Source organism: Fringilla coelebs, assembly GCF_963513975.1.
Source record: "Fringilla coelebs genome assembly, chromosome: 3".
NCBI lineage: Eukaryota > Metazoa > Chordata > Aves > Passeriformes > Fringillidae > Fringilla > Fringilla coelebs.
This window is the reverse complement of record NC_140030.1, coordinates 72,391,417-72,461,930: the sequence shown is the minus strand read 5'-3', so window position 1 is coordinate 72,461,930 and position 70,514 is coordinate 72,391,417. Positions and strand designations below refer to the sequence as shown.

Here is a 70,514-nt window from a genome sequence, read left to right as displayed (position 1 = left end):
TTGTTTTGTACACAGGTCTTCTTTAGAGGCATTCAAGAAATGCTGTCTCAGATATTTTATTTGGTAATTTTTGGCAAGTTTGTAATAGCTGCTTTCCTACAGATTAAAATTTCAATTAAGTTAGGAGAGCACTGCTTTATTCATAATCGGATTTTATTTTACTTTAAAATTACACCAGGTGATGCACTTTGATCTTTTTGGAAGGCAATTCTTGTGGTTTTAAAATCATAATTCCTATATGTATATATATGTAGAGGTAACTTACTGAGTGTTTTCTCATGTGCAGTGCACCAATAAAATATAGACTTGGTGCTTTTTGTTGTTTCTCCCCCTAGTTTTTCTTCCGATTTTATCAGTGTTTGGTATGAAATTCACAAAAGGTCCAAGCAGCCTTGCAGCTTTATCACAGACAGTTTGTTTTTCTGTGTAATTGGTTGTTTATTTTAAACTAGGGGTGAACTGTTAGCGAAGCTACTTCAGTAAGACATTGCAGAAACAGTAGCTGCTTCTCACTGTGATCAGTTAGATGCTTAGACCTTAATTTCCTCGGGGAATATTGTTGCTGCATTATTTGTGTGAACTGTGGATATAGAAGGAGTAATAGCTAGGTTGGTCTGGCATAAAGATTGTCTTATATACAGGGTAAATGTGAACAAGTTAAATGCTTTACTGTTAAATGCACTATTAAAAAGAGAAGCCATACTCTCTCCTCTAAACCTGGAGTTATTTTGTTACTTTCTAGCATTTTGTGAACTGTATTTTCTTTTTCTGAGCACAGTAACACCGTTGTTCTTAACAAGGTAAGGAGTATGGTTCTAAAAAGTTCTTGCATAATAATAGATGCAGTGCAGATGTCATGTATGAATTTAACACAGAAAGGAAAACACACCACTCATACCTAACCTAGAACTATACAGAACATCATTAAATGTTTACAGTGTACTCTGGAAGAAGATTTTTATCTTGTAGTAAGTATTTGCAGAGCTGACTCTTTGCAGGGTTGATACCCAAAAATATTGTGGTTCAGGATCCACCAAAAGGAAATGAACTTTATTTGACCAACAAATATAAAATTTACCAGTGCACCTTTCTCCCATAAAAAAAAATTGAAGAGTCCAGTCTTCCTGAGTGCACATTATAATGTGGTAGGCTTTATTCTGCACTCCAAATGCCCTTGTGGAAGGCCGGTCAGTGTTCAGCTTAAAAATTCCCCACATATGAATTAAAACTGCACAAATAACTGGTAAAGGACAGACATTCATTGTTACTGGTAGAAGGATATCTTCTACAAATCCACAACTTGTTTCTGATCCACGAGCCCTCCATATTTAAATGAAACCAGTAAAGTACCTAAAAGATTTCAGGAAGTTATACTCATAACTTGGGGAGTAGTAAAATACAACTACTGTGACCTGTTGCTGGGTTACTGTGCCCTGCTCATCAATACCTCATTTTTCTGTCTTTCATCCCTGATTGGCTTGGATGATCTTATTTCATCTGTGGTAAAATCCTTATGTATTTGTCGTCAAAACAGCCCCTCACCAAACAGGCTTGCAAGTGTTTTGTCTTCATACACTTCCAGATACTATACTGGGTGAGAAGGGTGCTCTGTTAAAAACCAGCATAATTAGAAACATTCACTGTCTTGGTGTTGTTTTTGTGTGTAGAAAATTAATTTATGATACTTTGGAGTCACTTAGTCTACATTCTCAAGAGAGGTTTCTGATAGCTCTGCCTAGTTATTGCTTGTAAACGTCGTGGTTTATCAGTTGGCAAACTCGTCTTCTTAGGAAGTTGCAGGTTTGCTGTCAAGAAGCAAGCCATGTCGACCTTAACAGAGAGTGTATTGATCTTAATAGTGATAAAGGCATCACTTTGTGCAGCAATCTGGATTTCTGTGCAAGCAGACAAACAAAATGTTTGCCTAATGTTTCCAAGAGAACCAGCCATCTTTCCTTGTCATTGCTCCTGTTGCCACTTTGAAGTCCTGGTTTTATAAGTTCCACTGATCTGTCTCACATTTTCTTTACTGTCTTCTCAGAGCCTTCCAAAAAATTACTTTAAAAAGTAAAAGGGTGTGTTGTGGTTCTTTGTTTGATGTAATTTTCTGGGTAACAGAGTAAGCCCTGTGAAACTACTACTACAGTTTACTCTGACCTTTTTTTCTATCAGCAACAACCTTCACTGTCACTGGCGTGTCTTCATATCTAGTTGCTGAACACATTGAACTGCTCCCTTCAGCCGGTTATCACCATGACAGCTCCTTTGAAGGAGGCGATACAATGAGTGTTTGCTGGTTCCTATATTTTTTCAACTAGTCAGCATTTTAAAAGAAACAAAAAAGAGCAGTCACTTGGCAAGTGTGCTGTTTTCTACTTGGTCTGCTGGTATAATCAACATGAAAGTTTCAGTTAGGGAACTTTATTTTACATGTGATCTGTGATTAAATTAATAAAGACATGTATGTTGCTTAGTTCAGTAGTTTTCAGTTTGCTTTAGATACAAGTATTTGCTTTTCATTCAACAGTTCAGGCTGTTGGAAGTAATTACAGTGAAATCTGTGCTAGTTTGAATGAAGAAGAACTGAAGATAAATTCAAGCCACCAGACAGAAACATATTAGGGGTTTAGCTATACAGTCCTCTTCCTTCTGTGAATATTTATATCTGCAGTTCATATGTACTGTTCCATCCATAACGGAGAAATTGTCTGGACTCATGGAGACTGAGCTGGCATGCAGTACTGTGCTTATAATCAATGCTTTTGTCCATCTCCAGCTGCCTGGGAGACCAATCAGCTTTTCCTGACAGGAATATAACCTGGAAATAACCTGGGTTTTATTGGATTTTTCCCTGCTGCTTCACAGCTTGAATCACCAGTGCTGCCAGGCCGTTAATAAGGTCATTCATGTATTTTTAGCTAATGGGTAATATCCTTATGAGATGTGCCTATGGCATAGATCAATAATTTTGCACCAGAAAGTTTTTCACTTTCTCCTCTGGTTTCTTATAGTTTCTATAGCTTCAAATTAAAAATCTAAATCCTGTATCTTTCACACACTTGCTGGCTGGACTCTAACACAAGGGAAAGATTGCAAATAAATCTTGACTAAGAAGCACAGGCTGCAGCTATGCATTTTTTGTACTCTGAATTCTTCCTTACAAATACACAGCAGTACTTACACCTCAAGCACAAACTGAAACAAAGCTTTCTGTGTGTGTGAAGGTGGTAAGAGGCATCAAACCACCTGTGTCAGGTGTTAGAAATACTGCCTACCGCAGTGTGCAGTAGGGAGGCTGGCTGCTGTCTTCATCATAGAAGTGGTACAAGAAGCTCAGTAGAATGGGTCTAAACTTCAGGACTTTCAGCACAGTATATTTTTTGTTTTCAAAGACATTATTTGCTAGTAGTTTTGCAGCAATCCTATGAATGGTTGCTGTAAGTGTGTGGTTGGTTCTTGGAAAATGATGCTATATAAAGTCACTGTTGTGGTTTTCATATCAAGTTTGTTCAGTTTTCAATTAAGATGTGGTTTTTTCTAGCTATGAGCCTTCCAAGCTTGGCTTGCCTTTTTAAAATTAAACTTTGTTCTTGGCTCAAGAAATTTCTTTGCAGATTTAAGTTCAACAATGTAATTTTTGGTCCAGTGTAATTTTCATACTTTGTGATACACCTTCAAAAAGCTATATGGGCTGTTTCATGGGTGATCCTGCACCTGGGATTCAAGAGCTCCGCTCATCAGCCAGTGTGCTTCTAATTAAGACTTACACTATTTTTCTTTTAGACCAACAATAGTAAAGAGTAAAACTAAATGAATGTTTGTAAGACTTAAAATAAAAATAAATTCTAAAATTTATCAGTTAAGAGGAAATCAAATTTGGGGATTGTTTTGGTTTCTGCTTTGTTTGGGGTTTTTTTTCCCAATAAAATTACATAGTTCTTAGATCACATCTTTACTTCAGTCCATTGTTATCTCAAAAACAGACAACTGGAAGCTTCCATACAGTGACAAGCATGAATAATAAAACCCAAACCAAACAGGAGTTGAAGGATTGTATGTAAGAATTAAGTAACTGTCAATGTTCTCTAAGGGTGATACCTGTGAAAAGTTAAACTTTTTGGGTGGTTCTGTTGAAGATTAGATAAGATAAGCAATTCCAGGACTATGATTGTATACAGAGACTTTTCAGAGTCTTAAAATGTGCCTTGCCTAAGTTACTTTATACAGTGGCTTAAAATACCCCTTTCACTGGGTGTAAAAGACTGCTGATTATTTCAATTGGGACTTGTAAGCTTAATAGAAGTTTCAAGTGAAAAATAATTTCATCTGTACTATTAATGATCTTGTAAGTTTAGAATAACTTTCCTTTTTCTTGTTGATTTGCAGCTGCAGTTGGCTTTCTGGCAGTTTCCAGTGTCATTACCATGTCAGCTCCTTTCTTTATGGGGAAAGTTATTGACATTATTTATACAAATCCCAGTGAGGATTTCACTGACAGCCTGACCAGCCTGTGTGCCTTGCTGAGTGGAATCTTTTTATGTGGTGGTGCTGCTAATGCTACACGTGTCTACCTCATGCAGACTGCAGGTAAAAAACAGAAGCAGAAGTGGTACTGAGAGTCAACTTATTTTTTGCAGTCAGGATATCTAATGATCTTAAACAAATTCTTGGTCATGGCCAAGAGATGATTTTGGAATTTGTACCTTTTTTAACCAGACCAAAGATAAACTAATAGTGCAAACATAAGTATGCTGGAATGATTGCTCATTTTTATTTGCTGTTAGGTGAGATCTTAAAGATCTCACCTAACACATCTTATCAGACTTTATTCCCTGTAATGTGCCTTGTTGGGTGCTGTGCAATCCTGTGATTTTTATATTGTTGGTGTCTATGTAAAGTCTCTTGTGTCATGCTTGACTGACTTATGCTTTTGACAGGACAAAGGATTGTGAAACGTTTGAGAGCAACCATGTTCTCCTCTATTGTGAAGCAAGAAACAGCTTTCTTTGACAAGACCAGAACAGGAGAGCTGATAAACCGCTTATCTTCAGATACAGCCCTTTTGGGCCGCTCAGTGACTGAAAACCTTTCAGATGGGCTCAGGGCAGGAGCACAAGCGTCTGTGGGGGTTGGAATGATGGTATGGTGGTCTCTTACTTGCTTGACACTACTTGTAGTTTCACATTTGTTTCAGTTCTGTTAGGTGAGTGTGAGTCAGACCAGTAACAATTGTGTGCTCTTGGGTACAAGGGTATTTCACTGGTTATCTGCAGATGCAGAGATTATTGCAGTAGCTGATGTGCCTGTAGCCAGCCGCTTGATGTTTACTCACAAGCAAAATTTGGAGGATGATGGATTGACATTAATTACTGTTTCTACCCAAAGTTATCAAGAGAAATGTAGCAGGCAAATTGCTGAATTCCATTCTTACTGAAGATACTAAAATCAGTGATAACATTCCCATGGTTTCAGGTAAAATACAGTGTGAAAGGCCTCATAGAAAATCATTTAAGCTGGTTGATTCTGGTTAAGCAAAGGCAGCACTGCATATCTAATTAATGCCAAGGATTTTTGCAAGTATTAGTCTTTCTGCTTTAGTCTGTCTGTAAAGAATATGTTTATGTAGGAACCTTGTTAATGGAGGCTTCAGTGCAGGGCATCAGTTAATATTCCTTGGTGGTCTGTTGGATTACATGAACATCTGACTTCTCTTGAGGGTTTTTTTTGTGGCCTTAATTTCTTTATGCTTATGCTTTGCAGTCTACTTGGAGTTAAAAACAGACAGAAAATAGTCTCCTCATAAAAATAAGCTTCCAATATTGTCATTATTAGAAACTGTTAAGAGTTTCCACTATGAAACTTTAAAGCTTTAATATTTTGTCACTGATAAGAATTGCTGATAAGAATGGCTTTCTGTGCTCTCTTACGAAGGGACTCTAAGGCTTTATCTTACCATAGATAAAATGAGATAACTTTATGTAACACATCCTGCCCCAAAATACTGCCATGACATGGTTGTAAGAGGAGTACTATATAAGCTTGCCAAGGAAAGGAGGAAGATATTATTATTAAATAATTATAAAGCCTGTCAAGTACGTTGATTTTGAATCTTTCTGGAGATTTTTGTTTTGAATAGAGAAAGCAAGCTGAAATTAAAACACATTAGATCTAATGTCAGTAAATCTTATGAAGAGAACCTCTTCAGGTTCATTAGAAGCAATGATCATTACAAGGGATAAGTTTTGCAGCAATAAATTAAATACCCTGTTCCACCCATTCGTGGGTGCTAGGGAGTACTGGTGACTCCATCTGGTTGTTCCTCAGTTACCCAGAAGTACTGTATGATATTTCTCTACTCAGAGCTTCTGTATTACACCATCTATTTAATAGTTGTGAAAGCACTTTAGAAACTGTGTAATAGCTTATATCTTTCAGCATCCCCAAGAGATTTCCTGGTAGGCCTGTTTACTGGCAAGTTAAGGTGCTTGACTAAGGCCACACAGAGTACCAGTGAGAAAGCTAGAAATTAAATCCAGATGGCTTTGTTTATAGTCCTTTGTTCTAACTTCCCAAATGCTGTGGAAGAATGGATATTTTGCCTGGAAAAAAATTAAAACATGATAAATGAAAGCATGGCAGCATTAAATCCCTCCTAGTTTTAGAAAAGTAGCAAGCAAAGTTGCACTTCAGTACTCAAGGGACTATTTTTAATCTGAATGCTAAACTCTGACAATACCTTTTTCTTCTAGTTTTTTGTTTCCCCTAGCCTTGCTGCATTTGTTCTGAGCGTTGTGCCACCCTTGGCTGCCCTGGCTGTGATTTATGGCAGATACTTGCGAAAGCTTACTAAAATGACTCAAGATTCTCTTGCAGAAGCAACACAGGTAACCTTTCCAGTTAACTTTAAAGTTGCTCTAGTGCATTTAGGTTAATATCTCTAAAGTTACAGATCTTCTGAAGACAATTGGACTGTTAGTTCTGACACTGTAGTTTAGCACCTGAGTAGTATGACAGGTAAATGTCAGTAACACTTATTCACAAATCACAAAAACAACCGTGCTTCCTTTGTCCGTAGAAATATAACACAGAGATACTAGGCCTTGAGAATTTGGAAATGTAAAAAATTACAAGGAGCTTAGGCTTTAGCTTTGTGAGAGCTAAAAAAAAAAATCAGCCTATGAAGTCCTGTGGAAGTTGGTACCTGGATTTGGAAAGCACTTTCCTTGGATTATGGTTTTGAGCTTGAAGCTATCTGGAGCATACTAGACGAATGCTTCCTTTGCTGGCAAGTCTGTCTCTGAAGTACATCCCTGATGCTTGACCTTATGGTCAGCTCTTAAATGTTCATGGGGCCTGTTTCTTAAACATTTTCCTCAAAGGCTTAACATGGGGAAACATTATTATAAAGCATAGAAATATAATTGGGAAAGCTGTAGTTAAAATAGTCACAGTTGTCAGCTGTTAGAAACTTGGGATGCCCTTTGTAGAACTGTGTAAAAGGAAGATTAGCTCTCTTCTGTTTGTCTTTCTCAGACTGTGTTGGTGGGAAGCTTGTGCCTTTGTTAACCAGGTGTGGGACTTCATATGAACAAGCAATTGTCGTGTTCCATTCAAATTTTCAGGTTGAATGGGAGATGAAAGAAGAATTTTTTTTTTGTATCATACTTTTACTTACAAAAGGGGAACTTGTTTTTTCTAAGACCATCACAATGTCCATTAACAACTTATGAGGTATTTTAGAATTAATACCTTGCTGTTTAGAAGTTAAAATACTGAGTTGAAATGAGACATTTGTAATTGGGCTAAATTAATTCCCAGCATTGCTTTGATCAAATGAGTGGAATTGTTGTAGGAAATAACTGCAGGCGTTTTTGCATTACTTAGTATGGAACAGAATATTCTTTATTTTTTCCCTTCCCACATTGTTATTACATATTGTGAATAGCCACTTCCCTATGGGTGTTGTTCATATTGAATTTTTTAACCCTACTTTTATATTTTTCTGTCTCTGCTAGCACTTGAGACAATCTTGAGGGTTTTTTTAAAACTGCCTGGGCATGCAGTTTGCTTTTAACTTAATAGAATTTTAAAAATGGGGTTTGGGGTGGGGAGAGAAAGGCATGAGAAATTTTCCAGTGCTATCCAAAGATATGTAGATTAGTGAAGTGATATTGGTTTAACTTTCAGATGTTCTGTAATATGAGCATTTCAAATTGTGTGTCTCTGTGGATCTGTTTTGTACTTTGCTTCAATGCAGTTAGCTGAAGAGCGTATTGGAAACATCAGAACTGTTCGAGCTTTTGGGCAAGAAATGGCTGAAATGGAGAAGTATACAAAAAAAGTTGATTATGTGCTACAGCTGGCTAAAAAAGAGGCACTAGCTCGGGCAGGCTTCTTCGGAGCAGTAAGTGTATTTAATGAAAGTAAGCCAACCATGTTATGCAAAGTGTCAATTATTTTAAAACTCCCCATGATACTTAAAAATCTGCAAGTAAATTATTGAGAATAAATTGAACGTATATAAAACTGTGGGAAGACTGGACTTAAATAAGCCTAAATTGCTGTGAAACTGCATCTCAAGATAAAACAGTATGATAAAGTCACTATAAGCCTCAATTTCTGCACCACACCCCATAGCAGGGGACTACTTATCTGAGGCCACACCTTCTATTCAAGGAATTAAACCAGTGGAAACCTTCCCTACCCTTAGCATTTAGAGGTTTGGCTCCCCAGTGAGAGGAGCATCAATCATAGGAAGGTGGGGAATGCGCAGGTAGGGGAGGGAGGCTTGGATTTTTCCATAACTGTTTGTCTAATTGAATTCTAAAACTGGAACATAACTGCAAACTATCAATTCTTCCTTGGTCATGATGGTCAAGAATAATGTTTAGTGTTCCTTTCCACTGTGGGGGAAAAAAAGCCAAAAAAGAGCTGCTTGCTTTTTGAGCATTTGTTGGATAGCCCAGTGCCATGGATGTCTGGCAGGCTGTTGGCTGGCTTTACATTAGAATTGTTGAATTTACCTCAGTCCTCCAGAAGTCTAGATACCTATAGTGTGAGAGTTCTTTTCCTTAGAAGGAAAGTTCTGAAACAACATTTTGGAAGATGAAATTTAAGATGTATATGACAAAATCTGCCTTTTCCTTTTTTCTTTAGACTGGCCTTTCTGGAAACTTAATTGTCCTCTCAGTGCTATACAAAGGAGGATTACTAATGGGCAGTGCCTACATGACTGTTGGTGAACTCTCATCTTTCCTAATGTATGCTTTCTGGGTTGGCATAAGCATTGGAGGTATGTAATGGGAAATTAGGTTTTCTTCACTTCAAAGCATTACAGTCATTATAGGGGTGGGAGGGAAGAAGCTCTTTTAAAATCCAACTTTCTTAAAAAGTCTTCCAAATAAACTTCTCAAGAAATTTTTTTTTTGAAGAGTTAATGAAAATAATAATCTTTAACTTAATATGAGCCTTCTTTTTCCCCAAAAGAAAGGCAATTTTTTTCAATGCGTGCATGTGACAGTATATATTACTTTAATTTTCTTAAGGTCTAAATTAAGATACTTGCTCTATTGTGTAAAGCAATAAAATATTTGGGTCTATGTTAAGCATACTCTATTTAGAAAGGCATGTAACATTTAGCTGTGATTCAGTATAGAGTGTCCTCAACTCGAAGAGTAAACAAAGTGCCAGCAGAATACTGCACTCAGTGCTAACTTCCTGGTTTTCCTTATTCACTGACTCCTCCCAGAAGCCCACAGTTTTTAATCTACTGGCCCAGCAACAAGCTGTTCATCTTTTTGTCAGAGCTGTCTTCATGGCTGCATACAGGCAAAAATGAAGATAAGTTGCTCAGAAGCTCTACAATTTACTGGAAGCATTCTTCTTCAAAATAAGCCTGTTAATTCTGATAGACTAGGAGGGCAATGCAGCTTTTTCTTTTTTAAGACTAGTCCTGATATCACAGGGAGCACAAATATGTGCCTGAGGGCAAAATTTAACAAACCTGCTTCATTGTATATCAAAATTCCAGTGGCACCCATTCCAACTACCAGCCCCCTTTCTTCTCTGCTTCAGTCATTGAAGTTCAGTCAATGGCGAGATACCTGACACTTTGAAAACATGGGACAAGCTAATATTAAATAAATGAAGATTAGAGGCACTGCTAAAAATATCATTGAATTAACTTTCATTTACTATAAAAACATATTTTTAAATTCTAGGTCAGATTATTGTAGAATGTAGTTCTGCACAGAGCTCATTCTTATGGGGACTCTGAAGCAGAGGTGTCTTGCCACAAGAGGCCTGCCTTCCTAGATGCCTACAAGGCATATAAATCTTCCAAGTGCTGAGTCTGCTCTGTGTATGTCATCAATACATACAGGAGTCGATGCAACAACTGTGAAGTTCACTGCATAATCTGTGACTTTGCCCCTCTTTGTTGTAAGTTTGCTGTGTTTTCTTCCAAACACAGAACACGGGTTATGAAAAAGAGAAGTGTTTTCTAATTTGTATTTGCTGTCCATATTACATAATGTTTTGCTTATGAGTGGTTGTGAATTTGCAAACCTCAGTGTTCAAGTTCGAAGTTGCTCTTTGAGGCTTATGCCTTCCCCTGCCACGTCCTGCTCTAGGATGTGATTCTTTGGCTCTTTTTTCCAAGCAGACAGCTTTTCACCATGGGGCGAGCATGCACACTTGCTAGTGTTGCAAACTTTCAGATAGTCCTCAGCAGCAGCATGATGAAACACCCTGCCTACACTTACAGACTTGTGACCTTGAGCTGAGCTTCTTGCTCTGCAAAAGTAAACCAGTAAATCCATTATATATATATTTAAATCCATTATATATATATTTAGATATACATATTTTTATATGCACCTTCATTTTTCTGCCCTCCCAAAATAACTCTTAAGCACTTTCCAGGAATTCAAAGATCATGAAATCGGTGTCTTTCTTTTGAAAGGCACACAAAAATTTAAGAAATTGGACATCTTATATCTATGTACTAGTCCATTTTTAGTTCTGTTAGTTTCTGTGTTTATGTCAGCTGGAAAGCCCTTCAACCAAGCTACTTTCAAGATGATTCACACATCTGCTAAGAACTGGGACCCAGAACTATGTGCAGGCCTTGTCCTTAGCTTTTGCTTTCTGGCATGGGAGACACATTCTTTCCCTTGTCCACTTTCCACACACCTTCTCAAGCATCACTTCAGCCTTAGGTTTTGTGCCCTCTCTCTTCTGTGGCTGACTCAGCCAGGCTCCCCTGTATTAGTGTAGACCTATCTGACAAAGAAGAGCATTCAGAATGCTCTGTTCTACTGAATTATCTGGGAATATAGCTGGTTGAATGCAAAGCCATCTCCCCAAAGTTGGATGCTGTTCTTCCTGACAGCTAAATGACAAAGGGCATACATAAGCTGAAGTGTATTAACATTTTCTTTTCTTCTTGATTTGTTTTACTCTGAAGAAAATTTATTTTACTCTTATATAAAGAAGAATGGTGAATAGGGGTTATTGGTAGCTCTCAAATTAGACTAGATAGGATTTAACATGTTTAACAGTTTGTTGGAATAAAAGATCCTCTACACATCTGATCTTTCAATGCTGCTGCTGAAAAGTATAATGCTAACTTTATCTCTTCTATGTCTTCCATTGCATATGGATGCATAATACTGTTTTGCTTTTTGTTTAGGTCTAAGTTCCTTTTATTCTGAGCTAATGAAAGGACTAGGTGCTGGTGGACGTCTTTGGGAACTAATTGAAAGGAAGCCCCAACTTCCATTTAATGGTAGGTTCTTGGTTTGTTACTGTTTAAAGGTTGATTTTGTCTTATGGGTCAGCAATACTTCAGAAGGGTGTGTGTAACACTTAACGGTAGTACTGACTTACATAATTTTCCAAGAAACTAAATGTAGTCATAATCCTTCTGATTTTACCTAAGTACAAAACAAATGATGAAAAATTTCTTTAATAAAAATTTTAGAAGCCAAAAGCTTAGCTTAGCTTAATTAATTACTTCTGGTTTAATTATTTTTTATTTATTTAATTCAGAATATGATTTTGAATCATATTACTTTCTAATTTATGTGACTGAGGACATGGTCATTTCTAGCTTTTTGGAATTTCTTGTTGATGTCATCACTACTTCCTCTTGATTCAGCTTTAGAGTAAAAAGAGTAGAAAGAAGAAAAAGGAGAGGAGGATGGAACTCTTTGAGATGGCTGTATCTCATATTTCCACCGAACAGTTTACCATGCTTGTCTCTAATGGCTAAGAAATGGTCAGAGAAGCTTTCAAAACCAGGTAGTTTTCATTAAGAGTATTGCAAGCTTAAACATTTCATACTGATCCAGTGAAAATCAGCCCATAGTAAGACATGTTGATATGAATCCTAACTTGCAAACACACAATTTGAGGCCTTTCAGCAACACATACTAAACTGAGTTTTTGAGTTGTTCTGCCATAGGAATCAGGGACTGAAGCATGACTGGGGAATAAAAGGAAGTAATGGGTAGGGCTGATAGGGGGACTTCTGCTTCTTGGAATAGTATGGATGTGTAGCTACAGCAGGTGTTGCTTTTGGAGTGATTTGCACATTTCTCCTTGCAGTAATACTACCCACATTTCTTCTTTATTAGAGGGGGCAAGATTTTATTTTTGCAGACCTCCGGTTGTTGCTGGTGACAGCAGATATCTTGGGAGCAAATAATAATGTCTTTTTTCTTGTATCTAGAATCCAAACAAGAGACAAGTACATAGCTTTCAGATATTTTTACAATGATACATAGAGGAAGGATTTGTGGTTGCAGACTTCCTGTATTGCAGTAGATTCAGTGTTTCAGGCCATGGATAGACTGTGCAATAACTGCAACTGAGACTTAAGATAAGTGATTACTTGCTACTGTGGTAATAATAAGGATTATGCTGCTAACACAGGATTTAGCAAACACATTCATTTTCTGAAAATGAGGGTTACAGGCTACTGTGGAAACATTACAGTGTGCATGTCCATTGGTTAAAGTCAAGGAAGGAATCTGGAATTGTATGCTTTTGCCTTTTCCATTCCAATGCTATGATCATTAAACTGAAAGCCTGGAGAAGAAATGTAAACCTGGAAAAAAAGAGCGGAACTAGTGAAATCTTGATTGCTACTGATGGGTGTCTTTGTTTCCTATCCACAGTTACTGTTTAACCAAACAATGGCCTGTGCTACCCTATGCTATGGCTGGTTGGGAGTTACTTGTGTGCTGCATCTGAAAAGAATTAAGGGTCTGAGCTGTGCTTCTCCAGCACAAACATGACTCCCTAGTACTGCCAGTTCTTACAAAGTTGGTGGGAACTTCATCTTTTGGGAATGCAGCCCCACTGTCCAATTAATTTGCCTTGTATGGATATGTGTCACTGGGTTTTAACAGGGCTTGAAGAAATTTTGTTTCTTTGTCTTAACTATTTATCAGCTTTTTCTAGTAATGATATTAAGATACTTGTTTAAGTCAAATGCTGTGTTCCAGAAAGAAGCTGGTTTTATTTAACTTTGATAGTTGTTAATTCATGGTGGTTTCATTGATGGAAAATTTCACAAAGTGAAATTTTCGTTTCAGTGAACTGTTGCCCAAGAGTTAGGCCTCTGATTGGTATTTGAATTTATTAAATATGCTTTCTACTGAAAGGAGAAAATAAAACTAAAAATTGTCTGTTAGTGCAACAAACCTAGCAGCAGCTTTATTCCAGCGTCAGGAACTGCTCTTGTTCAGAAGAGGGTGCTTCAGGTGACTTTTGTGGCTTGGTGAAAGGGCAATAAATGATTTGCAATGTTTATCTTTTTGTGTTCTGTGGCAACAGGACTTTGGCCTTCACCAATGCCTTTTTATTTCATTGCTCCTAATTGGCAAAGCTTTAATTGTTTACAGTATGTTCACTAATTCAGATAATTGTATGAGAAGTGATTGTTGTTAGTGGTTAGGTATTAGCAAGATGCAAATTCTCCCTCTTCCTGTAGGCAGCCTACAGGTTCTGCGCTGGTGAGCAACCTGAAGTTGCATTCAGGAATGATTGGTATACCACACTGATTGACTCATGGCTGAAATATAACCACTGTGGTCCTGAATTGTGGCTTGCAGTTATCCATAGATTGAATGTGGAGACAGATACTTCTACTGAGTGTCTGTAAAGCAAATTCTAGGAGGGCTGAGCTAATTTTTGTTTCTGTTCACATTTCTGTATTTTATTCTTTGTTATATAGAGGGAATCACATTAGGCAAAGACATATTCAGAGGTGCTTTGGAATTCAAAGATGTTGAATTTGCATATCCAACACGTCCAGAAGTATCAATTTTCAAAGATTTCAGCCTTTCCATTCCAGCTGGCTCTGTTATGGCTCTCGTTGGCCCAAGTGGTACAGGGAAATCAACGATTGTATCCCTTTTGCTGCGCCTGTATGATCCTATCTCAGGTATGGTTTGTCTGTTGCTCTCATTTGCAACAGTTAATGTTTTGCATCTCAGATAAACAGTTATAAACAGTTGGGGTTCCTGTGCTTGAGATCCATGTCTCCTGGGGTGTACGGTGACCTTGGGTGGTGCCTGCATAGCTTTGCATTTCTGATCCACCAGCAGAGTGTGTGATTCCCCAGGGGTTGTCATTCTCAGCTGTTCCTTCAGACTCTTTCAGTATGTGTCAAATACACTTGACTTCACTGTTTCCTAACTTAAGGTACTATCACCGTTGATGGCTTTGATATCCGTCAGTTAAATCCACTGTGGTTCAGGACAAAGATTGGAACAGTAAGTCAGGTAAGGAAGAAAAAAATCTAAGTGGGTGAAATAATTTTGTGATCAACTAGCTTTTCCTCACTTTCCTTCTTTTTAAAAAGACATAATTAAATACCTCCATCTCACCATAACTGCTGTTGCAGATGCTTTGTTCTAAAAATAAGTATTAAGAGCTAGTTCCAGTATTCTCTAGTCTGTTTTTACATAATCACAGAGATCCAAAATGTTAGTTTAGAAGAAAAGTGTGCAGGCGGAGACTGGAAGGTCAATTGCTGTAAATTGTGTAAGTATGACCAACCTAATGCTTGCTATAATTTGTTGAAGAAAGTAACAAAAATCTTAACACTTAATTACCTTTTCTATTGATTAAAGTCACACAATCATATTTTACACAGCCATTTAAAAAACTGACCTGCTGTGCTCTGAGTAGTTTCCAGGAAACCATAATCTCCATTAGGAAAGCATGAAAATACAGCACAGGTAGCACTTACTTACTTTTATAGTGCCACCTTCCTAGCAACCTCCAGACTCTGGAAGTCAATGGTGTCTTAAAAATAAGCTATTTCATCAATTAAATTGTTCATCTCCCCAGATACTTCACAGTGCAATTAACTGTTAGGCTGATGTTCTGGTTAAAAGCATAAGAGTATTTGTTGCATTTCAAAACAACTCCTTTATGTAATAAAGCCATGAAAAGCTTTTGTGCAAAAATTATTTTCTTGTTGGCACATTAGCATTTTCTTTTTGAAAGAGTCTATTCCAGTAGGAGGTCAATACTGGTATTCAAAGAACATGACTCTGCTTTTTAAGCAGAGCTCACTTACTTTGTTTTAGACATTTTCCCATTGTACATCACTTGTCCTATCTCACAGTTCTCTGTTGCAAGCTTGAATACAAATTAAATGCATATAATGCCATAAAATCTGTGTAGAGATTAAAAAAAGAATGATCATTGTTGCATATCATAGAATAGTTTGGGTTAGAAGGGACCTTTAAGTGTCATCTAATCCAATCCCCCTGCATTGAGGGGGAACATCTTCAAGTAGATGTGGTTGCTCAGAGCCTCATCCATGAATGAGCCTGACTAGAATGTTTCCAAGGATCGGGCATCCACCACCTCTCTGGGAAACCTCTTCCAGTGTTTCACCACCTGCATTGTAAAAAAGTCTTCCTTATATTTAATCTAAACCAACTCTCTTTTAGTTTAAAACCATCACCCCTTTTCCTATGACAACAGACCCTGCTAAAAAGTGTTTCCATCTTTCTTAGAGCTCCCCTTTTAAGTCCTGAAACACCACAATCAGGTCCCTCTGGAGCCTTTTCTTTTCCAGGCTGAAGAGCCCCATCTCTCTCAGCCTTCCCTCACAGGACAGGTGCTCCATCCTTTCCATTTGATGATATGTGGCAAAGTACAAAGGAAGGGCTTTTGATGTTTGAATGTATAGCTCTTCCTAAACTCTTCCTAAAATATTGGGAATTGAGAGTTATGTTTTGTCAGTTAAAAAAGCAACTTAACTTTTAATGGTTTTCACTGTCCATTTTGGTGTTAGGGGAGGAGGTTTTTTATTAGTCTTTTATTCAATTAACTCTAGCTTACATATTATTTTTATGGATATTGTAAGTGGGGTCTTGTAAGTGGGATTTATGTTATCTGACATACTAGATAACACATGCATACAATTACAGATCTACCATATTAGTTTTGTGTTTGCATTTGTCAGGAACCAATTCTCTTCTCCTGTTCTATTGCTGAAAATATTGCCTATGGTGCAGAGGATCCTTCTACTGTGACTGCAGAGGAGATTCAGAAAGTTGCTGAAATAGCTAATGCTGCTAGTTTTATCAGAGATTTTCCAAAAGGGTTTGACACTGTAGTTGGAGAAAAAGGAATTTTGCTTTCAGGTATGTCTTTATGTTACTTATTTTAAAAATCTTGATGCTATTGAGTGATGTAAAAATTCCATCATTTTTTGTTTACCACTTTTTTCTCCAAGCTGTAGCCTGGCATAAGTATTAAGAGAATTCACCCCTCACCTCCATTCCCCACTAAAGTACGTGGACCTAATTCTGCTCAGCCCAGGCATTCAGTTAAAATTACCTGACATCTGTTTTCCTATTTCAATATACTGATTATTTTTCCCCAGGTGGACAGAAGCAACGAATTGCAATTGCTCGAGCTCTGCTCAAGGTAAGCCAGCACCCAAACAACTATTTAACTGTTTCTGGGGGGGAGGCAGGAAGGATTAACAAGGAGGAGGTATTTCAGTGGGAGAGGTAGGAAAATATTTTGAAAAGGGAAAACTTTATGTTAATGAAGTTTGAAAGGGCTGAGTGACTTAACTAATGACAACTTACTTAATGTCAGTGCTTCTTTCTATATTTTAGCCATGTTTTTTGATAGTTCTTGCCAAGACTGATGTTGAATCATTGTAAAATGGCCCATTTCCATAAGATGAGGTCAAGGATGAAGGAAGACTTTAAGAATGTGGTGCTATTAAATGCATACATGACATGTCTCTGTTCAGATCCCTATCATTCATGGGTTAATATTTCTGGGTTGCAGTTTACTAGGACTTCAGATGCCTTGTCTTAGCTTTGAGGGGAGGTGGCCTGGATTTGGAACAAGACGATATTTTAGGCACAATGTAGTGTCATGCCTTTCTTTGATGATTGGTGTGGGTCTAGCTTGCTGGCAATTTTTTTTTTTTTTAATAATCTAACTGGGAGAAGTTCTTAAATGCTAGTTCTTAAGTACTATGTGTTTTACCTGTGAGTGAAATGCTGCTTGTTGGTAGGGCTTTGTTATATTCAGTTACTAAGACAGTTTTGTATAGCAGACTGACTGCAAGCAAAGGGTAGCTGAGCCTCTGTGAAAGAGCCACATAAGGATGTCAAACTTTTGACCACACCACTGCCAAGAATGCCTTAAAAATCATCCCCCCCCCCTTTAGTTTGTATCTTTCAAGTGGTTATCCAGGAATAGTATTCTGCTATTTTAGTTTGGAAAATTTGAAAATGGAGGAGTCTTGTTTCTGTTTTGTCCTCTTAGCATTTAAATTTCTTAGAAGTAATGCTTTGAATGACACTTTTGATGAGATAAGTACTCTTACTTGATGTTTTAAGCTATATGAATCCTATTCTGTATTGATATAAATATTCAGATTTTATTTAATTGTTATCATAACCAATTCTATTTTCTTTTTCAGAATCCTAAAATTCTTCTGTTAGATGAAGCAACAAGGTAAGAAGTAAAAGAAACTTAGAAAATAGGTACCTGTAAAACTCAGATTTGGGAACTGTTCCCTCTTCTTTCTCCTTTTCCTTTTCCTTTTCCTTTTCCTTTTCCTTTTCCTTTTCCTTTTCCTTTTCCTTTTCCTTTTCCTTTTCATTTTTCTTTTTGTATTATACATTATCTAGCCCCTTATTTCTCTCTAGTCACAAAAAAGAATGTGCCTTCTAGAATGCATGACTTGTTTAGGAAACCTCTAATAAAAGCTGTTTATGCAAAGCGGAAAGGAAGCCTGGTACATTGTGATTTTTCACGGAGTTACATTCATAATATGTAACATGATTTTGAAACGTCAGCTTAAGACTTTTTTGGATCTTTAGTTTAAACTTAGATCTTAGTGTAAAAGAGATAGGATTATTGTGCGGTGTAACTGATTTTTTCCACCAACTTAATTTGGTGTTATTTCTCAATGCTTATTTTTGCATATAAGAATATGTCATGCTTATAACTTGGATATGAGTACTGAGCATGTTCATTAAATATTCCGGCAGTTCCAGTGGTTCATCTTCACCACAAATAGAGAGGGTTTGCAGTTTTGGCAAAATAAGCCTCATGCATACAAAACCAACCTGCCTTACAATAACAAATATCCTCCTCTCTCCCATCCCCACCCCATTTGTTACTAGTGCTTTGGATGCTGAAAATGAGTATCTAGTGCAAGAAGCTCTGGACCGGCTGATGGAAGGGAGGACAGTCCTAATCATTGCTCATCGTCTGTCTACTATTCAAAATGCTGATTTTGTTGCAGTCCTTGGCCAGGGTAAAATTCTTGAATGTGGGAAACATGAGGAACTACTTGCAAATCCAAATGGACTTTTCAGGAAACTAATGCAGAAACAAGCTTTTCTTCAGAATAACGATACTTTTACATTAGATTTACAATCCAGAGAAAAAGATATATTTAAAAAAAATGTATGAGACAATGTATGAATAATTACGAATTTCAAAGATTATAACTTATGTTTCAGTTATGTAAAGTAAATGTTATATTTTTCCAAAATGTACAAAATATTCTTTTGAAACTTAAATGTGTTTAAACTTTTTATTGAAAGCTTTTTAATAACTATTGTAACTTTTAAAAATATCTGTCACACTGAGGTAATTTCAGGGCATAGATTTTTCTGCTTGTGTTATTTTGAGGCTGTCTAGAATCTTGTTTGCTGTAATGCACTGTATGAAGATGTGCTCCATTCTCAAGTAAGTTCAGTATTTTAAAGATAATTAAATGACAATCTTATCATTTTCATATCATTGTCTTTCTCTTTCCCAAGGAAGTTTAATGTTTTGTGCTTGTCATTAGTTTCAAAATGCTGGAATTCAACAATGCATGACACTAACACACTCTGAAAGTTCTGACTTCTACTGCACTGTCCTTCCATTACTGTTTGTTCTTAAATGTGATTATGTGTTCTGAACTTGACTATGATCCCCATCTACAGTTCCTGTAAAGAATTACATGTTAAAACACATTTTAGAGAATATGAAAGCACAAGTTGGAGGAAAGTTCTTTAATAAAACAAACAACCTAATGGAAAAAAAGGCAACCAAACAAAAAAACTGACTTTACAAAAGGACAAAGGAAGTGTATTACTATATGAAGTCACATAGGAAAATCTAAAATTTGCATGCGTTTTCTTCCCTTTTCTATTTTCCCATTTCTTTAGTTTCACTTCCTTTCTAAGATGATATCAGAAAGAACACGATCTCCCATGTATGTTTTTGTCCTTTGTAAAGGCATATGTAAGTTTTGTATTGTTAATTAAAATTTCAGTGATAGAAATCATGAGTTTTGCCTAACTACTTAATTAGAAACAACTAGTAAACAACCTTCTCAAGAACAACTAGTAAAATAGCAGCATTACATTAATTTGAATAACTGCAGGGGGATATTGGGATAACTGTTTGGCAGTGAAGAGTTTCCCTCATGTTTCTGATTCTATTGAAGAGTCTCTTTCAATAGAATCTTCTATATCTTATATACCTCTTTCAATAGAGATGCAAAACCCCACAAGGAGATTTTACAAAGCTAGAAACTTCCCAGGTCACGTTAAAACTCCATGCTAGGAAAACTTGTTGCTGGAAGACCTTATTGGCAATAGCTGAAATACCTAGTGCTGGGCAAGCTTAAAATGTTAGTGCCATTAATGGCGCCTGGTGGAATATAGTGAAAATATAAGAGAATAAATATAAAACTACATCCAGATGTATCTTCACATAAAATTTTCCTAGAAGCATATGTTGTACTAAAGATATGCAAGAAATAGTCCTGACCCAGTGTTTAATTTCAATGTTGACTTTTAGTTAATGTATTTAGAGGGGTTTGCATCTTTAATCCTCACTCATGTAATTTGTCCTTAGGTGAGATCCAACGCGCCCCTTTATCCCTGTATTTACATGGGTTACAGGAATTACTTGAACTGAATGAGTGTTTCATGTCTTTTGTTCATTAGTTGACCTGGCAGGTATTGCAGCCGACAGAGAAGTGTGAAAAGCTACACAAAAGCTCTAGTCCACCTAAAGGCAAATGTTTGTCACAGCAGGTACATTGGTTAGCAGACTTTATTCGAGTTAGAACCACTCAAAAAACTCCTTGGGATATTTATGGGACAGTCTAGAAATGGTTAAGTCTCTAACTGGTATCAGTACATATGATTTCTGAGTAGAAAATGAGATTGAATGTTGAATTGTGTCTCTCTCCTGGAGATGGAGCTCTTTCACAGCTGGGACAGCCAAAGGAAGCCGACTAATTCCCTGCGGAAGTGCAGCTGCGTATAGATAGAGTTCAATCAGCTAAACACAACTGCTCATGCTGCATCGTTTGAAATATTTTAGGAACAAGCTGTGAAGAGGAGCTTTCAGTTTTTCAAATAATTTGAATGTCACCAGTCATGAATGTTGGGAAATGTGGATGTCATCTTGAATTTTCTTCCAGATTTTTCTGTATTTGCTTGTTTGTGCGTGAATTTCCTGGTTTGGTTTAGTTTGGTTTTCTTGATGAAATGACAGTAACCTGATGATTTAGCATCATACGTATAATGAAGGCTATATAGAAGGATATTATATTAATGTAACAATATAGTGATGCTCCACTAAATTTTAGTATTTTGCTTTTTGCATAAAATCAAAGCCAAAGGAGCTTATTTGAGTGAAAAAGACAAAGCACTGACACTGACAGGTGCCTCATACTTCAGTCCTGCCAGATGAACCATCTCAAGTTTATCCCATCTGCATTTGGGTTCAGTCATAGGGGACCATAATCCACATAGAAAGCCTAACAGCCTTGAATCTATTATCAAAGAACACATTTTGAAAAGTTATGAGTTTTTTTAAATATTCTATTTTTAGTTAATTTTATCCTAACTGATTTGCTTTGTTGATAATATACATTCAACTCAACTTCTTCCCCAAGAGGGTGGTACATATTTACCTTCTGAAGGCTTTTTCATGCCAACTGATGCCATTGAGCATTTAGTTCCCCTTGAAAGCTAAAATCTATTTTTATACCACAGAATAGCTGTAGTGCATGGTTGTTAATTACCACAGATGTGAAATGTACCAAGGTCTGCAGGGAATATGGTTTTGTGTATTTATTTATTGAATTAATTAGAAATTTGGGGACAAACACAGGTATGCACAGGCTATTTTAAAGATAAGGCAATTCTTACTTAAAAAATGCGTCCTTCCAAATGGTCTTTGGAACAGCTGCTTTTCGTCATATCCAGCTGGTTAGCGCCAGCTAATCGCATGAACTCAGCGAGGAATGGTACCCAAAGCCACCCTTGTGAATCCTCCTGGGAAGGCCCCGAAAGACGGAGCATAGCTTCAGGAACATGTGAGCGAGAGGACGGTGTTTCAGTTTGGCGCTGAGGAGCAGCCGGGATCGCCACTCGCGCCCTCAGGGTCTGGCCGGGACCCGGCACGAGCACCCTCATGGCCGCCGCGGGGTTTCAGCCGCTCCCCGGCAGGGGACGCGCCGCGCTCGGATCCTCTCGGCTCTGTTCGGCTCCACCCGGAGCCGTTCGGCTCCGCCCAGCTCCTCCCGGTCACACTCGGCTCCGTTCGGCTCCCGCCGGTGGCGCTCGGCTCCCGGCGGTTCCCGCGCGGCCCCGCCCCGCGGTGACGCGCTCAGCGGGCGCCTGGCTGGCGGGAGCGCGGTGCCGGCGCCGCTCCCGCACCCACAGCCATGTTCCCGTCGGCTCCCGCCTCCCCGCGGACCCCGGGCGGGTCGGCCCGCAGGCCCCTGGGCAGCGCCGCGCCCAGCCCTCTCTCCCGGCCGGGCGGCAAGAAGGGCCTGCCCGTCGTGGCGGCAGCCGCCTCCCCGGTGCTGTTCTCGCCGGCGGCGCGGAGGAGCGGCTCCCTCTCGGCGCGGTGAGTCCCGCCCCCCTCGCCGTTAGGTGCCCGAGCCAGTGCGGGTACATTACGGTACTGTGTGTTAGAGCCGTACGCGTACGGCACCACGTGTTCGGCGTTGTGGGTACCCCTTAGTAGGTTTTGATTTCCCGGGTTCCTCAAAGATGCCCCTGTGTGATACAAGTATGATATATGAAAATTATAAGAACTTCCGTATTTATAAAGAAGGTAAAACAGTCAAAGTTCAGGCTTTTCACACCCACCCCTCTCCCCAGCTTCTTCCCCTGTCTTCTCCTTTCCATAGGGATCAAAACTGAGATGCGGCATGAGCCCCAGAGCAGTTTCAGGCTTCATAATCTCTTTTCTTGGGAGCAGCTATTTGTTGTGTAGTTGAGATAAAGACGGTTGCCCATGCTCAGTTTTGGGGAACTTTTACTTCAAGTCTGCTTAATAATTTTTGCTAACTGGGTGCGAGGATTGTCCGCTAGCTATGAATCAGCTTTTACCATATCACGCAGGGAGGTCTGAGACGTCATTGTGAGGAGAAATAAAAAGAGGGCATTAACTTGTAAAAGTAGAGAAATTTGCCCACCTCGTTGTGTTCAAAAGACAACACAGACCTGCGCTGTTCCAGAGAGGGAAGGTGGGGAAAGATGCAAAGCAGCTTTTATAAATGGTAGGAAATGCAGCCTCCCCAGCAAGCTGAGGATGACAGAAGTGCTGTTGGATACGAGCTGCCATGGCTGTTTAAAGTGTTGCACAGTGTGTGCTGCCCTGCAGTGCCAGAGCTAGGGATGGAAGTAGCTTCTCCTGACATTGTGAATGTCTTTATTCTGTAGATAACCAGTGTGTAGAGAAGTTGAACAGTGAGTTTGTTGCTGGTGAAGTAATGCAAAGTAATTCAAAGTCAGTTCTTTAAAAATAAAGAATTTGATGACAGTTTGATGACTTGTAAGGAAGCCACCAAGTTATTGCTCCGGGTGGTGTTCCCAGAGAAAACGTTTATTTTACATAAATCTGTTTCTAAATAGATAGTCATGAAGTAAATTTCTGCTGAAAATGATGAATAAGCAATAAAAGGTTAACTGTAACTTTTTGTTTTGTTTAAGAGCGACTCCTACCAGAGTTATCCAGCTTCCTACAGCAACTGAGACTATTAACTATGATGTTAAGGCTTTTGGATCCTCTCTGCCTGTTAAGGTTATGGAAGCCCTGAAGAAGGCTGATGGTAAGAACTGATGTTATTTTTCTCCGTGAAAATTGACAGGTGAGAGAATTTTTACCGTGTTGTTGATGGCATTGAAATGCTGACTTACGGAGGAAGCTAAAATGTCTGTGCCTTGCTTTGAATCCAGCCTGGTAACAATGTAACAATAATTATAGTAATGCCCATGTGGGTGTGACTGCATCAAAATACCCTTCAGGTGCTGCTTATGCAATTTATTGTAAAAAAAACAAGGGTATAAGGAAAACAAATAGTAGGTTTTTAGTAGCTTTTGCTTATTGATTCTTCCTTACCTTTTTTACTTGTTTTGATTTTGCTGTGTCCTAGAGGGGATGCTTAATATTTTTCTTTATTTCAATTCCCATTTATCTCTTCCAAAAGCCCTAGTGATACAAACCTTTCCCTGAGTTCAAGAAATTGGTCTCCTGAACAATTTTTTCTCTGTGAATAAGTTTTTCCTGTATAGTAGATACAAGAGGAACCAAATATGTATCTTAAAAGTTATGTTAAAATTCTTGAGTGATTTATGAAGCTGTTATAATCTGCTCTAAATACATGGAAATGTGTTTTGGGGTTTTTCATTCTCAAAGGTTGAGGGTTTATCAAGTGAATTTTAAAACTAGATGTAGTAATTTGATATGTTAATCAAATAGATGAAATTCTAACATGAAAACTAGTTTAATAGAAAATATTTCTTATTTTCATGTAAGAATGAAAGTTGATTGGTTTAAACATTACTCTGTAGTGTTTTAAAAATCTGAATGCTTTAAAGAAGTTACCTTTTTATGTAGCTGATGACCAGCTGAGCGTTCAAGTGGATGAAAGTGGATGGGCCTGGCTAGTTCATAAGGAGAGGCTGATTATTTGGAAGATTGGTCAGTCTGCAGTAGCTAAGGTAACTAAAGGGTCAAGATGGAAAGTCTGTATTTTATGCTATTTCAACTATGGTTATGTAGTTATGGGGTTGGGGTTTTTTTTCAGCTGGAGTTTGTCTGTTTTCCCTCAAAAGCAGCAGGATTTGATATGAAGTCATGCTAACAACAGTAACTGAAACGCAAGCTTTTGAGAGAGCTTATAATTTTTATATTCCTCCCTTCAGTTTTGATTGTCACCTTGGCACTAAGGTTAATTCTTTATATTTTAATGGGTGTGGCTCTTAGATAGACTTGGTAAAGCTTATTTTCATAATTAAAATCTAGTTGATATGTTATGGATTGGTTTAGATTATTCTGGGACCAATTTTCCATTTGCAACAAGCCCCAAAAACACAGTTAATTTCAGAGGTTCTGAAATTCTGTTTCATGTGTTCAGAGGTACTGAACATATGTTTCACCTAGATTTCTTAGGTCAAGAATTTTTGTATCCCCTCTGGACAGTATTTCTTTCAGCATCATTTCAGTGATGGTCAGAGAAAAACAAAATCAAAGTTACAAAATCAGTTTCATTTAATCAGGACAATGTATGTTCATTATACAGGTCCTGCACTTAGAGGGGAGTGTCAGGTGTACACATTCTGGCACTTGAAGAGATTTTTCAAGGGATTACAATTTTTCTGGCTGTTTAACTTCAAGGGCATAGGTGAATGAGTGTTTCCTCTCTCTACCCTGTTAGTACCTAATAAATTCTCTCAAGCATTTCTAGTTTAATATTTTTTAATATCATGTTAAGGAATAGTCAAATAGTTCAATATTGCAGTGTTGTGAGAAACACTCAGAAATAACTAAAGAAAACCAGTGATATTTGAAAATTTGAAAATGTTTTTTAGCTGTTTGCTGGTTGTGACTACCTTGTTGAAATTCTTTCTTGACATTTTTTGGTTCCCTTACACAGTGTCTGGGTTAGTTGCAATGTAGTTTTTAGCAGGATCAAAAAGTCCAAAGATCTGTGGCAGAGGAATAAGTTCTTCCAGTCTCATATTAATTATGGCATCTCTTTCTGTCTTCCAGTTATCTCTGTGCAAGGAATTGCAGCTGCCACCCAGTGACTTCCAATGGAGTTCTAGTTTAGCAGCTATATCTTGTCTCAGTTCTTCAGGGGAAGCACCTTCTCTTCAGGTGATCAAATTTTAAATTTTAGTGTTTGAAAGCACCTTAAGAATAACTTTGAATATATCTTTTCTTGTCAAAAGAAGTATTTGAAAACATTTGGTGGTATACTATCCATTCTAAAGGTCAGGATTGATAGTTGGCAGTAAATACTTCTGAAGTAAACAAAATTCTGCTAGTCCTTTTAAATTGCACCATGTGCATCCTATAGGATCAGATTAAATAATAGTTTTTCTAAGGACTACTTGACATGCTTTCATAGCAAACACAAATGCAGTAAACTAAGAGGTGTTGTGTTAACAAACACCAGCGCAATCCAAATGGGGTCGGACCAAGTGCAGTTTAAGTGCTGCCTGAAAACATTGTTCAGTGAATTAATTGCCAGTATATGGATACTGATGAGAGGCAAACCCCAGCACCCTCCCCTTGCTGTTCTCTGTAAGGAATTTGACACTGGAAGGACAGACTTAATCTGTCTTGACTGATTGGTTTCCTAAGTGTTTTTTTCCTGAGTTACTGTATTAGAGGGTGAGGTTCAAAGATCAGTTGTGTTCTGAAAGTGTGTTAATGTTTCTGTTACTATCATTCATGAAAAGAACCTCTCATTTTCAGCTTAGATTTCAGTTAATACATGTGATGCTCTGATAAAACTGGCTAAGAAGCTGTGCTTGGAAGTAAGTAGCAGCACGGAATATGTAATACAATCTTTTATTTTGATTTGTTGTGTTACTCTTCCAGATGATAAAATGCAATCTTAGTATTTTGGGAGAATCTCATGAAACCTGACATGTTCTGACTTAGTTTAAGAGGAAGTAATACACCTAACTCTAAAACTTAATTGAATTTTTTGATTTCATAATTCTTTAATTTGTGAATTGAAAGTCCGTGTCTAGTAATAAATTGGTTAGAAAACTCCAAGGAGCTCTATAACAACTCCCAGCTACAGTTCTTCTACTGTTCTGTAATTTTTACCTTTTTTTTAACAACCAGTAGATTAAGTGCAACGCTTTTCTCTAAATCTCTACCTGAACAGTCTCTTGCTTCACACTTTTAATTTGGTATCTGTGATTTCCTGAGTTATACTGTAGACCTATGCCTTTGAAGAGAAGAGCTGCCATGTGATTTGATATTTCTCTTAAAGACACTAGAGCAGTTTTTTTGCTAAATTATAATCTGCATTTGAAGCCTTCCATAGTAGCTTTTAACTCTTGGCATCTGAAATTCTCCATAGGCCCTTTTCTGTTTTACAGCTATAAATTTTGTTTGCATTTCAGCAGCAGACCATGAATTATCAGGAACAAGAACCAATAGAAAGCGTTCATTAGGAAAATAAACGTGTATAACATTCCCTGCACGAATTAAGTTGTGCTGCAGAATGTTTTTGTGATTCAGTTCCAGGTCTGTCAGTGTGCATCCACGTGTATTTGCTATAATCTTGTGTCTTTGTCACCCACAGCCTCGATGTGTAAAATAACTTAAGTTAGAGCTGCAGTCTGATTTATTATTATTATTATTATTATTATTATTATTATTATTATTATTATTATTATTATTATTATTATTATTATTATTATTATTATCATCATCATTATCTTGCCTGTTCTCTTAATTGCTTTTTCACTTCAAGTCTCTGGCAATAATGGTTGCTACCAGTGAAGGTTCTGTGCGCTACTGGCCCAATCTTGCACACGAAGGATCCTATACAGACACTTTCACAGACTTTGGAGGCTCTCTGTGCAGTTTCCTCACAGCAGTAAAGGTAAAACAGTATGATTTATATTAAAATACCAGTTTTATTCCTAATCTAAAAGTGGAAAAATATGCTCAACTTTATTCGTCTTAGATCTGCAATAAATGTGGTACAGGTAACACTATGTTTTGTGGTACAGGTAACACTATGTTTTGTCATTAGAGTCCGCTGATTATTTGAGAGTTTAGTTCTGTTTTTTAACTGAATTTGAGTTTCACGGATAAAAATGTTACATGAAGCTAAGAAAATGAGTCTCTGCCAGTGCTAAGTACCCATGAGATGTTTGTCTTTTTCTAAGGATGCCTTGTGTCTTGTTCAGCATTTACCCATATGAGCTGTCATAAGGCATTTTAGCTGACAGTAGAGTTTTCTAGAGCGTGATTTAAGTTTTTTTCAATGTAGTTGCCTTTTTTAATGTAATTGCTTTCTCTTTTTGTTAGGGGGGAAGCTTTATTTTATCATCTTCCAGAGGTCAACTAGTCCGGTTGATACCTGATAGTTCTGGCAAGATTCATCAACATGCCCTGCCACAGGGGCAGGGCATGTTTTCTGGAATTGGTAGAAAGGTTTCTTCTTTCTTGGGTATATTGTCTCCTGGAAGTGATGCTGTGGTAAGCTTGAGAAACATTCATCTTCTTTAATTTCTCTTTGTAATTTCTAGCCTGTGTTTAAGAGAGGAAAAAAGAAGATTGTATAAAGATGTAAGATGACAAAAAACACATTACTCACTCAGCTCATTTATGTTACTTCTATTTCTTTGAAATTTGAAATAAAAACAGAAACCAAATAAATCTGTATGTTTTGTGAAGGCAAATGCTGGCTTCCTCTTTAGCTCTGAATAAAAGGCAACTCTGGAATAGTAGTCCTTTCTGGGGAGTATGCAATGGTTGCATGTCGTGCCCCTTTCTAGTGATAGCCTCATTACTAATTGAAGATACCACCATGTAATTCTTCTTTTCTGATTTATCACTGCCAATGGTTGATGATTGGCTTGAGTTTTGTCAATGAACTCCACAGAAGTTGGCGGGAAGTACCATAAATGTTTTTAGTGTAGGTGTTCTTTTATCTGTAAAATTAGACTTCTCTTGGAAGTTATCATAATGCTCTTCTTGGGTGCAACTTCTGTATATTGCCCAAGGAAGTGACTCTTTGTATAAGAGTCACTCTTATACAACCCTCTGAAGAGTCACTCTTATAAACCACCCACTGAGGGTGGTTTATATTATTCTGTCCAAATATTCAGGCTTTTCTTTAACCTTTTTCACTTTTTCATTTTTTAAATGCAGATTTCTAGTGTTCTTTGGGATAGAGAGAGATCAAGCTTTTACATGCTAACAAGTTCAAATCTAAACAAATGGGAGATTGATGATTCATCAGAACGTTACATTTTCAGCTGGGATATCAACAGGATCCTGAAAGAACATATTACAGATGCAATTTGGGTAAGAGCCAGCCCAACTGGAAAGGGTTAGTGTGTTTGTTTTAATTGATAGCCTGTTTATATTCAGTTATACAACAGATGAATTTCTTTTTTTAGGGATCTGAAAGTAACTATGAAGATATTAAAGGAGGAGTAAATGTACAATACATGGATTTGCAAGAGAATCGGTAAGGAAGTACACTTGCATCTGGTAAGACCTTCATTTATGAGATAAATCTGTTCTGTTTTCCTGCAAAAATTTCATGTAAGTAATTGCAATTTAATTTTACTGGGGTGGAACTGTTGATAAAATAAGCACCTTATATTAGGTAGTTAGGTTATCCTATATTTCATGGTATCATCTTTTTAGCATTACAGATCTTTACCTGATAATAATTCCCTTTCCTTTTTTTAGTTTCATTTTATCAGGATTGTGTATTTGTTTTGTCTTCATTTTACAAAGACAAAAAACAAGCAACTGTAACTTATTCCAGCAGATGCATAGAATTTAGTATCTCTTGCATTTGATTTAATACATGAAATTACAACTGTCTTGGTTCAGTTTTGTACTGCAATATGAATATTGTTAATAAAGTAACTTGGAAGAACAAAAAGCATAGTTTTTCTTTCTAGAAGAATTAAAGATTAAACAATATCTAGTTGAGATTGTAGTTAGAAAACCTTTTTTTTATTTTTGAGTGATGATTTTTGAGCAGGTTAAATATGTAATATTCATCTCTCAATGGTGTGATATCTGTTGTTGAATAGTGATGGGCTGGTCATACTGGCTGCAGCATGGCATCCTGGAGATCGTCCATGTCTTGTCTACTACAGTCTGATAACAGTAGAAGATAAAGGCTGTCAGATGTCTGATGATGTTGTTGTGGAGGTCACACAGTATAATCCAACTTTTCAGGTATGCTAATGGAGGTTCTGATACCAATTTAAGATTAAGTTCAGTATCAGGTTTTTGTCTAAAGGAAAATCAGTTTCCCAGAAGTATGTATTTCTAATATTCTGAGGAAAATGTTTACCAACATCTCTTAACGTTTAATACTAACTGTATGTAAAGTTTATGCTTTGCATTATAAATTATAAGATAAAACCCTCAAAAAGAAGTGTAATCTGATTTATTTTAATTTTTGTGCTGTCTTTGAAAGTTTCTACAAAGTGATTTTATTGTATGCTCTTGTAATCCATTTAGAACAGATCTCAAACTCTGGGACTCTTGTTGTGGGACAAGGAATTATGAGATCTGTTATTTGGTCCTTGCTAGGCAGCTGGCTTGCTAGGAGGAGAGGACATTGGTGGTGTGTGGAGTATATTGTTTGTGTTGTGTCTTCTGGAAGCATAAATTAGATTATGGGGATTAGATTGCTTTGGTAAACTTCTTCCACTCTTCCCTCTCCCTCCACTGCCTGTAATGGCATCTTAAGCTCAAAGGTGGAAGAGAGTGTGAAAACTGTTGAATAATTGATCTGTTTACTTATCTCTCCGTGTGAAATTAGCAAGAATATAATGCATATGGAAGGGGAAAAAATCCCCAGGATCTAAAATTTTAGGGCAAATTAAAAGTCATTTTGTTTAGTTTTTTAGCTTGTAAGTTACACTCATACTTCATTATTAAAAAGTAAAACAAGTTCAGGCAGCATGGATTAGCATTTACAATTTTATATGTTTAAGGGATTGATTATGTATGTGATATTGTTTGTATTCAACATTTTCAGTCTGAAGATGAAGTGTTGTGCTGCCTGGTAGTCCCAGATTACTTCAGCCATGCTGCTTACCTTTACAAGGAAGATGAAGTGTTTGCTTGTTCCACTGGAACTGGCAGAATTTCCTTACCCCAGGAAAAAATCATATTTGGCATACAAGGTAACTTGCTGTGGGGGGAAATCACATTTTGTTAGTACCTCTTGATTCAATATTTTTACAGTATTTAGATATCTCAGAGAGCAGTGTCATACTTGTGCTCCTTTATTAAATGTTTCAAGTTGAGAATGTCTTTGGAGTGTATGGAGAAGTGCTGATGTGACAGCCAGTCACGTTGTTACTCTACAGTGTTTCAAATCAAAATGAAGCAAATCCCTGGTTTTAGTGTATGAAAGGATGGGGGGCTTTTGCTTGTGGGGCTTTTTCCTTGGTTTTTCTCTTTCCTAATGTTCACTAGGGGTTGATATTTTTCCTTGAAGTTAACTCAGTGCCAGATGTCTCTAGATATGTCATCCATGACCTTCAAAGGTGTTTTCAAGTACAGCAGGAGCATCAGTCCTTAGGTAGAGATTGAATTAGCTGAATCTTGAATTTTTTCTTTGTTTCTTCTCTTTTCTTCCTTTTTTTTTAACACTTGCAGTATCTGGAAGTCTACATCTAGAATAGCAAATAGTTCCACAATTTTTCTAAGTCGGGTGCAGTTATCAATTACTGTTGGTTTATTAATGACAAAAGTGAATAATTGTCTGTGAAACTGTTAGGTTTTGGCCTTTAAATAAAGTGGTAATTATGGGCTTGCTTTTTTTCCCCCTCTACTTATTTTAGGAGATAGTATATTAGGAGCAGGTTCCTGTAATAGCCTTCCCATCTTCTTTGCCAAAAAAAGTGGATTTGTCACTATCTTGTCCAGGGAAAATATTTCTGTGCTTCCTGAAGACCTTGAGGATGCCCTGTCCTCTTCTATTGCTGGACCAAGAAGTGAGGTAATGGTTATTTGTTTGCCTGGTTGAAAACAGGGTGCAAATAAAGTCGTTTTTATGTCACTTTGAGTTTTCACTGTGGAAATCCTTCCTCGTTTGTGTTTAAAACTTCTTTTTAAATAGAGACTCAAACACTTGTAATGAAAGCAGTTTTCCAAACAAAAATTTTTACATCTGCCAGTTGGAGTAGCTTTTTTTTGTTTTTTGTTTCATAGTTGAGGTTTCCATGAAATTTGCATTTTTTCCTTATAGGTGTGTTGGTGTCAATCACCAGGCCGAATATAACACTATAACCAGTTGTTATTATTAACTCACATTTTAGTGGAAGGCCTTTGTGTGATTGGGCTGATGAAACTGTTTTTCTTAACAAACTAGTTTCTAGTTTAGTTTGTCTGCATTTAAACTGTTTTTGTGGGTAATAGTACTCAGGAATATCTTTTGAATCCTGTCAGAAATGGTGTGTTTGAATCCTCAAATAGTTATCATTAAAAATCAGATGGGCATAGTAAGTTGGTGTAAGTTCCTTTGCAGATGGTGTGAATTTTGGTCAAACCTCTGTGTCACTTTCATTATAACATATCTTAGAGGTTTATGTTTGACATACTAAACACAACTATTTCCAGGTGGTAACTTTATTTTAAATCTGTGGCATTACTACTTTAAAAAGTTGTTTTCATTTCATAATGAAGATTATTATTTGTCTTGCAGCTAAAGTTTTTATTTTGCATTTTCAGAGTCCTGCATTTGATGCAACTGGTAGGCTAGAAGTTATAGCTCAAGAAGATAAAACCAAATTATTGAAAGCTGCTTTTCTACAGTACTGCAGGTAGAAATTGTACTTCATTTTTGAGACTCTGTTTGCTGTTTTTGAAGGCACTCTGGTATTTGAGTAAGAGATTGTCTTGGTTAGGATATTCCTGTGCTATTTTAGTTGTAGCTTTTTTAATGACACACATCTTTATTAGGAAAGCATTAAATGGCTAGTGTAGAAGGGATATGTGCTAGAAAGGAGCAGACTTCTGTAATCTCAATCACTTGTCACTTGCTCTGTGTAAATTCTATGGGTACGTTTGTGCCAGTGAAACAACTTTCAGCTTTGCAGTTTGACTTATTTGTTCTTTAGTAAGTGGTGTTTTGTTGTTGAAAAAACTTCTTTGTCCTCATTTTTATTTGCCTAGCTGTTTTCAGTAATACTTTTGAGTGTACTTGTGGCTATGAAGATTAACTGGTATAGCAGACTTTGGGCAGGATGATTCTTTCTTTCAGATTGGCTGATATGGAAGAATAACTAGAAAAAAATACCATTTGTCCAACTATCCTGATTAAAACAGGATAAGTGTGGGGAGGCATGTGATGCTCCTGAAAGGTTTGTTGTTGAGATGAGTGATGTAAACAAAGAAGGAAAAGGAGAAAGAAGAAGAAGATAAGCAGATCTGTAGGCTTAGAATAATTATAGTTAGAGGGGACTGTTGTCAATATTTATGTATTTAAAAAGCAAAGCGGACAACCCACACACCCTCTTAGGACTAATCTCCTTAAAGAGTCTTAAAACTTGGAAAGAACAGGTTCAAGATAAAAAGTGGATAGGAGTGCTTTTGCCATAGAACTTCATGTGAGGTGAAAGATAATGAAGGGGATTAGACATAATAAAGGATAACATTACAAGATCTGTAAACAGGCACAGAATTTAGACAAATTCTGCATGTGTTCAGAAGTGCCATTAAACAGAAGCTGCTGGATGTGGCTGGAATAGCTGTGGTCTGAGAGCACGGTTAACAAACAGTGTTATTGAGGATGTGTACAAAGGGGTTGGAAACAGAAGGAAGTGGGAGGTAGTAAGGAAAACAGTGTGAAACAGTATGAAAGTTGGAAGGTATTTCAGTAAAAAAATCTGGGTTATATTTATGAAACTAGAAGAAAATAATAATTCTTTGTATATAGTAGTTATTCTGAAATTTTTTCCAGAAAAAAAAGGTCTGGTAAAATGAATGGAGCAGTATTCCACAGAACAGATGTAGCAGTGGCCTGTCAGATGGCCAGTGACTTGATGCAGACCAAATAATGGAAGGTTGTGCAGCCACTGGAAGTGTAAAGTGTACCAGCTGTGCAGTGAGCTCTGGCAGCTTTGTAGACCTAGTGATCTTTAGAGGGGATAGGAAGTTCTATGGAAAGATCAAGTTGACGCTTTTTGAGGGCACTTCGTGATTGGAAGGAGCTAATAAAGTCCCGTGTAATTTCCTTAGAAACACATCCTGCTGGGTAGTAAAGATGGGACTTTCTTTTTTAATAGAAGATTGAGTTTATTCCAGTTTTTCAAAAGTATCCTTTGTTTTAGTTTACCTTTGTGCAATTTCTGGATGCACTGCTGGGTTGTTGGGGTTTTTTTTAATTCGTAGACATCTTGGTCATTTAAATGTTCAAAGTGAAAGTTTCGTGAAAAATAGAAATACTTCCAGTGTTGGACTGACAATATCCCTTCTCAGTCAGAATACTATAATTTTTTAGTCACAAAATCAAATCCCTGGGTTTTGTGTATAGTGCATAATTCTTACATAGAAGTACAACTTCATGCCTTGAAGGTCTGTGTTTGGTTGCTTCTTGCTCTTTTACTTACTGATATGAATAAGAGAGGATTCTTTGAAATGATAGGAAATAAAAATAATGCATTATATTTGCTGAAGCATTTTCCTGAGAGCTTTTATGAGCTTCCCCTCTATTGCCATTAGTGGGAGTGACTGAGAAAATGAGAAAATTTTCAAGCAAGCAATAGCAATTTAGGGACTTAACTACTAGATACATTCTGGCTTAGCTCTGTGTGATGAGTCTTTTCTCTTAAATAATAATAATAGAAGTAATTTTATAAGTGTGCCTTGACTCCTGGCTTGTGCTTTTTGATTTATAAGTTATGCAGCCTTCTTGGTTTTATAGAATTGGAGTACCTTTTATCCACAGTTAGTTTAGAGAGATTTCAAAAAATGCTTGATGTATATAATCTAAAAAACTTCACAAAAAGTGTATCAGAAAATCCTGTTAACTGAGGGTTTTTTTTTTTTTCTGTGATCCTGTTGGTTGGTTTTATTTAGCATACTTTGTTTCATTTATTTCAGGAAAGATATAGTCAATGCACAAAGCATGGTGATGGAGCTCTTTCCAAGTAATGCAGACCTGGAGTCTGATGCTGAGCTGGATAGAGCAGTGACTCAGATCAGTGTGGACTTAATGGATGATTACCCTGCCTCTGATCCAAGATGGGCTGAATCTGTACCTGAAGGTAAATATAATGTGTTGGTTTTTGAGCTTTTTGGTTTGTGGTTTTGTTTGTTTAGTTGGTTGTTTTGTTTTGTTTTTGTTTTTGGGGTGTTTTTGTTTTTGTAGTTTTTTTGTTGTTGTTGTTGTTGTTGTTTTTTCTGAAGTAGTGTCTGTAACATTCTAGATAATATACTTTAAGCTTTGCAAGGAAGGCATAAGTGTCCCTTGCCCTCTATCACCACTAGATACATTTCCAGAAAGACTTAAAGATGCATCTTTTGATATTACCAGATAAGCTTGCAGTCTGCTGTGATTAGTTCTTGACTTCATACAGTAAACACAAACAGCAAGGAAAAAATATTTCTGAGAAGCGTACTTTGTGCAAGGGTCAGGTGGTGTTTTTCTAGTATTTCCATGATTCCTTGTGTAGTTTTGAATCATTTTCCAAAAAATAGATGTGTTAAGAGAAAGAGCTTATTTGTTCATTCTTAGCCCCTTTGTCAGTGTAACTGCCCAGCTTCTGTTCACCTTGGATCCTGGGTAGAGTGAGCTGGTATTCCTCTGGGGCATTGGTATTTATATCTGCCTGAAAGAGGACTAGAGAAATTGGTTTATGGGTATTTGTTGTACATAAAGGATTAAAGCAGACATGTTTTCAGCAAGAAACTTTTTGTTCATGTTTTGGTGTCTCTTACAAGTTTTAATTTGAAAGTGGCCTCAAACCTCTAGGCAGTAGTTGCCAGTTACAGAGTAGAGGCTTAATTTGAAAGTTCATGTAAATAGTTACAGATGGATGATGTCTTGTTGTTTGTGTGGGGCAGCCAGTTGGAAATTGTCGGGCATCACATCCTCACTATTTTCTGAATCAACTTTATTTTTAATTTGGCAGCCTGTCTGTGCATATTCCTGACTAAAGCCAGAAATGAAAATTGATCGCTTCTTGGAAATTGTCTTGCTAAGTTTGCTCAGTGATAGCTCTTCCAAGTTTTTATGTTGATATTATAAGCACACTTAGTTTATACAAAAAAATCTGGATGCAGAGTCAATTAGATCTATCAAATAGATTAGAGCCTGCTAACGCTGTAGCTTCTAGTAGCTGTGGTCTAATGCATAATAAATTTAGCAATAGCTAGTCCACCATGAGGATAAAAATATGAGTCTGGATCCTATTAAAACTAGAATATGCTCGTGACCTGCTATTTTAGCAGCATAATGAATTGAATATTTCACACTAGTACTGATCAAAAGATACTTTATTTCTTCTAAAAGCTTTTCTTCAGCCATGATAGAGTTGAAAAAGACTAAAAATAGCATGGTAAGCAGTATATAAATGTGTGTGCATATACTGTAAAAAGTATACTGGGGTACCAATATGAAAATTGACAGATTATTTTACCTCAGAGGCGCAAAACATCCAGAAATTAAGATATCAAGTGCTCTGACCTAAGATTTTACTTTTTTTAGAAGCAATTGGTTTCAGCAACACATCTCTCATTCTTCTTCATCAGCTAGAGGATAAGACAAAAGCACACTCGTTCTTCATTGAGTTTCTTCATCAGGTAAGTCCTACTGTGCTTTTGCTATCAGCCCACACAGTTTATTACTTTGTCTTGATTCCTCTAGAACACTGTTTAAAGTGCATGGGGTGTTTTGTTTGTTTTTTTTTTTAATAAAAGGTTGGTGTGTTTGAGCGTCTGGGCAGTTTTCCAGTGCGAGGGATATCGATGGCCACCCGACTGTTGCTCTGTGAGCACGCAGAGAAACTGGCAGCAGCTATTGTTCTCAAGAATCACCACTCCAGGCTGCCTGAGCTGGTGAATGCTGCTATACTGATTGCATTGAACAAAAGGGAATTTGATGTTCCACCAAGCCTTACCCCTGCTGATGTGTTCTTCAGGGAGGTAAGAAACCTGTCCTTCCTGAATTACTGTAGAGCCTTGCACCTAGTAACTGTTACAGTGCTTTGAAATGCTCTTCGAAACTTTTCCCTGTTAAACTGTAAAAATCAATTTAACTTTACACAACCACCCTTTCAATAGGGATAATGTGGTAGTATTTTCCTCACTTTGGTGTATGTACTTTTGTTGTGTCGGCAGCTGAAACTCAATTTCTGACAAATTTTATGTAGCAGAAGTAAAGTTACGATTTCCAACTACCCAACATGGATAAGCAATGTGAAATTCTCTGACACATTAGGAGATGCATGCTAAATTATAATTTTTAAGGGATTAACTGAAGATTATGAAGCTTTCCAGATAGGAGAGCTGCTTTGATGAGCTGTCCTGGATGGAATTATTTTAGTTCAGTCACTTATAATTTTTGTCCTCTCTAACATTAGTCAAGCTAAGTTAGTCTCAGTTTATGCTGCGTTCCGGTCAAGTGCTCCGTCTTTATTTCTTTCTTCCTTCTTGAGAAGAACTATGCACAAAACATTTATTCTTAGGAAGTTTTTTACTGCAGTGAACAATAGTTGCTAAGGGAGAAAAATAAATATAAAAGAAAACAGACATAATAGTCTGCTATTTTAAAGCAGATATGTTATCCAGTATACTTTATGTAACAAAGATTCTGCTGCCAAATATTCCAGAAGATTATGGAGGAATATACTTAATGGAAGTGTATGAAGTTGTCTTCAGAAATGAGGAGTTTTTCCTTATTTTTTCTTTCAGATTTAAGTCCAGGAAGAAGGTATTTTTGTAGTTTTAAGTATTGTATGAACCATAAGCTGGTTATCATTATGCATTAGGGTAGTTGATACCTTTTAATATTTTTGGCTATTTATGTGGTTTATACTAATATACTTATTTTTCTATACAGCTCTTGGCTTTCAGGTATCAGCTGATAGTGGACATGTTTGTGTTCAATGTAACTTTTGTTTCTGTCTTCAAGGTATCCCAGATAGATTCCATCTTTGAATGCTTATTAGAAGAGGAGGAGCAAATCCTGAAAGACATGCCTATTGAATCAATTGAGTGGGCCCAGATAGTTGTCAATGTGAACAACATCATTAAGGTACAGAACTGCCTTAACCAAGATGTATCTCGGAGGGGGAGATAAGCGCTGAATGGCACAGAACAAGTTGAGTGTAGCACATCCGAGTTACTGACCTGTGAGGAAAAATGAATGTGCTTTTCACGTGTCCAAATAGAGCAGGAAGGAAGAGACAGCCTTGGGCAGAATTAGGGACATTCCTTTCCTCCTGAACCACTGTTAAAGATAATTTGAGAAGCTGCAGCTTTGTTGGAAGTTGTGAAGTCATGAATAGGTAGCAAAGAGTGAAGAGTTTGGGTTTGAGCACTGAGGTTTCTAGCTCAGTCAATACGTCCCCATCTGTCCAACTGAGAAGGTGGTGTAGAAAGAATGTGGGTATTGAAGGAACATTTCAGAATTACAAAAGACAGCATCTTTTGTGGCCTGTGTATACTGAGGTAGACTTTAAAATACTGACATCCTTACCTTTCAATAGGATATGCTGCAAGCTGCCTGTCAGTATCGTCAGTCTAGAGCCTCTTTATATAAAACAGGAGAACTTCCAGAAAGAGAACCTGAATATATTCCATGGACAGGTGAGAAAATACCATTACATGTTCATAATTTCAGTCTGAATTTTAAACTTTCTGTTAAAAGCTGCTACAGGGTTGTCAGTGAGAGTAAGTGAAAATGAAGTTTTCATTTGGGGAATGAAATGGGATGAATTAATGAACTCTTAGTTTGTCTAGTACTGATGATGCTTTTTTAAAACTTGCATTGCAAATTTGGCAATAAAACCACAAATTTGGGAAAGAAAACTAATTTTAGAATTTTTATAGATTTTTTAATGCATTGGTTCTGTTTGGGAGATCTGTGGGGTACATAACATTAAAATAAATCATAAAATGTGATCCATAGCTGTTTTAAAAGGACTGATGATACTCTACTTGCATAAATGTTGTTTTGTTTTGAGGATTTAATAGTGTGAAAAGCTATCAGAAAAAAATATTCTCAGAAGCAGGCACTTTCCAATTGATGCTGAAGCTTACTTGTAGCCTCAACATGTAAAACATGTTTGTTTAGTGCTTCTAAGACAGAAGTCTTGGAGTCCATATTCCTCCTCACAAAAGCAGGACCCATGCAAACTCTTGATCTTGTGTTTTGATGACTATATCAAAATATTTAAATCAGGTTAGCAGAAATTGCCTTTTCCTTGTGTGTATTCTCTTACTTTGCTTAGAAATAGTGCAAGTGATTCTTTTCTTCTGAAAAAAGAGCTGATGTTGGTAGTTGGCAGCATAGATCTGCATAGTTCAGGCTTTTAGTTTACCACGTCTTGGCCCAGTTTTATATGTAAAAGTAGATGGGAGTAGTTGTTTATTGCTGAAGGTGGAGTGATGACGGTATTACTTTGATTTTCAAAACTAAAACATTTGTCTTTTTTTTCCTTGTGTTTTTTTAAATTATACATAGTAATGTTTTTCTTTTGCTTTGCCACAGATTGCTGTGGTGATTGGATTATTGCTTTAACGTTCCCTGTGTTGTTTTCCCAAGCCTCCAGCAGCCTCCGCGCGGCGATAGCGCGTCAGCACGGCACCGTCCTGAAGGTGGTGTATCCCCAGGTGGACAGCAACCTCCGCAGCGTGGTGGCCGAGCAGCTGGTGGCGCTCCTGGATTGCTTCCTGGACGGCTACGTCGCTCAGCTGAAGTCTGTGGATCGACTGGCTGATCAGGAGCGGTACAGCAGCGTGGAAATGGAATATGTCCAGAAAAGATCCGAGCTCTTGTCCCCTCTCCGTGAGTGCTCTCCGTGTTCTTTAACACAAAGATTAAATGGTCCATTCAATGAGGATTTGCATGTGTGCATGAATTGTTTGCTTTACACAGTGGCTTTCAGAGTACAAATGGCTGGTCTATGATTTAATGAGATAATTACAAAATAAAAGCAGATGACAGGTTGGCATCCAGGACTGCGCTCCATGTGTGTACCTGTTGTTAGACACCTTGGTGATTGAATTTTTGTCTTCTGCTGACTTGTTGCGTTTTTCTGGCAGTTTTTTATCTTGCACTGCCTGTCTGAAAGTAGCCTTTAAATGGATTCTAAATGTTTATATTGTTGCAAGCTGAGATAAACCTATATGCCTGAAAGCTTGTTTGGTGTTTTTCAGTGAATAGTTACATTTTGAAGCCAAATTATTTAATTATCGTACCCATTGTTTAAGGTGTTGCATGTGGTTAAGTCCTGAATGAGTAAGCCATAGAAAAGTTCCCTTTTGAAATGGCTATAAGTTGGTGTAAATGCATTTTAGTGGCTCTGGAAAGTTTAATTTCTTTTTTTGACTGAAGTAAATTGTATAAGTAGAACAATCTAATGATAATTTTTGAGCATTCTTAGAAAAAGCTTCATAAAATTATCATTGCCCACACTCATGGGCTCTACTAGCTTATAAATACATTTTGTATCATTATTTTCAATCTAAGGTTCATATTTCCTTACAAACAGAACTAAGTCTTCTGCTGACTCTTACATATTTAACTGAACGAAGAGGAAGAATCTAAATAATTTCTCTTCAATGCAAGCCCAGTTATCTTTATTTGTTCTGTTCTTTTTTAAAAGCCTATGGCTGCTGCTTTTTTGCTTTGTGCGTTTAAGTGGCTGTTATTGTAGATGTTAAGTCATGGGTGGAATTGCCTCCCCCAGTGCAAATAGCAGATGATGCTAACTTCCAGAGGAAATAGAAGACATGATGCCATTTAGTGTTCCCTTTTTCCCTCTTGTGCTGTGGGACAGAGGTGGTAGGTCTGTGAATGTGCGTGTGCATGGGAGATATATGCAGGAGGGAAATGTTCCTTTGGGAATGTGTGAGTATCTCCTCAATGACAACACTTAAAACTTGTTTCCATTTTTCTGGTCTCAGACGAAGGTGAGCTCCTTTGATAAAACCACTTTTTCTTGGTTACTTAGTTTCCCTGGGACAATACCAGCTGGCAGCTGCTTTAGCAGAGAAGTACTGTGACTTTGATATCCTGGTGCAAATGTGTGAGCAGACAGACAACCAGGCCAGATTACAACGCTACATGACTCAGTTTGCAGATCAGGCAAGTCTCTTATATTTCCTTTAGGTAGTGTTTTATAATAAGTTTGTACCTGAAATGTTGCAAAATTTATTATTTCTTTCTGGGGTTTCTTTTCCTGTTTTTTTTAAAATGCTTATATAATTATGTATACATACAGGGGTAATGTGGAAAATTGAAGTCGATGTTCACTGTAAAATATTCAATGGAGAATTTTACATTGGGAAAGCAAAGCTAGCCAGCAGAAATGAAGGTACTGCCTGTATGGACAATGCCTTTTTATGGGACCTTTTTGTGCCCCAGACATGTTTTCTCATTCTTAGCATTTTGTGATTTCTTCACTCAGGTGCTGTTGTCATTACACTGTTGTTTTATTAAACTAACATAACATAAAATGGAGGATAATTTCTAAAAGAGATTAAATTTTTAACTGTATAAATAGAAAAGTAATTAATGTGTTAATATAAAAGTAGTTAGGAAGAGTCGGAAGCTAGGGCTGTTACTTTGGGGTTTTTTGCATTGTCCTGCTATGTATTTGTTGGACGGTTTTTCCACTGTGTTAAAATTTAATGTAAAAATTAAGTGTGCTGAAATATTAGAAAGCTTAAGGAAGAGGTGGTAGAGATTGCTTGAAATGTGTGGGACTGGAACAAAAAGGTGTTAATTTGAGAATTAGTGAGATTAATTTGTTTAGCTTTCCATGACTATTGGGGAACAGAAATCCTGCACTCTACTTGTTTCCTAGTAAAGAGAGTACATAAAGGTTGTTTAAATAACAAAAACCAGAAGTATCAGTAATAGACAGAAATTATAGCAAAATTTTAAAGTAGTGCATCTTAAAATACTCAGCCTGACTGTCAAAGGAGATAAATTACCTTTTTTTTTCCCTCTTCATATGCTTTATTTTAAAGGGGACACTTAAAACTTCCAGAAAAGAAGTTACTGTTGCAAATGTAGAGATGAATAGATAAATCTAATGGATGGACTATCAGACTGATGGCCTCTTCAGACTTCATTTTTAAATTGTTAATGCAATTAAAATTTAGCGTTACTCTAATATTGTCCTGAAAAGACTAAATTAAATCTTGAACAGAAATCCAGATTAGTTCTTTCACATTCAAGTTTTTGAGGATAAAATAGGATGTTTTTTCTTTAAAAAAAAAGGTTTTTTTTAACCAATGTCTAAGAGAAGGAAGGTTAAAGATTAACTTTTAGGTAGGAGGGAATGTTTCAAAAACAGTGACAGCTGAAGTAAACTTTTTTATGAAAAGAAATAGTAGGCATAGAGTTTTGAAAGGGGGCAAAGAAACAGGTCTGAAAATGAGACAAGAAGAATTGTGATTGATGTGATTCCCATTCTTATGTGCTAACATGAAGAATTTCCTTTCGGCCCTTCCATCACTTTAATTGAAGGATTCTGTGTTTATCAGCATCTGTTGCAGAGAGCTCATGAATGCTTTAAACACCTTCTATCAGAACTCTTACGGGGATTTTTATCAACACTGTAATTTCTGTCGTGTGTGTGTTTGGCTTTATCAAGCAGGTTCTTACTCTTTTCTTACCAATTGTATTTTATAAAGTGCTTAGAAGGCAAACCAGATATTAAATGTAACTTTTAAAATTTGTTTGTATTTCTGTTATGTTCAGAACTTCTCAGATTTCCTGTTCCGCTGGTATCTGGAAAAAGGAAAGCGAGGAAAGCTGTTATCTCAGCCTATTGCTCAGCATGGACAGCTGGCCAGTTTCTTGCAAGCACATGAACATCTGAGCTGGTTACATGACATCAATAGCCAGGATTTGCAAAAGGTGGGGTTTCTTAAATACAGCCAATGGAAATACTGCATGTTGAACAGGTCAGGTACATATTCAAGTAGGTAATTGCCAGAGTTATGACTCTTCCCCATCAAAAGACAGCTTGTCCAGGTGAGTTAGGGGAAAGATTGCGGATAATTAATTTGGTACTTTTGGAGTACCAAAAGCCTCCCTTCAGGCACTATCTGGTATCTCATGTAAGCCACAGCACCATGTAATGGAAATTAGGGCTGCTTTTCATCCCTGGCTGGTGGCTTGTATTTTTTACTGAGGAAGTTTGGTTTGGCTACACGAGCATGACTTTGATGGAATTGGGGATTTATATTGAAGATCAATAGCATTATAATATTATCCAGCCAGGGAAAAACTGAAACTTCTCTTTCAAGACTAGCATCTTAAAGCTAAGGAATTTGGAGGTATCATGAAAGTAAAAAAGCTGTTGGTAACTTTAATTACTTACATTCATAGTTTAAAGTAGTTTTAATAGCAAATGTGCATGTGGGTATATTAATGTGACATTGTTTTTAAACATGATCATTCGTTGCCTTCTGGGCTTTCCAGTTACGTTCCCTCTTCTTGCTGGTTAGTCTTTCCTTCATTCTGCTAGACTTAAAAATACATTTAATTTAACAGTTAAAAGTATTTCAAATCAAAAATGGTTTCTTTCAGTCCATGTGCACGTTTGTTAAGCATGAAAACCGTGGAAATATTATCCTACTGCAAACTATAGGTTCATAATGCCGTATCCCTCCTAAACAAACAAAGTCCCACCCACCAACCCCAACCAAAACAAGTAAAAACCACTCTGAGAATATTGTAATATTACGTTTGTGTCACTTGAAGTTTTCATGTCATGGCAAAGCACTTTGAAGAGGGGGTGAAGAGGGGGTCTAATTCTGTGTAGGTAGTTTATTTCTGAGTAAGTGCTCAGAAACTGTTCCTTTGTGTGGTAAACGAATTCTTGCCTCTGTATTTGGTTACTGCAGAAGTTATACACAATTCTGGTTTTTCAAATTCCCACATTAACTGGTAAAACAATCTGCAAGAAAAAGTGTTCTGTCAAAACATATTTGCCTGGCTTTTATTGCAAAGAATTGAATTAGATCCTAAAGATACGTGTGAGATTGCAATTTATCCTTTGAGAGTGCAATAGGGTTTTTTTTATTAGCAATAAAAAGATTTTTTAAATATATTGTTGAAGGAGAGAGCATCTTGTTGGAGGGTGTAAGGCAGAGTTTCACTGTGCCAATTGAACAACTTTTAAAATTAAGGGTTATAGTATTGCAAACAATAAATAGCTGTGAGACTTCTGGTAAAATTCTTGTCTGTTAACCTTCTGATCCTAATTTACAAAACTGATTTCTAACATCTTTATTAATTTTAGGCTCACAGAACATTGCAGACTTTAGCAAATATGGAGACACGATATTTTGCAAAGAAGAAAACACTTCTTGGCTTGAGCAAATTAGCTGCACTAGCATCGGACTTCTCAGAAGACATACTGCAAGAGAAAATAGAAGGTAAGAAATAAAAACAGGACAAAGTGAAGAAAAGATTTACTAAATTACTGAATTAGAATCCCGTTAATTTTGGAGATTTGTTGATTTTTTATGTTGAGGGTGCTGACTTAGTGTGATAAGGATAAATGGGCTGATGATTTTGCTCATTTTAGGAAGCACAAAGAAGGCAGAGTGAGGCACTAACCTCAGTGTTCACTTTCATCTGTGAGTTAGGACTACAAGTATGGCAAATCTGTACCTTTCCACTTTTTCTACTAATATGTATAATATTGGCAAAAATAACAAGCTTCTTGGCAAAAATAACAAGCTGCACATGTACTTTGAGAAGTGGCTGAAAGTTGTCAGCCATTCACACTGAACATATTTTAATGAAAAATGAATCTGCATTTTATATTTCAGATGCAAGGTAAAAAGTTAATTTCTTAGAGCCCATTTATAGAATGGCTTTCACTTTTGATTTCTTCTCAAGTCCTGAGGCTGTTAGGCTATACAAGGAAATCCTGTAACTGTGCTGTAGTGCAATAACAGTTGCAAATATATACAGTTGTGATCAAGAAGTGCTTTCTCAAGGTTTTGCTCTCTTATCTAGGAAGGTTACCATGGCAGTGTTTTGCTGTACTCTGTCTGAAATTATGTGAACAGGAGAAGTACAAATATCTATCCTGCTTCTTTACCAAATGCAATGGTTCCACTGCTCTGCCATTCCTATCCCTTTGGAAAATACTGTTTGTGCAGTACATGTGCTGTGAGTTTGAGAAAAAGCAGTTTTGCAGTACTGGTTGAAGGATTCTGGCCACCAGGGGGAAGCTTTGGAATATGACTCAGGGTCGCTGTTCAAGCTTGCTTCTGTTTATCTGCGTTTTTATCCATCTATGTAATGAATAGTTCTTAAATCCTTTTGAAAAAGCCTGGTAATAATTAGGTTAACTAAGTAGGCTTTAAAAATTATTTTTAGCACATAATAATAATGTATTATCTGCCTTTTAAGTCGTATAGCATTGTATGAAATCTTGAAGTTTAAATCTGTTTTTTATCACTCTGAAAATGCCTGTGCTGATGTGAAGAATCTCACCTTTAAATAGGAAAATTTTAAAATGACAAATGAGATAATCAAAGCCTTATTTCAATGGACTCAAGGACTCTCAAAATTCATTCTGGACTGCATTCTGCTACACATTTCTGTGTGGCACATGATGTGGTTGTTAAAACTTAAACTCTTTGTGTATCACTTTCCTATTGATAAAGAAAGACTAATTATTTCCGCCACATTTTGCTTATTCCTCTAAACAGATGAAATGCTCCACAGAATTATTTTCCCTATTCTCACATGCAGTGGAAGTTGGTGGAAAGGGCAGTTAGTTGATATAATTCTATTTGTGGAATAATGTGTGGTTGATATTATTCCATTTTGGATGTCTCAGACTAGCAAGTTTCTCATCCTAAAGCAGCTCATACTGGCAAGTACAAAACAGTCAAAAATTGAACAGTTCACGAGATGGAACATGTCCATGGCACAGCTCCCTCAAGTTGCAACCAGCTCATTTTCCTGTGCAGTGCAACAGCTTCCATCCAATCCTCTGTATTAATTTTGAAGTTTTCGGGCAAAATTAGAGTTATGCATTTTCATTACACTGGGAACATGAGTAGAAAGTAAGGTCTGGGAAGGCAGTATTGAAGTGGAAGTATTTCTGTGCTTTGGGAACATGGATGAGAGTCCAAAGAGAATGCTTCATAACAAACGCTTGTAGACTTGAATAATACTGTGGCTTGACAGTTGCTGTTGTGCCACAAAATTTATTATTACATTTTAGTAACATGAAACATTCATTTCCTTAAATGACTACAAGAAATATCAGAGCAGGAGCGCTTTTTGTTACATCAGGAGACACTTCCCGAACAACTCCTGGCAGAGAAACAGTTGAACCTCAACGATATGCCAGTGCTGTCTGCATCTCAGCTCATTGATGTAAGTGTCCCATGTTTTCTTCATTACACAGGTAAACTTCCAGTATGCTTTCTGCCCCTTTGTGATGAAATAAATGAGAAGGTCACAGCTGCATTTATCCCTTATATAACTTGCTAAGATCTAAGATCCTAAAGATCTGATGTATGAATTAGTTTGACTTCACTTAGTTCCTACCAGCAAACATCAGAATGATGGCTTTAGTCCTAGTTTTTTCTGTCGAATGTGTGCTTTGGAGTGCTGCTGCAAGAAAAAGCAGATCAGATCAGTAACAGAAATTGATTTACTGGTCTAAAACAGTTTTTCGATATGAGACAGTTTTTACCTTCCTTTACATTCTTGATAGAGCAGAACTTGGAAGGCAGAGTGAACAAACAATTCTACCTTAGTGGAGAAGGATGCTGCAAGATAGAAAAAGGTGGTACTAGAAGCAGGAAGAGGCTTTTGGTCACCTTTTGCAAAGAGGCACTGAAGTCTTTCTACTTTTGTTTTCTTTTACAAAAATCCAACCCGTAATGAAACAAAAATTAGAACTGTTCCAGTGCTGGGATAAGTCATAGTGCTGACTCCTTTTTCACACTCCTTTCTGGGATCAGCCAGGAACCAGTAGCCTAACTGATTCTGCCTTGTTTGCCACATTTTTTTACCATCCAATGATGCACACAAAAAATACTCCATGAATAACAGCAATACATTGTAAAAGAAGTCACTGATGTCTGGGTGTCAATTTTTCTGTATTTTTCTGTGATCCTGTGGAAAATCAAAAGCTAGCATGTAAACAAGCATGCTTGTTTACATTTTGGTCATTTTCTTAGAACTGTGCTGATAGCAGACTGTGAAGTCCTTACCTGTGTCTTTCAGTAAGGCTATCTGTGGGATTAGGGAAGAGTAGGAAGTGTCGGTCAGGACTTGGCAAGGGCTAGCACCACAACAGTTTTCCTTCTGAATTCACTCTTATTGTCAAACTACTGTTAATACTTGCTGCTTGCAATGCAAAAATGAAACTCAGTGTAAATTAAGAGAGTGTTAATGTTAGTTTTTCTTTGAAGTACTAATTTATACTTGGGTGATTTGAAATACTGAGGGGAACTTGTTGTTTTTAAGGGGTGAAAGGCAGCACATGTGCTGAAGTACTGCTTTGAGCTTAATTACCAAAATAATTCGGAGAGCTTATTTGTGGAGCTGAGCTCTGCCTACAGTAGTCCAGGAATGTTGCAGCCTTAAATGGCACTTAAATTTGAAACCCAGCAGCCTTGTATCCAGTATCATTTGTCCACAGACCATTGTCACGTAGGTGGAATGCTGCTCTAAAACCTTAAGTATATTCCTTACTATAAAAATACTAGCGGTTGAATCAAGACATATTTTCATGAGAAGGTCATGTAAGTAGAAAATATGTGGTGGTCTTCCCACAGTGGGTTGTCCCTGATACCGGTTATGTTAGTTTGTAGGCTAAAAATAATTCTCCATGTTAATCTCTGATTTCATAGTTGTTCATATGTGATGAGAACAGAAGAGCCAATGAATATGACTTCAAGAAAGCGCTTGATCTGCTGGAATATATTGATGAGGTAGGAAAACTTTTTGAAGGATTTCTAACCTAGAGACCTTTTTATTATTAATTAAGCTAGGGTAGCTAATTAACATGTTAGCTTAGTGTATGGTAATTAAAGCAACCCCTGATGTGTTTTTTCAGTTTGTTTTTAAGTCACTGGAGACATAATGCCAAATGTAGTTTAGATAATTTAAGAAAAACCACACTCTTCATCTTCGCTTCCCATTTATAGTCTATAGTTTCTTTTCAGAGCCTTGCTCCCCTACAGGCTGTCTCCAAACAGGACAAAGATCAACTGGTCTAAGTGTTTTAGTTCTTGTGTGTCTCTCTTGACAGTTTCACTGATTGTCATGAGGTGGTGTGGGATAGTCACCACTTTCTAACATGTAAATAGCTTTGAACCACAGATTTGTCATATGCTTTTTTCCAATTGTATTTTTTTTCCTTCTCAATAAAATAAATGTTACTCTAAACCCATGCAATTTCAGATTTTTTTCCCCAAGATAGTAAATTCCTAAAAACTTGTGTAGAACCATTCAGCACAAATCAGAGGTGGTGGTTTCTGTGCAATGAAGAAACTGCCCTTTTCAAATCAAATGTATATCTTTGAAAACACTAATGTTTTCATATAACCTATATCTTAATGTGGACACTAATGCATGTTAGTCAGCTTGGCCATACCGAAAAAAAGAGCTTTGACTCCACTCATCATTTAGCACATGGTAAAATAAAATTTGCCTTGAATACAATGTTTTGCAAATTGGTATTTTTGTGCCCTTTTACAAGCTGTGTTAGTTGGTTGTCAGCAGTCAAGTGATGCTGTAGAAAGTCTGAGTCCATGATTTCATATGGAAACAAGCAGTGTTTAATGTTTCAACAGTCCAATCAGATCATCTGTTAAAACATCAGAGCATATGTTAAAAATTGCATTTGGTGATTGAAGAATCTAATTCATTGGTGCAGTCTGTGTGACAGAGTGATTATTTCTTTGTAAAAAACCCTGGAATTTTAATATGCCTGTCTTTTCTCCTTATATGAATTGAAGGAAGAAGAAGTGGATGTAAATGATCTTAAACTTAAAATTCTCTGTAAGGCTCTCCAAAGAGATGGGTAAGTATAAATATAGGTTCCTGAGACACAGCTTTTCCAGAATTATATTTTAGTGTAGTATTCTCTAATTCACCAAAAATATTTAATTTCACAGGATAAGGTTAGTAAAGTATAATGTGTCTGATCAGAACATGTGTTCTTATTTGTAAAGTGAAACCACAGCAAAAAAAAATCTGCAGTATTTTGTTGGTTTATCTTACTGGCAACCTACTGTGCAGTGCTGGCACCTGATGCAGAAATGAACCCATAACCCATGCAGCTTTTGTTCTTGAACCCTTTCCCGGAGTAAAAGAAGTGACCAATGCTGAACTTTTTTGAACTTTTTTTTTTTTTTTTTTTTTTTCCCTTATGAAGCATCTTAAGTAGAACCTTTTAATAAGACAACACAGGCAGAGGTCATTCCTGCAAGCTTTTATTTCAGTCAGGTTTTGCCATTGAACCATACTGGCAATTTCATGACCTTTTTGAGTTAAAACTGCGTTCCTGGCTGTAAGATCAAAGCCTAACCAGTGCTTAGAAGAGCCACTCTTGTGGATGTTGAAAACCAAATACAGGCAGAATCCAGTTGGTCACAGAGATCTTCTCATCAAACAGTGGTACTGTTCTTCCCCAGGTTAAATAACACAAATGGCATTTCCTCCCTTTCCTTTCCAACTCTCTGAAGTCTTCCGACTTTCCTAACTCCCACCTATGTTCCAAGAGGAAGGTAAGGAAGAAAAGATGAGGAGAGAATACATTCCAAATGCACTGTGCCATTTGTGATTAAAATGGAAATAAGCAGCATTTGGATTCACACTTATGCATAGGATAGATTCCAAATGGCAGTGGTGTCTGGGAAATAATTCCTAATTGCATGGTAAGTTATTTCCATATATAATACAAATCATAAGCAGAGAGAGGTTCACACTATTCCAAGTGTTTTCCATTCCTGTAATTTTAAAGGCAGAAGAGTTCAGGTGCTGCATGGCCCCAATCCAGTGACTGGTTTATGATCTGTCTGCCCTGGACAAACACAGGGGTTTGAATGCGGTATTTTAACCGTTCGAACACGTGCAATGGTGACAAGATTTTGGCCACTCTGGCAGCTAAGCAGAGGCGATCTGAGATACACTTTACACTGAATAGTGGGTGGAAAACTTGATGTCCCAGCTGAGTTTCCAGTCCAGCAAGGCTCCCAAAGGCTTACAGAGAGATGGTGTTAACTTTCACCTGTGTACAAAAGTAAACATTCAAGATGTGACAGCGCCTACTTTTGAGGATGGCCTGTGGTTTCTAACCTGAGGGCTACAGATGGTGAGAAGGTTCTGGGGTAGGATGGAGATCCTTGCTGAGTGGGCTCCTAATGCTCTGTTTGTGTCCTCACTATCCTCCTCTGTGCCCAAGGGGAGAACATCCCCCTTCCCTCCCTCCTTCCCTCACATTCTTCCCAGTGGAATTAAAGATGTAATCCTAGACATTTAGGAGCTGAAGAGACATCCAGGGTAAAACCAGTGAAGTACAGAGGATTTGTCAATAATAGCTTCTGGATCCAGGTTCAGATCTGTTACAAGCACGTCCCACAGGCCTGTGGTAGTTGAGGGAGTGATATGAGAACCAGTTTTGTCTGACAGCTTAGCACATGGAACAGGAAATTTTAACAACTGAAAGGTTAGAATCACAGCAAAACAAGTTAGGTTGGTGTTGAATTTAAACTGGAGCATATAAAACTCTGCAAGGATGAAAAAATTGTCATTTAAAACAATATTCCTCTTAGAAAAATCTGTTTGGGATTTTTTTTATCACAGATGAGACTGGTATTTATGAGTCTTTATGTTTAATCACAAAGTAGATAAACTATTTGTTTTGTGACTGTATGTGTTGTTACAGGCCTGCAACTTAGATTTTGCAATTTTTTTCCCCATTTATTTTCTCAGTGTTTGGTATTTGTTTTGTTTTGATTTTTTTCACACTAGCAGGTTGCTTCTCTTGCTTTATTCTACCAAAAAAAAAAAAACCTACACTTTCATCACCTCAGTTGTAAAATATAATTACTGAGAATAGGTACTGCTTATCTCAATGGATAATACTTTTATATTAAAGAAATAGTGTTGTTTGGTTGGGATTTTGAATAGTTTAAAAATAGGAAACATTTCTAACTAGACTACATTATAGTAGAGCAGTTTTGTTGCAGTTTTACTGGAATAATGACTCTTTAACACAAGGTAGAAAAAAACCTCTTGCACTGAGCTATAACCAAGCACATAATGCTTCCATGTATTAATCACCTTTGTTAATTTATCTAATTTTCCTGTGTTTTGGGTTTTTTATCTTGTTAGTGTACCTATTATTTTATCTGTGTAATTCTTTCCCGAAATTATTCTTTGACTTGCAGATGGTCCTGTTCAGATGGTAGAGATGATCCAATTGAAGCATCTAAAGATAGTATATTTGTGAAAATACTACAAAAGCTGTTGAAAGAAGGTAAAGTGTACTTAAATATAGTTGAATGTTTTGAAATTTATGTTTCAAAAGCTGCTTAAGATCAGTATGTAAACAGTAGCATTATTAAATTCTCAGAGTAATAAAAAATTCATTCCACTAGGCAGTTAAAATCATTTGGGGCTAATTCTATCTCTGTAAACTGTTCAGGGAGATAAGAGATGGGCAGATTTCTTGGTTGTAATATTAGTATCTTTAAGATATTTGCTCAGTAGAGCACTCTACAGATTTTTAGCAGTTGCTTACTGTACAGTAAAGTAGGTCTTCTGGGGGTAGATATGTCTCTTCTGTAAGATCCAGGATAGTAACTAATTGACTGTCACTCAGTAGAATTTAATCTATTTTAGCCAATATTTTTTTTGTTTTTTCTCTCCAAAAGCCAAAACAAAAAAAAGTACACCTCCCATTTTCCACTTAAAGCTGACTATAGGAAGTTATGGCCCTGGAATTTACAGCTGGAGGAGGGAGGGAGAGAAGAGAAGCAACTGGGAGTCAAGGCCTATTTCAAATATTACTGCATAGAAACTTTTTGCAGAACACATAGAGCTTCATGTGAAAAACACAAAACTTGAGTATTTCAGAAAAGTTCCCATTTTGTGTGTTCAATCCTGTCAATTCCCTTGCATTTTTAAGACCCTGCGCTGGAACTGTTGCAACTGATATATAGTTATTGTATGACTGAGCTTTCTTTTCTCTTGCCTTTCTTTTATTTTTTATTTATTTTTATTTTTATGAAGTGCTGTGTAAAGACTTGGATTTTCAGTTTAATCATTGAATTACTGAACTCTGGATTTAAAAAAAAAAATTAACTCCGTTTTACAGGCTACTTAAGCTTTATTGTATTTCTTGATGTGTATAATAGAATCAGGGCTTCCCAATTCCAAAAGAGTAATTTAGCTGTGAGGCAGACATGGTGTTTACTTAAAAATGATATTAACTGCTAATGCAAAGTATTTTAATCAGAGATGTAATAAATTGTTTTGTTTTGTAGGAGTTCAGCTAAGTGAGTATTTACCAGAGGTGAAGGACTTGCTTCAATCAAATGAACTCGGCAACTTGAAATACAACTCTTACTTTGAATTTGTGTTAAAAGCAAACTATGAACTCTATGTTCAGGGACAAGCATGATTCTCACTGGGATTTTAAAATATTTTTTCTAAAGAACTCCTGAATTAATGTTTACTTTTTTATATTCTGTTTAGTTTTTTGCTAAAGTTTTGTGATAAACTCTGTATGAGTAATATACTTGGTCTTAAATGTATAGACATTGATGCTTTAGTCAGGGGATGCAGAGTTGTGTTTTCAGGCAAAATAAAAATAAAGTTTTCATTTTCTGTGCCTTTCATAAACTTGCTGTTTTGTTCTGTATCTTCATTAGAATGTGTCCTGTCTGAGACTCAAAGATACATACAGGGTGAAAACCACACACAGGGTGAAAGTCAGAGACCTGCTGCAAAGAGTGGGAAACTTGTGTTGTCACTGCTGAGGCTGTGATTTCAGTTCAGAGAAAATACTGAACACATTGATGCTGGGTGACTGCGTACATTACTTGAGAAACAACAGGTTATTCTCTCAGATAACGCCACTCTTTCTTTGTACAACACTTTTTGCTGTAGAAACTAGGTAATTTCAGTTTTGCATTAAAGGTTAATTGCACAAAGAGGATAACTGGCTTGTCACTGATCACTCAGCTTGTGACAGAAAGGGGTAAAGTGCAGCTCTCATTCAAAGCCTTCTGGTCCAGTAAATACTCCATTCTTTCAGTTCACATCTGTTAAACTTTTTCCAAACGTTTTAGTATTGTATCCATTTAACTTCCCTTTAAGCTATTTCTAGCATACATGTAAAATGGGATTAGCAGCTCACCATGCAGTCATTCACAGCAACTGCTTGTGCTTAGGCTCAGAAGAAACCTCGAAAGCATTTATGAAAGTGTGGGAGTACAGCATGATCTTCCTTACTCCCATGCCTTGGTCTCTATTGGTAGGCACTACTGATTTCCTTTTTTCCTTTTTAACGCCAGTGTCCCGCTTAGTTATCTCCGACATGGGAATAATTTTAAAAAGAAACAATTTCTCAATTATTCTGATTAACAGCAGAATTTAGTCTTTCAGTAAAAGTTACTGCAATCTGATGCATTGCACCTTTCGTTTGCATGTAGCTCAAGAGCCAGAAACTGACTGCAGAGCAACTTGCACGCCCTTATGTTTTACTTGTCTGGCTCCATGCCTGCTGCAACAACTTGATCTAACAGCTGAGAAGGTCAGAAGTTAAATTGGTTGAAGAGAATCCAGTTTCTAGTTTTAAAAGCACAGCTCCCCTTCCGAGGCTTCCCCTCCTCCCTGTACTAATACAGTAAGCTGGGCTGAGAGTCTGAACATGTTTGGAAGAATAGATTTATGTAGAGAGGTTCAAACTAATATGGGAAAGAAATGCACCAGCAGTCATCTTCTAAGATTGTTCTAAGCAGCGAACTTTGCTCTTCTGCAGTCTTGCGTGGCTGGGAAGTGTGAGCGTAACTCCCAGCTCCAGCTTCAAAGGAGTCACTCGTTTAAAGCCTTGGAGGAATTCCACGTGTTCGCCTGAATGTCACTTTGAGGGCGGTTTCACGTTGATCAACTTAGCAGGGTTTTGGGAGAAAGGGACTAATGGAAGAAGCGATTGCTTGCCCCTGCCAAAATATGTTCTGTCTTAACTTTTCCTAGACTCCTGAGTTTTGCTTGAAGAGCAATCTCTTTGACTGTCCACCATATATCACTTTGGGGATATCTCATCTCTTCCTAGACTGTTGGCCAGATCTCTGTGTTCTGTCAGGAGTGGCAGGGCAAGCCCTGGAAAGCTTGCTCCAGGTGCAAGTGTTCTGATCACCCTTATCCATTGTTTCCAAGTGCCTGGGCTCTCTGCTGGATCATGTTTATCATGGTTGGTGTAAAAGTATTATCCAGGTTTTTGAGAAAGGATGAGCTGTGTCAGGTTTTCAACTGTTTTACTCTGCTGCTGGGTTGGGAGGCATTTGGCGTTTATACAACAGCTTTCCATCTGACTATTGCCAAAACAGAAGGCTACTTACAATGAGTTTACTTAAACAAAGCCTCATTAAAATAACTTCCACGTCTAAACAGATGTTTAATGTTCTTGTACTAGTAATGTTGAACTGGTTCTCTATTCTGTTGGAAAGTTTGAAGAGTCTGGGACTCAGGGTTATTCCTCCTCTCTGTCCTCTGCTTCATTATGTAATAAACTGTGCTGGTGCAGAGCCCCTGTCTCAGATTACTGCTCCAGGAGGATGCCTTCATTTACCACTGCATATGGAAGGTGGCAAATGCCACAGCTCTAGCTTGTTTCTAAGTGTAACAAAAACAAACTTGTGACAAAAAGATGAGGGTTAAAACTGCCTGAGGGGGATGAAAAGCTCTCCTTGAATAAGGATATACGTTGTTTCTTAAATAGTTATTTTCTCAGTAAGAGAGAGCACGCAAAGTACGGGAGGTACACATTTGCATCCTTTGCTGTCACCAGAGCAGCAGGAAAGTTTTTCAGTTGTCATTTGTGATCAGTTTCAGAAGCTATGCATGGTGGATAGCGAGTTCTTTGTGCCCTGTACTGCAAACTAACTCGTACTGGAAACTAACTCCAACTTGAGACAAAAACCACATTCATTTAGTGAATCCAGATAAACATCAGATCTACCTGCAGAAAATGATATTTTACTCAGAAGTGGGAGAATTTAACATTGCCATTTGGGTACTTTGCTGTAAACTAGATTGGGGTAGAGAGAAAATAAAAGGGAACAGAAGGGATAGAGTGGGTTTATGCTTGCATCGTGTTTAATTGCAGGATTAACGATGTTTATCTTTCAGCAACGTTAGGGTTTCTGTTACTTGATTTCTGATTCAACACAACCAGCCATATTTTGGAAACCAGAATGAAGCACTACACTTCTGTAAATAGATTTGGTGGTTGTGATGCCTTTAAGTGCTTTCAGGCTTCCGATTTTTGTATTGCCAGTTGTTGATGACAGAAGTGAAGAATAATACAAGTTGAGGAACAGGGTGAGAGAAGAGCATGTTTTAATAACAACTTGACAGGAATTCAAAATCTATAGCAGGAATAATTAAAAGGCTGCCAGAGGTAAAGAAGAATGCTGCCAACCTGGAGGATGCAGAAGTTAAACAGGGGAAGAGAAAAGTTTTCTGCTTCTCTGTTGAGCTGTCTGCTCAGCCTTGCAGTAGAGAAATCAACTGCAGAAATACCTTCACTCACAGGAGACTCCTCACAGCACAGTGCTTCTATCCTACTATTCCTCTTCCTTCTTGCCTGACTCCCTAAATTTTCAAAGGATTTACACTTGACTGTGTCTTCAGAGAGGATCATGAGGGTTGATTTGCATCAACATGCTGTCAGGGCTGCAAATCTGCTTGCATTACTGCCTCTTCTTTCTGTTGGAAACCCAGTATCTGTAAAACCTTCCAAGTGTCCCACATGGAATCTCTGCCTAAATACCCATAGCTGAAGGAGATGAACTGTTCCTTTTCACTTGCATAGTACCTTCGGCTCGTCAGGGATGACTCGCCTGTGAGACCACGCTCCTTTTGGAAAGGGTGAGCCACAGGGATGGCTGAAGGGTTCCTATGTTGCCTGGCCGAGCTCAGCGGCCAGCAATGGGCGCTCGTAATGGCACCAGCATTCACCACTACGTCAGGCTTCTGGGACCAGACCAGGATTAATCCTTTACCGGGCTTCTCTTCAGGCATTTGTCTGACAGATGTTATCCTGTGCATTTATTTTCCATTTTTAAATCACAGCAAGGAAATGATGCATGGCTTTAACTTCATGTGTAAAGTTGTGGGTTTTGCATGGGCTGTCACCGTGTGCCCTGCGAACCAGGGATCTACCTTGTCACTTCTCTCCCAGTTACCTTTCTCCCCCCGGGCTCACCTACAGCAATGGCAAAGACCCGGGAGAGACGGGTTTCCCTTCGCAGCCCCAAGCCTCGGCACGTGGCGGCCGCGGAGCCGATGCCGCTCTCCTCCTGCCCCGCCGAGCCCCGCGGGGCTCCCGACCTCCCCCACCTGCTTTGCCCTTAACGGGGCCGGTGCTGCCGGGGGATTATTTCGGCCCCGGCCGCGGGCGGTGGCGGGGGGGGCTCGGCAGACGCGCCTTATACGGCCGGGCCCGGCTCACCTGGGCCGGGGCCAGGAGCGCCTTCTTTGGGCACCGCCGGGCCGGGGCCGCGCCGGGCCCGACACCAAATATGGGATCGGCCGGGGCCGCATTCCTGGGGGCCGGTCGCTGCCGCCGCCCGCCGTGATAAAAAGCTCGGCGGCGGCCGCGGCGGCCACGAGTGACCCGGCGAGAAGCGGGAGCCTCTCTCTCTGCCCGACGCGCGGAGCCCGCAGCCAGCCCAGGTAAGCCCCGGCCCCGCCGCCACCGCCCGCGGCTGCCGGCCGGCCGTGAGGCTCAGCCCCGCTGCCCTGTGCCCCCGCAGACGCAGCCGAGACCATGTGTGACGAGGACGAGACCACCGCGCTCGTGTGCGACAACGGCTCCGGCCTGGTGAAGGCTGGCTTCGCCGGGGACGATGCCCCCAGGGCCGTGTTCCCCTCCATCGTTGGCCGCCCCCGCCATCAGGTACGGCGCACTCCCCCTCCGAGCCTCCCCGCTCGCCCTGCCACAGCCGTGACTGCGGATCCCTGCTGCCTTCCAGCCCTCCGCATGCTCCTGTCCTGCCGGGGAGCCCCCTGCTGCTGCCCCTGGAGAGGTTGCTGAGCCCCCGCTTTCCTCCCCTGCAGGGCGTCATGGTGGGTATGGGTCAGAAGGACTCCTACGTAGGAGATGAAGCCCAGAGCAAGAGAGGTATCCTGACCCTGAAGTACCCCATTGAACATGGCATCATCACAAACTGGGACGACATGGAGAAGATCTGGCACCACACCTTCTACAATGAGCTGCGTGTCGCCCCAGAGGAGCACCCCACTCTGCTCACTGAGGCCCCCCTTAACCCCAAAGCCAACCGTGAAAAGATGACCCAAATCATGTTTGAGACCTTCAACGTCCCTGCCATGTATGTGGCCATCCAGGCTGTGCTGTCCCTGTACGCCTCTGGCCGTACCACTGGTGAGTGCAAAGTCCTGCTGGCTCCTCTTCCCCGAGCAAGGACACCCGGGACTGGTCCCCTGCCTCTGACAAGCACTCTGCCCCCCAGGGCAGGACCCTCTGTGGGCCACATCTCTCATGGCTGCTTCTTGTCTCCCCAGGTATCGTGCTGGACTCCGGTGACGGTGTGACACACAACGTCCCCATCTATGAAGGGTATGCCCTGCCCCACGCCATCATGCGCTTGGATCTGGCCGGCAGGGACCTCACGGACTACCTGATGAAGATCCTGACTGAGCGTGGCTATTCCTTTGTCACCACAGGTAAGCACCATTCCCTCCTCCAAAAAGTTCCCCCTCGCTTCCAACTCTCGCACCTCTAGAGATGCTCTCACCCCATTGCAAGCCCCGAAAACAGTTCCTGGGGGGAGCTGATGTGTGGTTGGGGGTCTGGAGTCCCAGCAGGGCTATGGAGGCAGAGCAAGTGCTCCCTGTTCTCCTCTGCAAACACTGATGTCTTTGCCCCCCCCGACAGCTGAACGTGAGATTGTCCGTGACATCAAGGAGAAGCTGTGCTACGTGGCGCTGGACTTTGAGAACGAGATGGCCACCGCTGCCTCTTCCTCCTCCCTCGAAAAGAGCTACGAGCTGCCTGACGGGCAGGTGATCACCATCGGCAATGAGCGTTTCCGCTGCCCAGAAACCCTCTTCCAGCCTTCCTTCATCGGTGTGTGCCCTCCTCCCTCTCTCTTCCCTTGGCAGCTCTCCCCTCTGTTCGGAGGCACCCCACAGGGCTCTCGCTTTGCACTTAACCTGTCCCTGCCTGTTTCCCCCTGCTGCCCCCAGGCATGGAGTCTGCAGGTATCCATGAGACCACCTACAACAGCATCATGAAGTGCGACATCGACATCAGGAAGGACCTGTACGCCAACAACGTCATGTCCGGGGGTACCACCATGTACCCGGGTATTGCTGACCGCATGCAGAAGGAGATCACAGCCCTGGCCCCCAGCACGATGAAGATCAAGGTAAGGCTGGAGCAGGAAGCTCCTGGGAGCAGCTGCACGGGGCTGAGCACTGCCCTGTGCCTGCCGCCCGCAGCAGATCCTGTGTCCTGACCCCAGCTCTCTTGGTGTTTTCCAGATCATTGCCCCGCCTGAGCGTAAGTACTCTGTCTGGATCGGTGGCTCCATCCTGGCCTCCCTGTCCACCTTCCAGCAGATGTGGATCACAAAGCAGGAATACGATGAAGCCGGCCCATCCATTGTCCACCGTAAATGCTTCTAAACATGTTTACATTATCACTTTGCCAACCACGCTCAGGATGACAACCTTCAAGGTTGCAGGCAGCAGAGGGTCTGCAACAGCCATGTAACTTTCTATTTTGTAACGATTTCTGGTTACTGTTGCTGCAAAGCTCCATGTGACACAGTGTATGTAAAGTGTACATAAATTAATTTATTTTATCTCGTTTTGTTTGTTTTTAAAACCAATGCCCTGTGGAAGGAAACAAAAAACTTCAAGAAGCATTAAATCATCGGTCATTCTGTCACACCCCTAACGCTGTCGTTTGTCTTCATTTGCTCGGGTTCTTGCATCACTTGTGGCCTTGGCGTGGGGGCGGTGGGCGGTGGGGCAGAAGTCCCCAGACAGGAGGGGGACTGGGGAGGGGACAGGAGCCCAGCCAGAGGAGCCAGCTCTGTGACTCCCTTGAGCTGCAGGCAGCACAGCATCACGCTGCTGCAAGGGGAGTGCCCCGGCACTCTGCAGTGTGCCAGTCCCGGGCGGGAAAGGGTTACCTGGAGCCTTTGCTTGCAAAACATTTCTTTTGGCTCAGCCTGCCAAAAAAGTAGCCCTGGCATGCTCCCGAGGAAGGCAAGGCTGGGGCTGAGGGCAGGTGGCGGGCGCAGGTTAAATAAAGAGCTTTCCACTCCACTTATGGGAAGCCCACCTGCCATGGTGCTGTCCCCGGGGGGCTGAGGGCAGCCAGGGCCACTTCCTCACCCTGCCTGACACGCTCGCCCTTGCCAGTGGTCACTCACGGGGAGCTGCCTGCCGAGGAACCACCCCCTCCCCTGCCCCCTTGAGCCACCCCGCCCGGGATCACATCCTGTACTCAGGAACTCCCCAGGAGCCCGAAGGAAAATCCCAGGGGCTTCCCCTTGCCGAGGGCGTTTGCCTGCTCTGTTTGCCGGTGAGGAGGCAGAGCAGAATGGGAGGAGGGAAAGATGCTCCTGGCCTGTCTCATTTCTCTCTGACTGGGGCGAGGGGTCTCCGGAACCCCCCTTTATTTCCAGCATTCACACACACACAAACCTCAGGTGTTCCCTCTGGGAGCTCCCCTCCCTCTGGGAGCCTTCCTAAAGCCCCTCCAGGCTTGGCACATGTTCCCGGGTCAGGACACACGTGCAGAAGCCATCAGCCTTTGAAAGCGGAGGACTCCTGGAGCACAGGAGTCATGAAAGCATGAATTTTGGGGTGTTCTTTTGCTGTGGGAGACAGCAGTACTAGGGAAAAAAAAAAGAGATGATTTTCAGATGAACTTCCAGCCCAGGAAAGTTTTTTTGCTCTGCTGTGGCTGTGCTAAGGGCGCATTTGTTTTGCATTTTGCTAGTTTTACTTGCAAGTTTTACTTGCTAGTTTTACTTCCGTGAATTCACACTCATGTAACACTTTTGTTTAGCACTGTCCCAAAGCAAAAACCTGTGGGAGGAGCTGCCCTGGTCCTTCCCTGGCACCTGAGAGCAGGGAGGGCCACAGGGCAGCTCTAAGGGCTCTCAGCGACTGGGGAGGGACTGGAAACTGGTTGCTTCTCAAAAACCAGCTGCTTCTCAAAAAGCAAACACGAATTTTTGTTGCCATTTGTGTAAGGGCACGTACTCCGTCTGTCAGCTCCCTGTTGGGATTTTGGGAGGCGCTTAGCCTTAAGTCCTCAGTACTTGGCCCCTGATCTCAGGTTCACTTGTGGCTTAGGTGATGTTATGAGATGGATTTTAGGACCTGCTTCTGCTATTTAACTAAAAGACTGTTTTAAAAGCACAGAAAAAAGTTAGCTTAGAATAGCAGCCTCATGAATTAGACAGCATTCTCAGACTCCACTTTTTCACCTACAATATTAATTTATAGCCCTAAACCCACAATGGACTATGATTTGCCATGCCAAACTTGGGTTTTGGAACCCTCATGAGCGCAACTGTGGGCAGGGCAGAAGTGAGTCCTTCAGCAGTCAGACTGCCTTGCACTGATGCTGCCACTGCCACGTCCTTATCTGCTGCCTCCAACAGCAGCATTTGGTCTCACTCTAACCCACAGCATCAGGTATTCCCCACAGCCCCTGTGCCAGTTGCATCCAGCTGAAGATAAATGACCTAAAGTATTCTTACAGCTGAAAATAAATGACTGGTTTGTTGTTTTTGTTGCTTTATCAGTGAACAGGGATGCCGTGAGTCTTCAGCTTATGAAACCCAGGTTTTAATTTCAAACTGAAACACTCTCTTTATCCTGAAACCAGCTTTCTATTTGGGCTTGGGGTTTTCCTTAATGTTTTTAGCAATTGAAGAGACAGATTGTTTGGAAACAGGTGAGTTGGATTTTCATATGACCCACAAGCCCCATTGTTGGGAAGGTGGTTTGGAGAATTTTTCTTGTGCCCAGTGGTCTGGGTTTGGTCTTTATTGTGCAGTTGTCAGCAATTTCATTACCCTCCCTGTGCCTCTGACAGCGCTGTTGGCAGCAGGCAAAGGATCCCCAGGACCCCAAGGATCCCCAAGACTAGCATCCTCTGTTTTGAGAAAGGCAAAGGGATAAATGGGGCATCAGAGGGGTAAAAGGAAGGATGCAGGACACTCACATACTGTGGGAGGGAGGGTAACAAAGGGGAATGGCTCTTCCCTGCCCCAAAATCATCCTCTGGGGCTGCAGCTCACTGCTTGCTCCACAGCCATCTGGGTCCAGGGCTGGACCAGTGCTGGACAACCCTCCATAACCTCAGTCTACATCCAGTGGGCAATGCAAGAAGCTGCCCTTGGTCCAGATATCACCAAGGGATGGAAAATCTCAAGATAGGAAGGGTCCTTGAAAGGACAAAAATGATGTGGTGCTGTTTAAATGAGCTTGGGAGGCACAGTCATGGCTGGGTTTTGATGTAAGCCTCTCCCAGATCTGCAGATGCCTGGGCCATTACCTGAATTATTTTATTTTGATACAGATTTTTCTGAAGTGGAAATCTGCATTTGCACAGAGAGAAAATTGTGGCTCAGGATGGGCTACCCTCCCACAAAGGGGATGGCTTTGTGCAAGGGGAACTGGCACCCCAACGTACTTCTCCCCTTGGGTTCCAAAACTGCTGAAATATAGAGCACTCTGACCCACAGCATTTACTGGGCTTGGCTTTGCTGGGAGGAGCTGGACTCCCCCTCAGACCTGGCATCAGTGCAGCCCCACTGTGTGCTCTGTTTACTGTGTGCCTCCCATGGATGTTTGGCCAATAATATGTATTAAAAGAGTTTTATTAAAGGGACAAAGTAGAGGGCACTTGAAAATTAGCATTGCTTTTCGCAGGAAATTTCTAAATTAAAAGGCATTAAAACTAAGACCTTCAAAGATTCAAACAATTTTATTTTACGGGAAAATTTTGTGCTGTTTTTATTTCCTTAATCCACAGGAAGAAATTATTGAACATTTCTTGTTAGGGCATATTTGTTTATTTACTTATTTCAAACCAAACAGGTATTTTTCTTAAAAAAAAAAAAAAAGAGAGCTACGCAGTTGTACAGATTTCCATGGCTCATCTCCTGGGGCTGGAAAATGGAGTGCACAGGGGTGACTGTAACCTATTGATCAGCCAGGGAATAGCTGCAGGCAATGCTGGTGTGCAGGGATCCCACGTGGGACAGATGCCAGCCAGTGTGGGCTGCTTTAGCAACAGGACCATTGGAAATGTCCCGCAGCCTTGAGCGCTTTCCTGGGAATTGCTGGTGGCTTTGGGGATCCTCTTCAGGCCCCCATGGCCAGAACATCTTTTGGAGGGACCAAAATGTTCTGGCTGCAGGCTTTGGGAAGTGGTTGTGTTTGCAGCTTGCTAAGACTGTTTTTCCTTTGTCCTGGATCTGAAATACAAGGCAGCTGCTGACTGCTCTGCGGCAGGGAAAGCTGGAGCCTTGCTGGCTCCCACTGGGGCTGTGGGCTCTGTGTGATGGGGATGAGCAAATGTTGGGGAAATCTTTCATTTCCCCCCTCCAGGGCACCCTGTCAACCTTGAAACTGCGCTGCCCAGTGCAGAGCTGGGGCCAGCAGTGAGCAAACCCTGACTGCGCTGACTCCGGGCTTGCAGGGACCCCGGCCAAACCCCGTCTGGTCTGGGCTGCTCAAGGCCATGCTCTGAAAATAAAGCTGCAGCTTGGAGGCAGTTCTGGCTGTTGATGTTCAGGGAGTGCCACAGGCAGCCCGGGAATGAGCCTCCATGTAACCCCACCTCAGGGAGCTGCATATATATAGATCCCTGGAAGCAGTTCTCTTCCTTGGCACATCACTCCCACCCATAACTCACTCCAAACAAACACTCCCCGCTCCCCTGTGCCCTCACTGCTTGGCTTCCAGCAGCTTCTCTCTCTTCCAGGGTGAACAAGGCTTTAAAGTTGAGAAATCTACTGGAGGGAGGAGGGAAAAGGGGGAAGATGGCCTTGTAAGAAGACTCTGGCACATGCTCGGAAATGAGCAGCCCAAAGTCAGCGTCAGCAGGCATCAATCAGCCCTTGAGCCTGGCTCAGAGACACGGGGAGCTGGGCTGTGACTGCCCTTGAGCCTGGCTCACAGACACGGGGAGCTGGGCTGTGACTGCCCTTGAGCCTGGCTCACAGACACGGGGAGCTGGGCTGTGACTGCCCTTGAGCCTGGCTCACAGAGGCACAGGGAGCTGGGCTGTGACTGCCCTTGAGCCTGGCTCACAGGCACGGGGAGCTGGGCTGTGTTTGCAGGGGAGCTCACGCTCTGCCACACTCCTGCTGGGCTGTCCTCTCTCCAAAGCAGAAGTGCTGTAAGGCTTCAGGTGCAGGTGTGCAAGGAGATCTCTCTAAGGGTGGATGAAGCTCGTTTTTTTTCCCAGGGGAAGAGCTGCCCTGGCGCAGGCAGGCAGGGACAAGGGTGCTCCCAGGGGCAAAGTGATGGTGGTCACAGGAGAGTCACCCTTCACCTCGCACCACTGCTTCCTCAAACCCCCAGACAGTATCTAATCTGTTTGAGTGCAAAATAAAGGGAATTTACACTGCTGCTGGGGGTGGCAGTGCTGAGCTGCTGGTGCTGCATGGGTGGGTCAGAGCTGGGGGGAGGGAAGGGGCCACGCAAGAACCACAGCGCTGCCAGCCCTGCTGGGGGAGCAGACAATGGCAGAACAGTCCTGCTCTTCCCAAAGCTCCTGTGCCTGCCTGCAGAGGGAAGGAAGGAGATCTGAAGCGGATCAACACAAAAGAAGCCCACAAGGTTTCCCAGGGCAACTATACCTGCTTCTGTAAGACTTTTAAATTCCCTTTAGCAAGAATAATCACAAAAAATAGTTACAATAACAGAGGCATAAGAGTAAAACCGGTTTGAGTTTGTTACATGAACAATGCTGTCACTGGGCTACCTGCAACCAAAGGGCACCGTGGGAGCTCTGCCTGCCCTGCACTGCACTACATTCTGTGCTGAAAATTAGGAGGTTCAGGTGCTAAAGCTGCCCACTTTCTTGCCACAAGTTTTTCACAGTGGTCTGGGGGGACTGAGGCACTTTTCCAAAGGCAGGGTATTTTCTCTACAGGGATTTCTTGTCCTGGAATCCCTTATTCTCAACACACGAAAAATTCAAAATAAAATTTTAAAAAATCTACTAAGAGCTACCAGAAATTCCTTATCCCAATCATTTTATAGTGATGTAGTGATGGTGTTATTCCTACTTAATCCCAGCAGCACTGCAGCAGGTGGCAGGCCATGTTTCTGTGACTGCAGGAACCAAGCAGTTCACATTGAAAAGTTGATTTTCTTTCTCCTTTCTCCTTTCCCATACCAAATCTCCATCACAGTTTTCCTCTGTGACCATGAGCAAGTCAACCTTCATAGCTCTGTTTGTTGCCAGCCAAGTGGCTTTCCTATTTTCCATCTCAAAGGAAGATAAAGAAGAATAGCTAATGCCCATAAAGGGTTTTGAGATGTTGTCATAGAAGGTGTTTGGAGAATGCGAAATACTTGTGATCCTAAATTTAGCTCTGAAAGTCATACTGACCGGTTTCCTGGCACAAATACCAGAGAAAGTCTTGAAATCTGAACATTTTCCGATTGCAGCCACAAGCTGGAGGCTGCAGTAGCCACAGGTGGTTCTGGGACTCTCTGGCTGTGCCTCCTGCAAGTTCTTTGTCTTGCTGAGAGCCCAGACCTCCCACTTCTTCCCAGGCTGTTCCCACCAGCAACCCCAAACACCAGCAGTTTCTGTCCTCGTTCTGGGTGTGGTGTTCTATACTGGGCCTCCAACAGCCCTTTGAGATAAGATTATTTTTCAAGTCTAGTAGAAGTGACAAATTTAGGAGAATTACAGTGTTCAAAGCAGTCTACTCACGGACTACATGCAAAACCTTCCTAGGGACAAATCTTTTAGGAGAAACATGCCGATTGATTTTTGACCTTCTACTTTGAGATACATTCTTTCCTTCTTTCCTTAATTTTTGTTAGTCCACTGAAGACAGCCCATCCTGGCCAAGGCTGCATGGCTAAGGAGTTATAATTCCTTTGTTCCCATTTGATGGGTTAAATGCCAGACAGGTTAATAAAGAAGACTGGTTCTGCTTAGACAGCAAAATATGGTATCAAGTGGAACTTGGAGCTAAATTCCAGAGTCAATTTTAAAGGGTATAATTTAATCCTTGAGCTACCTATCTTCTGCTGGCATGTTGCTTTAAATTTTTTAGTGCCTGCTGCACAAATGCCTGAGTGGAGAAGCAATTGTTTGACAGAAAGTTGATGTAACCCCTGTCACAAAACCTGATCAGAATGCAGAAACCAGGTGTGGCTCTGCCCAGACTGGAGGTGCTTGGTGTCTTCACCAGCTGCAGCCTCCCGTGGCAAAGGCTGCAGCAGGACATGGGCAGCCCGGGGAGTGCACCTGTGAATGTGCATCACCGTTTAAAAATAAAAAGGGGAGAGAAAAGAATAACACGGAAAATATTGCAAGGTCAGCAGCTGGCAGGGGAAGGGCTCATGCCTGGGCAGGGGAGTTTGGGCAAGGCCAGGACAAATACTGGGATGGAGGCATAGCCACGTAAAGAGGAGGTGTCTGGGATGTTCTGCCGCACAGGAGTAATGGAGAAGGCTCTGGGTGCTGCAGGGGCATTACCCTCAGTATTCATTTCCACTGTTTGTGTGTGCTAGATTGGCTCTATTTCAGCACTGCAGCAAAGTTTCAGCTCGTGTACCCAGCCTCAGACACCCTCTGCTGCAATGCAAACTTGCTGGAGTTGATTCAGCCCCACAGAAGCTGAGGGGAACCTGCAGATTTGGTTAATTTTTAAGTGCTTCAATGACCAGATCCCACATCCAGTAAAAAAGCCATAGCAATAAAAGCAATCACAAGAGGAAGCAGAAAGGAGAAAGAAGGAATCATTAATTTTGCAGCTGTAGGTCCAGAGAAACCTGGCACAGCTTGAGGCATGGAATATATAAGATGCATGCATAGACTCAGTTGCCTATTCTGTAGAGATTTTATTGCTCATTTCATAATTCCAATCTATATTTCTCCATTTTCTGTGGAAAAATCTGTCTGAATTAAGGATCAGTTGAGCAAATGAGGGTATAGAAGAAAGCTGTTGAGCAGTAAGACCCAAGTCTGGACCACAGGTGTTCTTCAGGAGTTGTAGTTTTGACAAATAAGATACATGGGTGGGAAAAAAAAAAGCATTAAGAGAGAAAAAATATTTTTTATGACAAAATCATTATGCCATTGACTTTGTGCTGGGAAAGAGTGCTGAGCTGCAGAGCTGGAAGCAATGGCAGGCTCAGACTCCAAGGAGGTGTTTTCCTTTCTGACTCTGGTTTATCTCTGACCAGCACAATGGAGTGGCTTTGGAATATTTTTGGAGAAAGAAGCATGAATACACTGACTGCACATGGGAAGGGTGTGTTTATATGGGAGGTGTAACTGTAAGGAGGGTTTGATATTGCTAAATGAATATTTAAAGCAAGTGTCTGATAAGTTCTTCACCGTCAGTTTGACTTGTGAGTCATGTTGCACAGTCCCCAACCATGCCCCTCTCTATTTATAAGTCATGCCTTGCTATATCTGACTCTCTAAATAAGCCCTTCAGGTTGTGGAGGGGATTCTAGTGGCAGAGTGTGGGAACCAGGGAACGGTTTGGAGGGGTGAGGGAAGTTAGAAAGGACACCAGAAATCCCTGCATGCTGACTGCCCTCCGAAGACCAGATCAAACGGGCTGCTAGGCTTTTTCCACCATGGAAAAGTCCAGGAGGCACAAGGTGGAGGAAGAAGAGCAGAGTGAAGGATTGTCTGAGCCGAGCCCCTGCAGTGTTCCAGGATGTGTGGGGGAGCAGGGGGAGGTCACTCCAGGGAAGCATGCCAACAAAGCCAAGAGCCAGTGCTTTTCTCCCTGTGCACGGTGCCTGCAGGGAGGCGGGGGAGCTGCTGGAGCTGCTCCCTGCCTCGGCCATGGAGTGGAGTGGAGCCTCAGTGGGGGTCCCTGCTGGCATCTGCCCTGGCCCCTGGCACACAGGGGAGCCCTTCCCAGGTCACTGCCCCCCAGCTGGCTGTGGCTGTGGGGCACCTCGGTGCTGACAGGGCTGAGATGTGCAGGACAGGAGGGACACATCTCCAGAGCTGCATCCTCCTCCCCAGCTGGCTGGAACTGCAATAAAGTGTGTTTCCAAATGCTGACAACATACTGGTTATCAAGCAGGTGCAGGACAGGGGACATGAGGCAAAAGGACACGAGGAATGTGTGGAAATTGTACTGGGAAGCACAGCAGGGGTGCCAATAAAGGTAGAAGGAAGAGTCCTGACCTGCTTTGTCTATCTCTTCACAAACAACAGGCAAAGAGGTACAAACACAGGCAAATTGCTTTTAAAGAGTGGTTTGGATGAATGCATGATTTTATTTTTTCCCTGCCAGTCCTTTTCCCATAGTGGTCATCTGCAAATGGCTGGTAAATGAGAGCTGAAGGCTGAATGTGGGACACAGGCACATCCTGAGCCTGCCTTTGCAGAAGTGGGGCCCCATCACATGTAGTGGTTACCTGGGGAGACAAACGCCATCACTCCCAATGTCCCCCCCTTCCTCCTTCTTCCTCCCACTCTCTATACTGACAGGATGTCATGTGGTCTGGAATATCACTTTGATCAGCCAGGATCACCTCTCCTGGCTGTCTCTCCTCCCAGACTCCCATTCTCCCCCAGCTTCCTCGCCAGTATGACAGTACAAAAAGCAGAAAAGGCCTTGGCTCTGTGTGAGCCCTGCTCAGAAATAACACAAACATCTCCACATTATCCACCCTGTGTTCTGCACAAATCCAAAACACAGCCCCATACTGGCCACTGTGAAGAAAATTAACTTTACCTCAGCCAAATCCAGCACCCTGGGAAGCAGATTGTTGGGGTTACAGCATCCCCTGTTTCTGAGACTTTAGTGACTGAAGGAACTGGTTTTATTCCTGCTCCCCTCTTTCTGTGTGCAGGAGCTAATTGCTTTCTGCTGGATGTGGTTTGGCTCTGAAGGACTCCACAGGAAGCCAGTTTCTTTCCTGTCCAGCTCAGCAGGGCAGCACTGCCATGGTGTTCATTCACCTATCCTGAGTGCCCTCCTCCAAAGAGGTTTTGGAGCAGACAATGGGTCTGAGCACCACGGGGACAGCATTTGGAAGCAGTCCCACAGGGCTCTACACCTACAATTCAATGAGTGTTTCATCCATTTGAGCCAGAGGAATATGTTCCTCTGGTCTTGCAGGGTGTGGGGAGCAGGATTGTGGGGTTGACAAGGATGCCCACCCAGCTGTGTGAGTGCCAGGAGCACAGGCCAGAGCCCCAAACTCCCAGTCTCCTCTCTGAGGAGTAAAGCCACCACCTCAGCAGCCACTGCTAGCAAAATGCCCTGCTCAGTAAGCTTCTCCTGTGAGCTTGGCTCAGTGAAGCTTTTTTAGTTCTGTATGCCCCGAGCTTCTCACAGTGTCCATCATCTCTGACCCAGGCAAAGCAAGCGGGGCAGCAGGCGAGTGTCAGTGCTGGGGCAGGATGTGACCAGCTCCACAACCAGCTCCTTTCTACACCACCCTTGGCTCCCTTCAGTGGCAAAATCAGCACATAATTTTCCAGAAGCAGCCTGGCTGATGCTTATAGTGATGCTCCTGGACATGGAGGGCTCACTTGGTGTGGGGTGGCAGGGAGAGGGGAGTCAGGGCACCAGGGTGGATTTTTGCAGGGAGAAGTCTGGTTCACAGGAGGATTCCCACCAGCAGGCTGGGGAGATGAAAGCCAGCCTAGCACTGCTCTCCAGAGCCAACAGGTTCCCCGTGCTGAGTGGATAATTCATTATAAACAGTACATGCAGATGTCAGCACTCTCTAGAGGAGCAGCTCACAGGTTCTCTTCAAGAGCATCCATTTGTCAAAACCATTCTCAAGATAATTTCTGGTGCCTCAGAGGGATGCTGTGTTTCAAGCTGGGGCTTTTTCCACTGGGCACAGGTTTTGCTTGCTCCCCATCCTCTGAGAACTGAAATCTGAATGCCAAGCCATGTGACAGCCGAACTGTAGGGATGCTGCAGGATCCACAGCTGCTTCTTGACTGCAGCTGGCCTTTTTGGTGACTGTCCTTGTGAGGAGGCTGCTTTGCTGGAGGATGGAGAGCACTAGAGGAGACAAACAGGTGCCTGGAGACAAATATATTAAAATTTTAATTTGGGGAAATGGCTGCAGCATTTGCTTTTCTGTATTTTAAATCATTACTGGGTTTGCTGAACAGATGGATTTCCTCCCAGGAGTGCTGAGGAAACCCTTAAGACACGATGGGTGATTTTACAGAATGCTGTGCGATGTGAGGGGCTGCAGACACACCCTGCTGCCCGCCAAGGGAGGCTGGTGCTTTAACTACGCTGCAGGAGGCTCGGGCTGGACGAGGCTTGGTCTGGCGGCTGTGTGTCCCCTGCTGGCCATGCAGCAGGGGCCGGGGGTGCGGGACAATGCCAGGCAGGCCAGGATGGCTGACACGCAGATCTGATGGCTTCACAGGGGTGCTGACAGGCTGAGCCCCAGCCGCAGGGCTGTCCCGCCGCCGCGGCCACCAGCGGGTCACCGGCGTGCGCCTCGCCCTCCCCGGGGTGTCCGGCTGCTCCTTGCCTTGCAGCTGCATTTTCTTGCAGCTCCCTCAGGCAGGGCCGGGGGGATGCCGAGGTTACTTACCCAGGCCCAGAAATTCCTTTTCCAAAAGGAAAACTGCAAAGCTGGTGAGCGGCCGGCAGCGCTTAGCACGTACGTGTGTGCTCAGGCTGCTGGCCGGGGCTGCTACCAAGGCAAAGGAAGGGGCACGATAAGACTTTAATCTCCCTCCTCACTGGGGGATAAACCAGCCCTGGCTGTGCGGCATTTCCCAGCCCCGTAGCCAAAAGGCTGATCCCTAGCTGCCGAGAGCTGCTCTCGGGGGGTTTGCACATCTGCAGACTCCAAGGGGTTAAAAATAGATCCCACCCGCTGATGGCACATTTTATGTCCATTTAAAGGTGCGCCGTGCATTTCCATCCTCCGTGAGACCTGAGCAATTGCCTTCATGCTGCTGACATTTTGTTCAAGGCTCTTTCTCTTTGCTAAGCCCACGGCTGCCCGGGCTGGCTCCCCACTCGGAGCGCTATTTCGGGGGGCTGCCTTTGCCCCCGGCTGCCCTGCTCCGAACCAGCAGCTGCAGTGTGACCGCTGGCATGTCTGTGGCACTCCTGCCGCAGTCCTGCCTGGACACACAGCCAGCAGATAATGGGTTTGTATTTCTGAGCAAGTCAGGGAGCTGCTCTCTAAACGAGTAAAATGTTTTTATTTCTTTTGTTTAAACGAGCCAGAGAATAGCTGTTAGAAAAGCACCATCCTTTCTGCTGCTCGCTCGTGTTGGCCGTGTAGGGATGGTTGCGCT

The 70,514-nt window shown here is 40.5% G+C and overlaps 3 protein-coding genes across 3 annotated transcripts in view; all 3 read left to right on the top strand.

Annotated features, from left to right (window-relative positions):
* Window positions 1-19,850, top strand: part of ABCB10 (ATP binding cassette subfamily B member 10) — a 23,307-nt gene extending 3,457 nt beyond the window's left edge. The window contains exons 2-13 of the mRNA XM_084202713.1: window positions 4,387-4,587; window positions 4,938-5,140; window positions 6,750-6,884; window positions 8,258-8,404; window positions 9,157-9,292; window positions 11,693-11,788; window positions 14,243-14,452; window positions 14,713-14,792; window positions 16,493-16,673; window positions 16,916-16,959; window positions 17,978-18,012; window positions 18,687-19,850. Coding sequence (XP_084058839.1) covers window positions 4,387-4,587; window positions 4,938-5,140; window positions 6,750-6,884; window positions 8,258-8,404; window positions 9,157-9,292; window positions 11,693-11,788; window positions 14,243-14,452; window positions 14,713-14,792; window positions 16,493-16,673; window positions 16,916-16,959; window positions 17,978-18,012; window positions 18,687-18,978 — 1,760 coding nt within the window. The 3' untranslated portion in view covers window positions 18,979-19,850. The remainder of the gene's footprint in view (window positions 1-4,386; window positions 4,588-4,937; window positions 5,141-6,749; window positions 6,885-8,257; window positions 8,405-9,156; window positions 9,293-11,692; window positions 11,789-14,242; window positions 14,453-14,712; window positions 14,793-16,492; window positions 16,674-16,915; window positions 16,960-17,977; window positions 18,013-18,686) is intronic.
* Window positions 19,851-22,200: 2,350 nt separating this feature from the next.
* Window positions 22,201-52,618, top strand: NUP133 (nucleoporin 133). The gene is made up of 26 exons (XM_084202698.1): window positions 22,201-22,428; window positions 23,520-23,638; window positions 24,427-24,530; window positions 25,582-25,689; window positions 27,308-27,439; window positions 27,871-28,041; window positions 28,717-28,872; window positions 28,968-29,038; window positions 29,619-29,766; window positions 30,578-30,725; window positions 31,389-31,546; window positions 32,278-32,369; window positions 34,651-34,814; window positions 36,257-36,351; window positions 36,469-36,693; window positions 37,682-37,804; window positions 38,259-38,358; window positions 39,317-39,559; window positions 40,728-40,861; window positions 42,485-42,643; window positions 44,034-44,169; window positions 46,017-46,135; window positions 47,623-47,703; window positions 48,733-48,797; window positions 51,169-51,257; window positions 52,267-52,618. Exons 1-26 carry the CDS (start codon window positions 22,244-22,246, stop codon window positions 52,401-52,403), a joined length of 3,462 nt encoding a protein of 1,153 aa, XP_084058824.1. The 5' UTR covers window positions 22,201-22,243; the 3' UTR covers window positions 52,404-52,618.
* Window positions 52,619-56,592: 3,974 nt separating this feature from the next.
* On the top strand, window positions 56,593-58,919 carry ACTA1 (actin alpha 1, skeletal muscle). Its single transcript, XM_084201555.1, has 7 exons — window positions 56,593-56,683; window positions 56,764-56,906; window positions 57,068-57,392; window positions 57,533-57,694; window positions 57,906-58,097; window positions 58,217-58,398; window positions 58,514-58,919. Exons 2-7 carry the CDS (start codon window positions 56,778-56,780, stop codon window positions 58,655-58,657), a joined length of 1,134 nt encoding a protein of 377 aa, XP_084057681.1. The 5' UTR covers window positions 56,593-56,683; window positions 56,764-56,777; the 3' UTR covers window positions 58,658-58,919.
* Window positions 58,920-70,514: the final 11,595 nt, after the last annotated feature.

Excerpts from the sequence above, each read along its gene's own strand:
- NUP133 (XM_084202698.1), top strand. The coding sequence starts at position 22,244 with ATGTTCCCGTCGGCTCCCGCCTCCCCGCGGACCCCGGGCGGGTCGGCC. Across the intron at positions 42,644-44,033 it reads ATAGCCAGGATTTGCAAAAG|GCTCACAGAACATTGCAGAC; the intron begins GTGGGGTTTCTT and ends TATTAATTTTAG. Across the intron at positions 47,704-48,732 it reads TGCTGGAATATATTGATGAG|GAAGAAGAAGTGGATGTAAA; the intron begins GTAGGAAAACTT and ends TATGAATTGAAG.
- ACTA1 (XM_084201555.1), top strand. The coding sequence starts at position 56,778 with ATGTGTGACGAGGACGAGACCACCGCGCTCGTGTGCGACAACGGCTCC. Across the intron at positions 57,393-57,532 it reads CGCCTCTGGCCGTACCACTG|GTATCGTGCTGGACTCCGGT; the intron begins GTGAGTGCAAAG and ends TTGTCTCCCCAG. Across the intron at positions 58,098-58,216 it reads CTTCCAGCCTTCCTTCATCG|GCATGGAGTCTGCAGGTATC; the intron begins GTGTGTGCCCTC and ends TGCTGCCCCCAG.